The sequence below is a fragment of the Haematobia irritans genome, chromosome 4, assembly GCF_050003625.1.
Source record: "Haematobia irritans isolate KBUSLIRL chromosome 4, ASM5000362v1, whole genome shotgun sequence".
NCBI lineage: Eukaryota > Metazoa > Arthropoda > Insecta > Diptera > Muscidae > Haematobia > Haematobia irritans.
In genome coordinates this window covers 83,070,431-83,142,519 of record NC_134400.1, presented here as the reverse complement: position 1 = coordinate 83,142,519, position 72,089 = coordinate 83,070,431, and positions in this window count along the sequence as shown.

Below are 72,089 nucleotides of genomic sequence, written 5' to 3'. Positions count from 1 at the left end.
ATATGAGTAAAATTTCACGATGATATAAATAGTAGGTTTTACTAGAATAGGGTTGAGACTTTTCTTGATCTTGGTATTCTTTTAGATAATAGATTAAATTTTAAACAACATTTAACTATGATGATTAATAAAGCATACAGCTCGCTTGGTTTCATGAAGAGATGGTGTAAAAAATTTGATGATCACTGTGTCACTAAAAGTCTGTACATTTCTCTTGTTCGTACTACCCTAGAATATGGCTCAGTTATATGGGACCCTGTTTATAAAATATATTCGGATAAAATTGAATCAGTTCAAAAACAATTCCTTATTTTTTGCCTGAGAAAACGAGGATGGACATATCTTACACTACCTTCATACAAATATAGACTTGAACAAATTAAACTTCCGTCATTAATTAGTCGAAGAAAAATGTTAAATATCACGTTTATTATGAATATTATACATGGGAAAATTATTTCGAGTTTTATTTTGAGTCGTATTAGTCTAACTGTACCTCTTAGACCAACAAGGAACTTCCGTTTATTAAGTATAACTTACTTCCAAAGAGAGTTTGCAAATAATGATTCTCCTCGCCACCTATGTGATGATTTTAATAAGTATTATCATATTATTAATCTTTCTGAGGATAGAAATATGCTAAAACGTAAAATGATTCTTTATTTGAATGAATGAATGATAATTTATAATATATTTCCCATTTTTTTATTGTTGTATATATGTTATGTAGTATTATTATTATTAGTCTGTAAGGATATTGTATCTATAGACTTAAATAAAAAAAAAAGAATATGGGCTGAATTGATCAATTCTATTGTCCTTATTTAACACATTATTGTCCTTTTTTTAACACATATTAAACTACAGATTTAAGACCCTATATATACTTTTGATAAAGGTACAATTTTAAGGCAATATAGAAGTAGAACCTAACTTTCTTTTTTTGGCAGGCATGTCGAGATCGAAGATGGGTCATACCGGACAATTTTGTGATACAGCGCTTACATTTGGTTTACGAAATTTTTCCCAGTCTAAAATTTTCATAAGATTTGTCAGAAATTTTGAATTTAGAGTTGATTTGAGATCCATAAACAAATGGGCAAAATTCCCGTCGGCCCATATTTTGTATATGGAGATAATTACTTGAGAAATATCCATATATGTCCTTGGCAGCTATAATTTTAAATTAAACCTCTGCCAAACTGCCATCTGAGCCGGTCATTTGGTAGAAAATTTGTTTCATCAAAGCCACTCGAAATTCTTTACATTAAATTGATAGCCTCTAATGTCCATGATAGACCATTTATAAATCGATGTTTCTCCATTTTACTTTAATAGAAACAATATTCGTAACTGTCATCTGTTGTGTGGTAGTGGTTATTTAAAATTCCGCCTGTCCTAATTTATGGCAGTTATTGTTTGTTTTATATATCTGACACATTGTATTTTTTAACATCTAAACTTTTTGTCTGATTAGCCCGACATTTTGATGTTTGTGTATTTTTATTTTTTATATAGATTTATTTTTTATAAAATGCCTAAATAGGCCAATACCAAGGATTTTACTTCCTAAACTTCTGGAAGCTTAATTATTTTTTTTGAAATTTTGTGTTTTTATAAATTCATATTCTGGAGATTGTTGTTAATTACCCATATTTTGATGTGGTCCTTATATAGCCTTGTGTCGTATTTTAATTTATTGGCCCGAAATTAAAATGTAGAGTTCTTTACACCCCACTGTGGGGCCAATGACAGGTCTTTGAGGCAAAAAGTCAGTTTTTTAAGTCAACTATTTAAAAATAATAATAACGGAATTTTACATAAAACACATTGAAACACCCAAATATCAAATATTAAAATCAGGTAACACCTCATGATGACATGCCGAGCAGTCAAAGTTGCCATATTTTGTTTTGCTACATTTTCTGATATTCAACAATAAACAAACAACAAAGTCAATTTGGCCGTCAAGCAAAAAATTTTAAATTATAAAAATTTTGTAAAATGGAATACACTTGTAAAGGTATGTAAAGCAACATGTGATTAAATTAAGAAAAAAAAATTGATTTGATGAATAATTTTTTGTGTCACATGTGCTGTCTATTTTGTGTAGTTTTTGTTGTCGTCCATATGTTCTGTGAAGTAGAACTTTCTTTATCCGAGCGTATCCGTGAAAAAATTTATGAGTGCAGAAAGATAATAATGTGTACTATTAGTTTTTGGAAAAATTAGCTGCTCCAATCTGCACCATTTTATAAAAATCTATTTTCAGATAACGTAAAACTTAAAAATTTGGATATATTTAACTTTTGGTTGGAAAATGATAGAAAACCCATTAATGTTAGCAACTGGATTTCCGCGAAATTCAACAGACGTGTCTATGAAAACTCTATGACGACAGTGAAAAACAAATTAATAATTTTGAACGTACTTACGGAAACAAAGAGTACTCAGTCGTGTCCGATATGTGGTGGAAATCCAAAACAGTTTTTGTCAATAAAAAATTTAAGCTCATCGGTGTTTCAGCCCAAATCGAATGCATTAAAATGTGATATAAGCCCATTACACGTCTGGATTCGATGTTTTGAATTTGTCCTTAATCTTTCATATAGACTTAATATTAAAAAATGGCAAATTCGGAGTGCTGAGGAGAAAGTCCTTATGCTAAAGAGAAAGCGCGAAATTAAAGAACAATTTTGGCAAAAAATGGGCCTTCATGTCCACAAGCCGAAAAGCAATAGGGGCGGGTCCACGAATGTCGGCAATACGGCACGAAAATCATTTTTTAATCCGGAATTATTTTCTTCTATAACCAACTTCAATATCGAACTTTTAAAACATTTACATACAATTCTTATCACAATTAACTCTGAATTTGAAATAAGTGCCGACCACTTGAAACAATTTTGCTATAAAACTGCAGAGATATATTTTAAACATTACGAGTGGTACCCAATGTCAGCGACTTTGCATAAAATTTTAGCACATTCTTTCCAAATATTGCAGGCGTCAATCGTACCTCTCGGATGTGCTGGTGAAAATGCATCTGAGGCGAGAAATAAATTTTACAAAACGGACCGCATTGAGCATGCACGAAAGGATTCTAGGGAGCATAATATAATGGATATTTTTAACAGGGCCCTGGATTCTTCAGACCCGTTATTATCAAGTATATATCTGAAAAATCGTCTTTCAAAAAAGAGAAGTTTGCAGCTTCCAAGAGATGTTATTTCTCTTTTAAAAATTCCGGATATCCCTGAGTATCAACTGCCAAGTACGTCAAGTGCAGCTATAAATAAAGATGTTTCGGATTCTGAAGATTACGAAGAGGATCCATTTCATTTTAATTTTGAATTAGAAGTTGATGAAACAGAAAATTTTCAAGTAAGAATTTTGTACAAAAGCCAATTATTATGTTTTAAACACTCTCACCAAGAAATTGATTCATTTTAAAAGTAATTTTTTGAAATGTATTAATATAAATTAGTTTGTAATTTAGAGTCAGTTGATAAATAAATGTTATCTCCCACAGAATGATGCAATTACACTGTTCTGCAAAAATCATCTTTTGAGCCCTTCTTTAGACGAAACTAGCAGATCCTTATGTAAAATGATCTCCTGAATCCGAATTTACTTCCCGTTTTGCCCTATCACATCGAGTTTTCGAGATATCTTCTTTATTTATGAAAAATGTCAGAAAAAATTTGTTTCAGGGATATCTCGACAACTAGGCATGATGGGGCAAAATGGGCAGTCATTCTGTTTCAGGAGATCCTTTTACATAAGGATCAGCTGATTTCGTCTAAAACAAGATTTCATTTCAGAGCAGTGCTATCGCTAAATTTCAAGAATTATTTTCCAGGGGTCTCCACCTGGAGAAGCACTTTAATACCTGTACTGGAAATGGGCGTGGCACTGCCCGAATGTCTTAATTTTTTTACTGAAGTCTTAAGAATACATTATAATCATCTGTACGACATTTTAAAGGTCTAAACCCTCAAAAAAAATCGCTTCTTTAACATATGTTCCAAACATATTTTGCAGGAAGCACATATATTATTGCATACTGCCGAAACATTAATATGTTTGTTTTATGTGAACATATTATATGTTTGGAAGCATTTTGAGCCAAAAATATTATATGCTTGGAAGAATTTTTCCCAAACACGATTGTGCTTATTCCCTAACATACTCGTAATTTTCACTTCCACGAAATTTTTTAGTTATTGGCACCTTTTTCTGTAATACAAATAATGTTGAAGAAATTATTCACTTTTATAAATTTTTTAAATTTTACCTTTCGCCTGCACGGAGAATCGAACCGAGGACCATACAGTTTGTAAGCCAACACACTATCCACTGGACTACGTAGCTGTTATAGTCACCAGTAGATAATTATCGTTTTAAGTTACATTTATATAGCATAGTTTGCAGCGCCCACGAGCCCATGCAAACATAACATTATTTAACAGAAACATACATTTGTTTGCCACGTGGAGCACTGGTTAGCATGTCTGCCTTGCATGTATAGGGTCGTGGGTTCAATCCCTGCTCCGACCGAACATTTTTTTGTTTTTTGTTTTTTTTTTTTTTTTTTTAATTTACACATTTATATTTATACTATATTAATTTTTTTTAAATGAAACTTCGAAATGTGTGTTATTAAAGATTTATAGTCAGTAACAGTGCTTGATATAAACGAAATTGACTGATTTTTGGATAAAATATTATTTTTTATTGCAAAAATAACAATTTTTTAATAAAAAACTGTTTTTGTACAAAACTTTAAAATTTGGAAGGAATTCAAAAACTAACAAAAGAACGTGGAGTCGAGTATAAACATACATACATAATTTTATAATATAAACATAAATTTATTTAGGAGTGAACAGTTTTTTACTTGCATTTAACACCATCGCTCTAAAATTCCTTTTATTTTTCTTTAATAATTCATTTTAAAGAAAATAAACTTTTTAAATTGTTTTAGCTGTAAAACTCGAACTTAATGCCCGCTTTTATATTTGATGGTGTCCGTCAACTCCTCGTGGACTACGTATTAATAAAGAGGAACTAAACTTTGTTTTTATACATTTTACTGTGTAATTTTTCACTATTTCCTCCTTATTTCATTTTACTGTCCCAACTCTAAAAATAGTATAGTGCCCTTTCGTTATTTTTATGAAGACCCCTGATTTATTTTAACGAAAAATTGTGCCCATAATGCCAAAATGATAAACAAAACACATGTTCACAAATGCATAAAATGCTGCTCTCAAGGCGAAAACAGTGCAGTTTGTTTTTCAAATGTCTATTCTCTTGGTTCCGAATGTCTATTCTCTTTATTCAAATTAAATAATATTTAGACTTAAGCATATCAAAATTTTTAGCCTTATCATAAAACAGTTTTCCGAAACAACATACAAGCGGTTTCACAGAAATTGTTCTTTTTTCATTCTCTCGCTTTGTTATGTTGATATCTTTCGTCAACCCTCCCGGTTTCCATCTCTATTTCTTTCTCTATACTCTCTTTTTGTCGCTCTCTGAATAAAATATCACAAAATACAGTGTTGCCAATTTGGTGCTTTTAGCACCAAATTTAGTGCTTTTTGATTTCTAAAAAGCACCAAATTGCCTTTTTGGTGCCTTTTCAAAAAAAGCACCAACTTGGTGCTTTCTGGCATTTTCATTTAGTGCTTTTGGTGCTTTTTTATTTTGAACAGTATTAAGTTTAATTGATACAAAAATTTTGATTAGACTTTCAAGAGCCGAAGAAACTAAAATTTATTGTCAAATAATATAATTTATTTGTTTTGAAGTTGGTATTGATTATTTTTTAATTAATATTGTTATTTAGGGTATTCTGTAGGAAAGTTGAGCGATGAGTGTCGAATTTTCGAATTTGGTAAAGATGTCATTAAAAACGTTTGTATTAAATTCACAAAAGCACGCACAACTGAAATAAGACTCCTTCCATATATTAATATAGACTCCTTCCATATATTAATATTTTGAAAGTTGAAAAACATCACTAATCAAAATGAATTGGACGAAAGCATTAAAACTGATCAAAGTGTATACTTGAATAGCGGTTCATAATGGTGAGTACTAAGTTCGAGTTTTGCCGCTAAAGTGAAAACTATATCAGTAAAAAAGGCATAAAAGTATACATATTTGCTGCAAATTTTATTATAACTTGATGGGGAATAGCCAAAAGCAAATTTTCACAAAGTTTGTATTCCTTAAAATGAATTATTAAAGAAATTGTAATTGTCAAAAAAATGATTATTTTAGCAGCTAAACTCGATCTTAATACCCACCTTAACTTCTTAAAATTCAATTCACAAAAGTTCTATAATAGGTACATCTTCGGAAGTTTTTATACCTTCCACCATAGGATATTTTAGCAGCTAAACTCGATCTTAATACCCACCTTAACTTCTTAAAATTCAATTCACAAAGTTCTATAATAGGTACATCTTCGGAAGTTTTTATACCCTCCACCATAGGATGGGGGGTATATTAACTTTGTCATTCCGTTTGTAACACATCGAAATATTGCTCTAAGACCCCATAAAGTATATATATTCTGGGTCGTGGTGAAATCCTGAGTCGATCTGAGCATGTCCGTCCGTCCGTCCGTCTGTTGAAATCACGCTAACTTCCGAACGAAACAAGCTATCGACTTGAAACTTGGCACAAGTAGTTGTTATTGATGTAGGTCGGATGGTATTGCAAATGGGCCATATCGGTCCACTTTTACGTATAGCCCCCATATAAACGGACCCCCAAATTTGGCTTGCGAGGCCACATCGGTCCATCGGTCCGATCCGGCTGAAATTTGGTACATGGTGTTAGTATATGATCTCAAACTACCATACAAAAAGTGGTCCACATCGGTCAATAATTATATATAGTCCCCATATAAACCGATCCCCCGATTTGACTTGCGAGGCCTCTAAGAGAAGCAAATTTCATCCGGCTGAAATTTGGTACATGGTGTTAGTAGATGGTCTTTAACAACCATGCAAGAATTGGTCCACATCAGTCCATAATTATATATAGCCGCCATATAAACCGGTCCCCCGATTTGGCTTGCGAGGCCTCTAAGAGAAGCAAATTTCATCCGATCCGGTTGAAATTTGGTACATGGTGTTAGTATATGGTCTCTAAAAACCATGAAAAAATTGGTCCACATCGGTCCATAATTATATATAGCCCCCATATAAACCGATCACCAGATTTGACCTCCGGAGCCTCTTGGAAGACCAAAATTCATCTGATTCAGTTGAAATTTGGTACGTGGTGTTAATATATGGCCTCAAACTCCCATGCAAAAATTGGTCGAAATCGGTCCATAATTATATATAGCCCCCATATAAACCGATCCCCAGATTTGACCTCCGGAGCCCCTTGGAAGAGCAAACTTCATCCGATTCGGTTGAAATTTGGTACGTGATGTTAGTATATGGTATCCAACAACCATGCAGGAATTGGTTCATATCAGTCCATAATTATATATAGCCCCATATAAACCGATCCCCAGATTTGACCTCCGGTGCCTTTTGGAGAAGCAAAATTCATCCGATCTGGTTGAAATTTTGTACGTGGTGGTAGTATATGATATTTAACAACCATGCCAAAAGTGGTCCATATCAGTCCATAATCATACATAGCCCCCATATAAACCGATCCCGAGATTTGGTTTTGGAGCCTCTTGGAGGAGCAAATTTCATCCGAGTTAGTTGAAATTTGGTACATTGTGCTAGTATATGGCCGTTAACAACCATGCCTAACTAGGTCCATATCAGTCTATAGTTATATATAGCCCTCAATAATTGTATATAGCCCCCATATAAGCGACCCCCATATTGCAATTCTGCCTCACTACGTACCGTGCAAAAGTCCATATCGATTCGTGATTATTTGTAGACTTACCTACACATACTTTTTTTTGTCTAATGTATACCACGTATGGACTAACACACAATTTAGAAAACGATTTAAGATACCACAACCCAAGTAATTCGATTGACGCAATCCATGGTGGAGGGTACATAAGATTCGGCCTGGCCGAACTTACGGCCGTTTATACTTGTTTTTTTTTTGTTTTTGTTTTTTTTTTTTTAGTAGAGCATTTAATTTTCGATTTTGTGGTGGAAGGTGGTATGTTAGAATTTATAATATATTTTTGGTGCTTTTTGGCCTTGGGGGGTTGGCAACACTGACAAAATATATATGTTTACTCGAAATTTGTTAATTTATATATGTTTACATTCACACATATTATTTTTATGAAACATTCATGCCCCAAACATAATATATTCTAACATATTAACATTTAGTGTTAGTTTAGGAAAATTACATGTTCGCACTTAAATATATTGTGGTTTAAAATCGTGCCCGAAACACATTTTGTTTATATCGGAACATATGAAAAACATATTTTTCTAACAGTGTAGCTGTTTCATGTGATTTATTGCCTCAAAAACTGACCATTGGCCCCATAGTGCACCCCTAAAACGCTAAGATTTGTCGTCATTAAATTAGAGTTCTTTTTGACATATAAACACATATGGCAAAATAGAAAACTTAAATCGGTCTATTTTTGGAACACTACACCTTAAAATTACAATTGGAATACTGTTAAAATGAGATTTAGGTACACCAACTTGAGTCGACTCCGGAGTAGGAGTCGAGGTTAATAAGAAATGCTGGAGTCGGAGCCGGAGTCGAGCAAAATGACTCGACTCCACAGCCCTGGCTTGCACTACAAAAAACAGAGAACCCACCCGTTTTTTGGTCAATTTTAGAAATTTTACATTATTTTTAGAAAATGTTAACTAAATAGTATTACAATCGCTGACATCACGCCGATATCACTAAAGAGTAAATATATTTCGAACAATTTAAGAAAATTTATTAGACAACTTTTAATTTTTTTTCACTTGTTTTTTTATTTAAAGGAAAAAAATTTACTTCCAAATTGCAAGAATGTCCTTAGTGCCATACGATGTAGAGGTGTGCACGTGACAAGAAATTGTCGTGACACGCGTGAATCGCTTGAGTCGTGAACAAAATCTGAAGCAAGTCTCGTGAATGTGCGTGAATGGGACTGAAACAAATATGTCGTGCGTGAGCGTGCGTGAGAAATAAAATCGGTTCGTGAACGTGCGTGAATAAAATTTCTGCAAAATCACGCTCACGAAAAAAATCAAGATTTAATTCTTAGTTGTATGTTAACTGAAATTAATTTAGATGTCGAACTATATTCTATTCATGAATTTTATTACCTTTGTTCATTCCCGGTTGGAAAATGTCGTGAATTTGTCGTGAGTCACATGAATTGTGCGTGAGTACTGGTTTTCAGTTCGTGAATGTGCGTGAGTGGGAGTGGATACCACACGTATCGTGCGTGAGCTTGTGTGAATAAAGATTTTGCTTTGTGAATGTGAGTGAAATTTCTCTCACGCGCACACCTCTAATACGAAGTTCCCGATGGGCGCATTTGTAGTAAACTTTAGAAATTTAAAGAAATAATGAACTATTTGGTAAGAAGTACGAATTTAGTACATTTGTATGCTCCATTTGTGTATAATTTTTCACCGGCTTAAAGTTCATTTAACTAACGTACGCAAAAAGTTATTAGAGTAAAGGAAACTTTATCCAAACACAAAAATTCCATGAACTAAAATAAAGTTAAATTGGCTTTAGTGAAATAGAGAGTTCACTTGTTTTTGAGTGCGATTTTAGGAAACATATATATTATTTTATGTTTTTCTTTCATGTAAAGGTACCAATTTTTAAGTCGATTCAATTAACTAAAGGATGATTAAAATTTCAAGGGCCGATGTTGATTTTGAATAAAACACAAATTATTTAGGAAATTATTGTAATTTTATTTATGATATATTGGTATTACTCAATTATGTATGGAACAAAATATCGGCCAAATGGGCGCCGCGACCTCGGTGGCCTTCACCTTCATCCGATGGTTCAAATTTTCGATGACGCTGAGGCATAATGGAGGTTCTATGCCGTTGTGCCGAATTATCTCATCCTTTAGCTCTTGAATTGTTGCTGGTTTATCGACGTACACCTTTTCTTTCAACTAACCCCAAAGAAAAATATCGTCCACATCCATATCTTCCAATTCGGGCCATAAAAAGTTCTTATCATCTCACGATAGCGAACACCATTCACAACACGGCCTGATGATGCCGCCAGCCCATAAACCGCACCAAACAGTCACTCTTTGTGGGTGCATTGGTTTTTCGACAATCACTCTTGGATTCTCATTCGCCCAAATGCGGCAATTCTGTTTATTGACGAATCCACTGAGGTGAAAATGTGCCTCATCACTGAAGATGATTTTCTTCGAAAATTGATCATCCACTGTTGCCATTTCTTGGAACCATTTAACACGTTGTTGGATTGTGTATCTTTCCATGGTTCAAATTGAGTAAGTCTGAAATAGAGAAATGTCAAATAAAATTCGAAAAAAATTTGGCGTTTAGGTGTGGTTCACATTCAACATCGGCCCTTACAATTTAACCACCCTTTATAAGGACAAAAGGACTTCATTGAAAAGTGTATAGACTTTTGAACAAGGAAAAAACTTTATATCGGAGAAATGAGTCTTGCCCGCCTTGCACACACAAGGTCGTGGGTTCGATTCCTGCTTCGACCTAACACCAAAAAGTTTTCAGCGGTGGATTATCCCACCTCAGTAATGCTGGTGGCATTTCTGAGAATTTCAAAGCTTCTCTAAGTGATTCCACTGCAATGTGGAATGCCGTTCGGACTCGGCTATAAAAAGGAGGTCCCTTGTCATTGAGTTTAATGTGGAATCGGGCAGCTTTCACTGATAAGAGAGAAGTTCACCAATGCGGTATTACAATGGACTGACTAGTCTAAGTGAGCCTGGTACATCGGGCTGCCAACTAACCTAACCTAACCTAGCCTAAGCAAAATTCGAATTCTGTTGTTTAGGACAAAAAATCGTTGGTCTTGTGTCAATAGGTTTTTCGGTGTACCAATCACCACCAACCAATCACAACCAACCAATCACCACCAACTAAAAGTTAATTTTTGCAAATAAGAATTTAATTGGTTCAATTCATTTTTCTGATTGATTTTTATACCCTCCACCATAGGATGGGGGTCTATAAACTTTGTCATTCCGTTTGTAACACATCGAAATATTGCTCTAAGACCCCATAAAGTATATATATTCTGGGTCGTGGTGAAATTCTGAGTCTATCTGAGCATGTCCGTCCGTCTGTTCAAATCACGCTAACTTCCGAACGAAACAAGCTATCGAGTTGAAACTTGGCACAAGTAGTTGTTATTGATTTAGGTCAGACGGTATTGCAAATGGGCCATATCGGTCCACTTTTACGTATAGCCCCCATATAAACGGACCCCCAAATTTGGATTTCAGACCCTCTAAGAGAAGCCAATTTCATCCGATCCGGCTGAAATTTGGTACATGGTGTTCGTATATGGGCTCTAACAACCATGCAAAAATTGGTCCACATCGGTCCATAATTATATATAGCCCCCATATAAACCGATCCCCCGATTTGGCTTTCGGAGCCTCTAAGATAAACAAGTTTCAACAGATCCGGCTGAAATTTGGTACATATTGTTGGTATATGGTCTCTAACAACCATGCAAAAATTGGTCCACATCGGTCCATAATTATATATAGCCCCCATATAAACCGATCCCCAGACCTCCGGAACCTCGTGGAAGAGCAAAATTCAACCGATTCGGTTGAAATTTGGTATGTGGTGTTAATATATGGCCTCAAACACCAATGCAAAAATTTGTCGAAATCGGTCCATAATTATATATAGCCTCCATATAAACCGATTCACAGATTTGACCTCCGGAGCCCCTTGGAAGAGCAAAATTCATCCGATTCGGTTGAAATTTGGTACGTGAATTTAGTACATGATATTTACAACCATGCCAAAAGTGGTCCATATCAGTCCATAATCATATATAGCCCCCATATAAACCGATCCCGAGATTTGGTTTTGGAGCCACTTGGAGGAGCAAATTTCATCCGTGTCAGTTGAAATTTGGTACATTGTGCTGGTATATGGCCGTTAACAACCATGCCTAACTAGGTCCATATCGGTCTATAGTTATATATAGCCCTCAGATAAATAGATCCCCAATCACACAAAAATTGGTCTATATCAAGTTCATAATTGTATATAGCCCACATATAAGCGACCCCATATTTCAATTCTGGCTCTATACGTACCGTGCAAATGTCTATATCGATTCGTAATTATTTGTAGACTTACCTATACATACCTTTTTTTGTCTAATATATACCACGTATGGACTAACTCACAATTTAGAAAGCGATGTTAAGAAGTTTAATTAAGAAGTTAAGAAGTGGATGGCAGTCTTTCGTAGAAGTTTCTACGCAATCCATGGTGGAGGGTACATAAGATTCGGCCTGGCCGATATATATACTTGTATATACTTGTTAATGAATGAATTTTTAACTAAATATTTTTCAGTTTAAATATGGTAATAGTTTTTTCTATGATTTTGTTTTTTCTATGATGAATTAAATGGCAGTAAGGCCCACTTAATTTAATTTAGTTTATTTACCTACTGTAAGTTTTCTTCATCAGAATTATTTTCCCTGACCACATAGTAGTGTAGTTTTATCATGAGTATACAGATTGATATTGACCACTTTCTTCCATTTTTGGCCATTATATCTGGTAGATTGTCCAATATCGATTTTCATTATCATTCCTGTTTATAGCATTTCGATTATTGGTGCAAATGAACTTCTCATGAAATAATCATCTAGAGTAAGAACAAATATTTCCAAGTAAAATTTTGCATTACACCTAGCAGTGGCTAAATCTAACAAACAAGAATGCGTAGACAGAGATCCATTTCACTTCATTTAATGGTTCTGAATCGTCCACATCAACAATTATTGCAGCAATACAAAGCAATTACCTGCAATTGTTTACTTGAACCAATTCCCATAGTTCTTTAGTTTAATTAAAGAGCTTTAAACGCAAAACAAACAAAAATTGATGTTGGCATGGCAACGGTTGGTATGTCAAACCGACAAACTTACCTTCGACAAAACAATGATAATTGAATGTGCCTGGCCAATGAGTCAGTCAATTAACGTAATTGCTGTTCAAGCCAGGCTAAATGTAAAAATTGTTTTCATAACCACCACCATGGGATAGGGGTACACTAAGTTTTCCATTCCGTTTGTAACACACTGATGCATCGATATTCCTGATTAGGGTAAAATTGAAAGATGTTCTAATGGTGTCCGTCTGTCATTCTATCATTTTATCTGTTGTAATTACACTTCAATAACAAAGCCAATAGAATTTGACCGAAGCCTCTTGACGTCCTCAAGAGGCCGTTTAACCGAAGCTTTTTCAGTCAAAACATCCAGAACAAATAAAAGGTAAACAATTTATAAAATGTCCTTGTTTGTCATTATAATATCAAACTACTGAATTTTGAATACAAAAAATTCTGTTAGTTCTAAAATAATATTATAAGATATGGACTGAATTACTTATTATTGTTGTTGTTGTTGTTGTTTTTTTACCTTTATTGAATAAAATATGATAATATTTAACTAAAACACACCATTTCTTTACCTGCAAATTTCAGGAAAATAATCGGATTTTTTTGCTGAACATCGGCTTCGGCCAAAAAAGCACGCTTCGATCGAACTCTAAAAGCTAACATCCTGAAATTTAGAACATATTCGTTTACAGAATGGCCCATGAGTTATATTGGTCCATTATGGATTCCATATTAAGTCCTACCATAGACTGTCATCCACAATCGAAGTACTTGGACTGTGCTAACAATTACCGATGGCGAGTCATTCTAAAAATTCTTTAGTTTTCTCTAAAAGCTAACATCCTGAAATTTAGAACATATTCGTTTACAGAATGGCCCATGAGTTATATTGGTCCATTATGGATTCCATATTAAGTCCTACCATAGACTGTCATCCACAATCGAAGTACTTGGACTGTGCTAACAATTACCGATGGCGAGTCATTCTAAAAATTCTTTAGTTTTTTCTCTGGAAAATATTTTAAGATAATCCTTTTGAAAAATTTCAAAGTTATTTTTATACCCTCCACCATAGGATGGGAGATATTAACTTTGTCATTCCGTTTGTAACACATCGAAATATTGCTCTAAGACCCCATAAAGTATATATATTCTGGGTCGTGGTAAAATTCTGAGTCGATCTGAGCATGTCCGTCCGTCCGTCTGTTGAAATCACGCTAACTTCCGAACGAAACAAGCTATCGACTTGAAACTTGGCACACGTAGTTGCTATTGATGTAAGTCGGATGGTATTGCAAATGGGCCATATCGGTCCACTTTTACGTATAGCCCCCATATAAACGGACCCCCCAAATTTGGCTTGCGATTGCTCTAAGAGAAGCAAATTTCATCCGATCCGGCTGAAATTTGGTACATGGTGTTAGTATATGGTCTCTAACAACCATGCAAAAATTGGTCCATATCGGTCCACTTTAACGTATAGCCCCCATATAAACGGACCCCCAAATTTGGCTTGTGATTGCTCTAAGAGAAGCAAATTGCATCCGATCCGGCTGAAATTTGGTACATGGAGTTAGTATGTGGTCTCTAACAACCATGCAAGACCCATAACTATATGTAGCTCCCATAAAAGCCGATCCCCAGATTTGACCTCCGGAGCCTCTTAGAGGAGCAAAACTCATCCGATCCGGTTGAAATTTGGTACGTGGGGTTAGTATATGGTCTCTAACAACCATGCAAGAATTGGTCGGTATCGGTCCATAATTATATATAGCCCCCATATAAATCGATCTCCAGATTTGTCCTCCGGAGCCTCTTGGAGGAGCAAAATTCATCCGATTCGGCTGAAATTTGGAACATGGTGTTAGAATGTGGTCTCTAACAAACACGCAAGAATTGGTCGATATCGGTCCATAATTATATATAGCCCCCATATAAACCGTTCCCCAGATTTGATCTCCGGAGCCTCTTGGAGGAGCAAAATTCATCCGATCCGGTTGAAATTTGCACCGTGGTGTTAGTATAAGGCCGCTAATAACCATGCCAAAATTGGTCCATATCGGTCTATAGTTATATATAGCCGATCCCCAATCACACAAAAATTGGTCCATAGCGGTTCATAATCATGGTTGCCACTCGAGTCAAAAATAATCTACCAAAATTTTATTTTTATAGAAAACATTGTCAAAATGTTATTTCTATAGAAAATTTTATCAAAATTTTATATCTATAGAAAATTTTGTCAAAATTCTTTTTTTCTATAGAAAATTTTGTCAAAATTTTATTTCTATAGAAAATTTTGTCAAAATTTTATTTCTATAGAAAATTTTGTCAAAATTTTATTTCTATAGAAAATTTTGTCAAAATTTTATTTCTATAGAAAATTTTGTCAAAATTCTATTTCTATAGAAAATTTTGTCAAAATTTTATTTCTATAGAAAATTTTGTCAAAATTTTATATCTATAGAAAATTTTGTCAAAATTTTATTTCTATAGAAAATTTTGTCAAAATTTTATTTCTATAGAAAATTTTGTCAAAATTTTATATCTATAGAACATTTTGTCAAAATTTTATTTCTATAGAAAATTTTGTCAAAATTTTATTTCTATAGAAAATTTTGTCAAACTTTTATTTCTATAGAAAATTTTGTCAAAATTTTATATCTATAGAAAATTTTGTCAAAATTTTATTTGTATAGAAAATTTTGTCAAAATTTTATTTGTATAGAAAATTTTGGCAAAATTTTCTATACAAATAAAAATAGAAAATTTTATCAAAATTTTATTTCTATAGAAAATGTATTTCTATAGAATTGTTTTCCAAATTTTACTTCTATAGTAAAATATATATTAAACTAGTATGGCCTTTTCTAGTTTAATATATACCACGTATGGACTATGTGGTATATATTACGGTATTAGGAAGTTTTAAGATACCTTGCCATCGGCTTCAGTAGAAGTTTCTACGCAATCCATGGTGGAGGGTACATAAGCTTCGGCCTGGCCGAACTTACGGCCGTATATACTTGTCGAAATTCATATGAATACGGATTTCAATTTATTGGTGGAATCGATCACGGCTTATGTTTAGTTTGAGGAACAAGATAAAGCCCTCGTAACATACAATGGTTCCGTGCGAACTCAACAATTTTCTTTCAGCTGTGTTTTTTTTTTCTCTTCAGGCATTATTAGTCGTTCAGCAGAATTGCACAGAACTTATTTTTAAGAGAGATTGCACTTATGGAAGAGTTTCGTGTATTGTGCGTTTAAATTTCTCCCACGAATATATGATAAAAGTGTTAATAAAATTCGGAAATTCGAATTATTATTGTTCCGACAATATATGTTCCGACAGCGTTACCATTCAGAATTTCTAGAAAGTGACACAAAAGGTGTCAAAAGCCATAAAAAGTGGCGCAGAAAGTCGCACACTATTTCATAAAGAAAATTCAACAATTAAACGCATATATATCAGAGAATTAGTGAAATATTTTTATACCCTCCACCATAGGATGGGGGGTATATTAACTTTGTCATTCCATTTGTAACACATCTAAATATTGCCCCAAGACCCCATAAAGTATATATATTCTGGGTCGTGGTGAAATTCTGAGTCGATCTAAGCATGTCCGTCCGTCCGTCCCTCCGTCCGTCTGTTGAAATCACGCTAACTTCCGAACGAAACAAGCCATCTACTTGAAACTTGGCACAAGTAGTTGTTATTGATGTAGGTAGGATGGTATTGCAAATGGACCCTATCGGTCCACTTTAACGTATAGCCACCATATAAACCGATCCCCAGATTTGGCTTGCGGAGCCTCTAAGAGAAGCAAATTTCATCCGATCGGGCTGAAATTTGGTACATGGTGTTAGGATATGGTCACTAACAACCATGTGCCGGTGCCTTTTGGAGAAATTCGCCAATGTGGTATCACAATGGATGTTAATAACTCTGCATATCTTTTGCTGTTAGAGTCAAGAAAATTGAAATTTTCGTTGAAGGTGACCTACACTGTTAGAAAAATATGTTATTCATATGTTCCGATATAAACAAAATGTGTTTCAGGCACAATTTTTAAACACAATATATTTAAGTGCCAACATGTAATGTTCCTAAACTAACACTAAATGTTTGGGACACATATGTTAATATGTTAAAATATATTATGTTTGGGGTATGAATGTTTCATAAAAATAATATGTGTGAATGTAAACATATATAAATTTACAAATTTCGAGCAAACATATATATGTTTACAATTTCTGTGAAATGGTTGTATGTTGTTTCGGAAAACTGCTTTATGATAAGGCCAAAAATTTTATATGCTTAAGTCTAAATATTATTTAATTTGAATATTAGAATGAGTATTCGGAGTAAAGAGAATAGACATTCGTAACCAAGAGCATAGAGATTTGAAAAAAAAAAACAGCATGTGTTTTCGCCTTGAGAGGAGAATTTTATGTATGTGGGGACTGTAAATTTTTAATAACCCACATTTCGAAGTTTCATTATAAAAATTTAATATAGTATAAATGTCTAAATTGCAAAAAAAAATTGGTTCGGTCGGAGCAGGAATTGAACCCACGACCCTTTGCATGCAAGGCAGGCATGCTAACCACTGCTCCACGTGGCCAACAAATGTATGTTTCTTTTAAATAATGTTATGTTTGCATGGGCTCGTGGGCGCTGCAAAGTATGCTATATAAATGTAACTTGTAACGATAATTGTCTACTGGTGACTATAACTACTACGTATCCCAGTGGATAGTGTGTTGGCTTACAAACTGTATGGGCCTCGGTTCGATTCTCCGCCCAGGCGAAAGTTAAAATTAAAAAAAAAATATATAAAATTGAATAATTTCTTTAACATTATTTGTATTACAGAAAAAGGTGCCAAGAACTAAAAATTTCGTGGAAGTGAAAATTATGTGAGGGAATGATCACAATCTTCTTTGGGGAAAATTCTTCCAAGCATATAATATTTTTGGGCTCAAAATGCTTCCAAACATATAATATGTCCACATAAAACAAACATATTAATATTTCGGCAGTATCCAATAATATATGTGCTTCCTGCAAAATATGTTTGGAACATATGTTAAAGAAGCGATTTTTTTTGAGGGTGTAGCAATAAAAACATGGTAAGGTAATGTCGGCAGCGTTACCGTTGTACCACTTTAGTGGCAAATTTCCCACTTTTTTCAAGCGGTGATACTTTTGTGCCACCTTTTTTCTGTGCCGCTAAATGTGATACGGTTTGCTATTTTGCGTCACTTTTTGTCACAATCGAACTATTTGGGTTGTGGTAATATTTAAACATGGTTTTTAACGGCCATATACTAGCACAATGTACCAAATTTCAACTGACTCGGATGAAATTTGCTCCTCCAAGAGGCTCCCAAACCAAATGTCGGGGTAAATGGGGGATATATATATAATTATTGACTGATATGGACCAATACCTGCATGGTTGTTAGAGACAATATACTGACACCACGTACTAAATTTCAATCAGATCGGATGAATTTTGCTTCTGCAAAGGTTAGGTTAGGTGGCAGCTCAACGTATCAGGCTCACTTAGACTATTCAGTCCATTGTGATACCACATTGGTGAACTTCTCCAACAGGCTCCGGCACATGGTTGTTAGAGACCATATCCTAACACCATGTACCAAATTTCAACCGATTCGGATGAAATTTGCTTCTCTTACAGGCTCCGCAAGCCAAATCTGGGGATCGGTTTATAAGGGGGCTATATATAATTATGAACCGATGTGGACCAATTTTTGCACGGTTGTTAGAGACCATATACTAACACCATGTACCAAATTTCAGCCGGATCGGATGAAATTTGCTTCTCTTAGAGGCTCCGCAAGCCAAATCTGGGGATCGGTTTATATGGTGGCTATACGTAAAAGTGAACCGATACGCAATACCATCCGACTTACATCAATAACAACTACTTGTGCCAATTTTCAAGTCGATAGCTTATTTCGTTCGGAAGTTAGTGTGATTTCAACAGACGGACGGACGGACATGCTTAGATCGACTCAGAATTTCACCACGACACAGAGTATATATACTTTATTGGGTCTTAGAGCAATATTTCGATGTGTTACAAGCGGAATAACAAAGCTAATATACCTCCCCATCCTATGGTGGAGGGTATAAAAATAGTTAATTTCACTTAGTCAAAAAAAAAAAAAAATGTACACTAAAATTAAATAAAAATTATTGGTTTAAACACTAAATATTAAAATTTTTTAACATTTTGTATGGTAGCCCTTAGTGTTTTCTACTGCTTGGAGTCTATTTGGCATTGATGGTTCGGGTTTTCGTCAAATCTACGGGAATTGAGCTCTATATATTCATAAGGACGTTTTTGAGAGTTTGTTTGCTAAAAATATTAAAGTTCTTCAACTTTGAGCAGAAAATTTAAGTAAGATTTTTATATTTTTGTATTTTGATTTTACCAATTGACAATAAACAACTATCGAATCTATTAGCACAACCAAATTATTTGTTCTAGGGATACTTTGAAAAAACAAATAAGTTGCCATGGCAGATCGAAACAGAACGAATATTTTTTTACTTCCATATATTTATAACAACTAATATTTGGTCGTATCTACTACCATTTGGTAACATTGATACCATGTTGGTTATACTAACAATCAAGTAAATAACTGACAAATAATCCCCACAACTAAATAATATGAGTCTCAACAATCTATCTGTTATCCTGCTCGAATTACAACCAACCATTTCTCTAGGTTTACACTCATAGAATAATCATGAACGGCGTGCACGTTTCAAAACAATCCGTTTTGGAAAGTGAATCAACACACATGTAGAGTCAAACGCAGAACAGACCGTGTCAACGATTTATGATAACGCTAATGTTACATATTTATAAAAAAAATTCCCTACCGTGACGCATACCACCCACGCAGTTGCCATACGAACGTTAATTTTAATGCTTTTCAGGCAAAAGAAAAACGAACGACTTTCATGAAATCGTGGACGAAACCGTGAACATTCTGTTTTCGTGAACGCTTCCGATTCATTTTGTGATAATTTTGGAACGTAATATTTTCTATTAGTGTAGCGGATCTTTGTCTAGACGCTATCATCAACCTTCCTTGAAAACTTCAAGCAAATCGGAGAATTTTGGTCCATTTTCAAAATGTCGGGTAAGGGGGACGTTCGCCTACCCGTTCAAATAATAAAAAATCAGCTATCCCATATTAACTTCATATACAGGTGTGCACGTGACACGAAATTGTCGTGACTCACGGAAATTTTCGGGATTCGTGCGTGAGTCGTGAGTCACGCTCATGACACCAGCGTCAGTGTGCGTGATTAACAAACCAAAATATCGTGCATGAGCGTGAGTCACGAGAATAATATCTTCGTGAGTGTGCGTGAGTAAAGAATTACACTCACGAAAATATTCCTGCTCACCAATATAAAACGCTTAAGAGTTAAATTCAATTACAATTTTAGTGACACCTGGGATGTAAAGTGTTTAATAACACTCTCGATTTTAATAATGCCCATGTTTTCAGACACTTCGGTAAGGTAAATTAATCATAAAACTATTCGTGAGTCACAATATTTTTCGTGAGTCACGATATTTTTCGTGAATCACGACGTTTTCGAGCGTGAGCATAAATTTTCTTTTCGTGAGTGTGCATGAGCGTGAGTGTGCGTGAGCGTGAGTAAACTATTACTCACGTGCACACCTCTACTTCATACTTCCCTCAGTCCTGTGTAAATTTCAAGTAAACCTAAAAATGTTGGACAAAGGGGAGGTCCCCTCCCCGACAAAATATTGAAAACTTAAATAGCGGATCTTTGTCTAGACCCCACTCCCAACCTTTCCTGAATTGGTCCAATTTTCAAAAAGCCGAGTAAGAAGAAGGCACCCTACCCCAAACAGATATAAAAGATGATGTACTCCATATTAATTTCATAACTTCTCCCTACGTCCTCTGAAAATTTCGGAGAAGTTTAGTTTTTTCATTGTTCAGGAAAAGTCAGGAAAAATGGAGGTCCCACTCCCCGATCAAATATCGAATATCCCCCCACGTACTCTGTAAATTTCAAGTAAATCGAAGAAGTTTAGTTTTTTCTATGTACTTTAAAAAAGAGTCAGGCAAAGGGCAGGTTCCACTCCCCGACCAAATATCGAATATCTCCCCACGTACTCCGTAAATTTCAACAAATTTCGGATCCTTGCCTAGACGCCACCTTCAACCTTCCTTGAAAATTTTAAGCAAGTCGTAGAATTTTGGTCCAATTTTCAAAATAGTTAATAAGAATAAAGAAACAACAAATATCAGGATTTAAAACCGAACGCCATGATATGATGTGTTGCGTAGACAGCGACTGGTAACCGATATTTATTTTGAATTGTATATCGTATTTTTTATAGGGTTTCAGATCAATATTTCATTGCATTACAAATAGAACGTCAAGGAACTGGTTCCATCGGGAACTACCCAACTCCAATGCCCATACGATTGTAAATTTTAAACTTGTATAAAAGTTTTGTCGTGCAGTGATGCATTGTAAACAAAATGACAAAAATAGTACGCCGCCCTTTTATAGCAAAACAAATAATTTAAAATCTCAATAAAAAATAAATCATATTGTAATTACCCTCTCTTGTGTTTTATTTAATTTAATAAACGATGTTACTGCATTTAAGATTTCCACAAACTGAATTGAATTATTGCACACAGATTGAATGTGAAAAAGAGCAATATTATCGTCCCTGAAAAATAGCAAGATTAATTTTTGCTCATTTTTTACTTCATTCCTTGTACGCTGTCATTCGAATCGGTTGCCTCATATATGTGTGTCAACTTAAATTTTTAATCCAAACCTCTCAAGCGATATTGCCATACAATAAGCACATTGTTGGCGAATTCTTTTGAAATTCAATATCAAGGATATTTATCGTAATCAAAGGATTGATTTTGATGTAACCGAATACCTTCATGTTGTTTTTCACAATCTTACCTTGTAGTCATTTTTATTAGGTTGGGGAGATCTACGTATAACATTGGAGCTGGGTAATTGTCATTTTTCCCATCTCAAATATATGACAATAGAGATCATATTCCTGATACGATGGCAAAGTTGTAAATATGGTTGGCTGTTTGTTTTTATGATAAAAACCAACGTTGTTCAAGTTCATATAAAATTAGTCACAAGAAATGTGGATGAAAGTAATGGTTCTAGTCTAGGGCAAAATCGTATACAGTAGTGATTCGGATTTGTCGTTCCGTCTTCGAAACTAAAGGAAAAAATGTCCATCAATTTAGTTTAGACATTTTATTTCCATTCAGTTAAATTATTGTGTGAAATAATAAAATTTACTTGTTTCAGTAAAAAAAATCCTAAACTGAAAGCAGTTAGGAATAGTTCATTAACTAGAATAAGGCATGGCATTTTACTAATACTGTTTTCTTCGCTGGGTATAAGAATTTACTACTGAAAAAGAAAATTTTATTCACCGATAACAAAGCATTCGTAAAAATAAACAAAAACCGAACTAAAACCAAGTTTCCTCAAATTTAGTAAGATTTCTTATAAAATGATAATTCTGACTTCCTTTATTATAGGAAGCTTATCATACATACGAATAACACTTGGCATAGAAACATATTTTAGTTCATTCGTACTAAGAAGTATTCAATCCTTTCAAAACTTAAGGAAACACACTTGTTAGAATATATGAAAATTTCCTACACTTATTTTATCTACCTGTAATCGATACCTGTCATCGATGTAATCGATGTGTTTGCGCGTGGGTTTTTTTAGTTGGAATCGCGCTGTTATGGTATGCTGAGAGATTGTTAAAAATAATATAGTAAATTAATGTAATAAAAAACAAATAAAATATATAAAATATTTGTTATTTTAAATTAGTGACAAAATTGTTCGTTTTTTGAAAATTGGTTTAGAAAACACTAGCAGTATAACAAACCCTTCATTCGACTTCATTTTGGAATCTTCAATTATCAGGTAATATTCAGTGACGCTAACCTTTTGTGAAAAAATTGGTTTAGGATTTTTTTGTTTATATTTGTAGGTATTGAAATTGTAAAAGGTGGACAAAATTGCTAGGCAGCAACTTTTTCAACGTGAAAGGTACTAGAAGAAAAAAAATGTATTTTAATATTTCAAGGCCAGTCGATTCTGTTGATTCTAAATAAATATATTTAATATATTAATAAAACATGTCTTTTATTGAAGAAAAAATTGCCTATATAAATAAATAAAATTCTATTCAAAAACGAAGATAAGCAGTTCTAATTTTGAAGTAAAAGGTTTACCACAAATATGTAAGATTTATCCAAATGAATGAAAAAAGTTTAATAAAATCATTCCATATATGAATTCAATTCAGTTAAATTTTTTCATTCTGTAGTATAGTGGTACATAAATATAGGAAAATGTTAACTAATATATGGAATGCATTCTATCTAATTTCTACGAAAATTACATCGTACAAACAAATAAAAATGTCTTTGGCGCTATACGAAGTTCAACTTTCTTCACAATGAGTTCGTTTTAACTTAAAGAAGGGGTCACTTTTTTCTGGGTGTTCGTACATATCCTGACAAAAATATTTACGTGGTTATTAAAGATTACACAACCTAAATTTTAAACAATACTAAGTACAAATTACTTTACAATAATGGCATTTAATTAAAAAGAAAGTTTATAATCTATGTTTAAATTTTTATTTATTAAATTTTTTAAATTTTGGAAATTTGCGGTCCTTCATTAAGTAGTACGTCCTTGAACTAAGGCAAATTTTTGCTTAAAGTAAAGAAAAACATTTTCGATCTAAAGAACTCGTCCTTAAAATTAAAAACTATAGATTTCAAATAAAAACCCTTCTAATATAGGCTGAGACTTATTAAGATTTTGTGTTATTGGTTCAAAGTTTTTTGGAATTAAGAAAACAATTTTTACTTTGAAGTATCTGTTATAAATTGGATTTGTGAACTGGCATTTGTTTGTACGTGAATAGTTTCATTGATATTTCGCAAACAGAGAACGAAAATTCCATGAATGAGATCTGTATGCTAATTTTAATGTTATTGATTCAAGATTTTAATTTTTAAAGAAACCGCATCTTTGGCACGGAATCAATACCAAAATCTTTGAGGGAAGGCCAAAATCGGTGGAAGCAAGTAAATGTTTTTTTTTTGTGTAGGAACAAGTTCGTTACTTCGCTCCATCTCGTTCTAAAATTTCGTAACGATTTTAGTATTTGGCATCACTGCCATCTTCGGCACTTTTCGTTCACTTAATCCTACACTGAAAAAAATATTGTCGTGAGGTCAAAGATTTTATGTCTTTAAAATACGAATGCAAATTTTGCTTAGCATAGAAGACGCATTTCTCTAATATAAAGTTTTTTCCTTGTCCAAAAGTCGATAAACTTTTCAATGAAGTCGTATTGTTCTTATAATTAAGTGATTTCATATAAATATGGGTATCATAACATGAAAGAAAAAATGTTTGGGCTAAGGTCAACTTGACTTTAATAATTCAGAAAAATTCTTTAAATTTAATAAAATTGTCCTTAAATTTGTTGCCTTTTTGCATCTTGACTACAAAGAAAACAAGTATATACGGCCGTAAGTTCGGCCAGGCCGAAGCTTATGTACCCTCCATCATGGATTGCGTAGAAACTTCATCTAAACACTGCCATCCACAATCGAATTACTTAAGTTGCGGTAACGCTTGCCGATGGCAAGGTATCTTAAAACCTCCTAACACCATCTTCTAAATTGTATGTAAGTCCATACGTGGTATATATTAAATCAAAAAAGATCGATCCAATACGTATATAATTCAGTTTGAGAAAGTAGACATCAAATTTTGACAAAATTTTCTACAGAAATAAAATTTTAACAAAATTTTCTATAGAAATAAAATTTTCACAAAATTTTCTACAGAAATAAAAATTTTGACAAAATTTTCTATAGAAAGAAAATTTTGACAAAATTTTCTATAGAAATAAAATTTTGACAATGATGAAAATTTTATTATGAACCCAATAAAATTTTAACAAAATTTTCTATAGAAATAAAATTTTGACAAAATTTTCTATAGAAATACAATTTTGACAAAATTTTCTATAGAAATAAAATTTTGGTAGATTATTTTTGGATCTAGTGGCAACCATGATTATGAACCGATATGGACCAATTTTTGTGTGATTGGACCAATTTTGGTATGGTTGTTAGCGACCGGATCGGATGAGTTTTGCTCCTCCAAGAGGCTCCGGAGGTCAAATCTGGAGAATGTTTTATATGGGGGCTATCTATAATTATGGACCGATATGGACCAATTCTGGCACGGTTGTTAAAGATCATATACTAACACCATGTTCCAAATTTCAACCGGATTGGATGAAATTTGCTTCTCTTGGAGACTTCGCAAGCCAAATCTGGGGATCGGTTTATATGGGGGCTATATATAATTATGAACCGATGTGGACCAATTTTTGCATGGTTGTTAGAGAATATATACCAACATCATGTACCAAATTTCAGCCGGATCGGATGAAATATTCTTCTCTATATATAATTATGAACCGATGTGGACCAATTTTTGCATAATGTTAGAGACCATATACCAACACCATGTACCAAATTTCAGTCGGATCGGATGAAATAGGCTTCTCTTAGAGGCTCCACAAACCAAATCTGGGGATCGGTTTATATGGGGGCTATATATAATTAAGGACCGATATGGACCAATTTTTGCATGGTTGTTAGAGACCATATACCAACATCATGTACCAAATTTCAGCCGGATCGGATGAAATTTTCTTCTCTTTGAGGCTCCGCAAGCCAAATCTGGGGATCGGTTTATATGGGGGCTATATATAATTATGGACCGATGTGGACCAATTTTTGCATGGTTGTTAGAGACCATATACCAACACCATATACCAAATTTCAGCCAGATCGGATGAAAAATGCTTCTGTTGCAGGCTCCACAAGCCAAATCTGAGGGTCCGTTTATATGGGGGCTATACGTAAAAGTGGACCGATATGTCCCATTTTCAATACCATCCGACCTACATCGATAACAACTACTTGTGCCGAGTTTCAAGTCGATAGCTTGTTTCGTTCGGAAGTTAGCGTGATTTCAACAGACGGACGGACGGACGGACATGCTTAGATCGACTCAGAATTTCACCACGACCCAGAATATATATACATTATGGGGTCTTAGAGCAATATTTCGATGTGTTACAAACGGAATGACAAAGTTAATATACCCCCATCCTATGATGGAGGGTATAAAAATCGTTCAAATATAGGACATGTTTTTCAACACTTTATTTTAAAGACGTTTTGTACTTGAAACATAACATAAATTCTATTGGAAGTCGAGTCTTAATTTGGAAAATAAAGTTTTTGTTAACTCGTTTTTAAAGGACTTTGATAGCATATGAAGAAAAAAAGCTGAAAAAGCAAAAAATTAAAATTTGCTTCCTAGAAGCAAGTACACAAACCCTAAATTTAAAAGAGAATTGTGTCTTAAAAGTATCCTTACTTGAATTCTCCGTTTTCTTAAGCTGAAATAGTTTTTTTATTTTTATTTTTGAATAAATGTGGGTTAAATAGTCGTCTTATTAGCATCAAAAATGTTCACATCTTTGTGTCTAACCTTTTCTGAGAGAGTGGCTTTGCGACTGATAGAGTCAAACAGCTGATGAAAGTGGAATGTGATAATAATAAACAAGTATATACGGCCGTAAGTTCGGCCAGGCCTAATCTTATGTACCCTCCACAATGGATTGCGTAGAAATTTCTGCGAAAGACTGTCATCCACAATCGAATTACTAGGTAGGGTGCCAGTCGTTCCATTTGGTGAATCGTTCATTGGAACTAGATCGTTGTGTAATGACCCAAGAATAAATTCGAGTAATGGTAATGTCTACGGAAGTTAGATTGAAAATCATAGGAATGTTGTTATTTCATCTGATTTTTTGCACGCTTAAACGAGATATTGAAGATTCCTGTCAATTTATATTAAATTGGTTCTGATAAATTTTGAATCTGATGTAGGCTCTATATATAGAAACTTTAACTTCGGGAAACGCAAAGTTTAAATTTTAGAAAAATATGTTTTTCATATATTCCGATATAAACAAAAGGTGTTTCGGTGGTTGTAAGAGACCATATACTTACATCATGTACCCAATTTCAGCCGGATCGGATGAAATTTGGTTCTCTTACAGGCTTCGCAAGCCAAATTTGGGGGTCCGTCTATATAGGGGATATACGTAAAAGTGGACCTATATGGCCCATTTGCAATACCATCCGACCTACATCAATAACAACTACTTGTGCCAAGTTTCAAGTCGATAGCTATTTCGTTCGGAAGTTAGCGTGATTTCAACAGACGGACGGACATGTTCAGATCGACTCAGAATTTCACCACGACCCAGAATATATATATATATATATATATATATATATATATATATATATATATATATATATATATATATATATATATATATATATATATATATATATATATATATATATATATATATATATATATATATATATATATATATATATATATATATATATATATATATATATATATATATATATATATATATATATATATATATATATATATATATATATATATATATATATATATATATATATATATATATATATATATATATATATATATACTTTATGGGGTCTTGGAGCAATATTTCGATGTGTTACAAACGGAATGACAATGTTAGTATACCCCCATCCTATGGTGGAGGGTATAAAAACCGTGGAAAATATAAAAAAATTACAAAGGGATATTCATAAAAATAACGAAAGGGCTCTTTATAGAGTTGGGAAAGTAAAATGAAACAAGGAGGAAATAGTGAAAAATTAAACAGTAAAATGTATAAAAACAAAGTTTAGTTCCTCTTTATTAATAAGTAGTCCAAGAGGAGTTGACTTCAAGTATAAAAGCGGGCATTAATTTCGAGTATTGCACTTAAAAAAATTGAAAAACTTTATTTTCTTTAAAATGAATTATTAAAGAAAAGTAAAAGGCAAAACAGGGTTATTTTATAGCGATAATGCGAACTTAATACCGTCATTAAAGGTAAAAATAAATTTAAGTACAAAACACGATAAGTTTTAAATGCATTTAAAATGGTGTTAAATGCCAGCAAAAAAAAACTGTTCACGACTAAATAAATTTATGTGTATATTATAAAATTATTTTTGTATGTTTCTACTCTACTCCACGTTCTTCTTTTGTTAGAGTTTTTACATTCGTTCTAAAATTTCAAACTTTTATACCAAAAACAGTTTTTTGTTACAAAATTGTTATTTTTGCAACAAAAAAAATAATATTTTATCGAAAAGCTCAGTCCATTTCGTTTATATCAAGCACTGTTCTTTTCTGACTCTAAATCTTTAATAACCCACATTTCGAAATTTCATTATAAAAATTGTATATAGTATAAATAGAAATGTGTAAATTAAAACAAGTAAGTAAAGTAGAAAGTCGGGCGGGGCCGACTATATCATACCCTAAACCACCATTACAGAATTAGTAATCATAAGCATTTGTGGGGTAACATATAGGTCTGGGAGATAAACCGCAGTTGCATATTTAAGAAAATTAAGGGGTACATGTCTATGGGTGCTTTCTTAGTCAATGTTGCCAGGGAAAATGTTCGGTTTACCCTACAAGGACAAAAAAAGTTCCCTACTTTCCCATACATTCACAAACAATTTTCCCTACTATATTTTTCGTTAAATTTAAAAAATTTTACAAAACAAAAATGGTTCTAAGTACTTTATTATCTTAAAACATGAATATGCAACGTATGTAACTTAGAATATAAATTTGTATTACCACCCCGGTTGCCACAGTTGGTAGAATTCTACCCAAATTAGTAATCTTTTTTGTTAAATCTCTATAAAAATAAAATTTTGGAAAAAGTTTCTATAAATAAATTTTTGTGAGAAATTTTTCTATAGAAATAAAATTTTGACAATAAATTCTATAGAAATAAAATTTTGAGAAAAAATTCCACAGAAATAAAATTTTGAGAAAATTTTTTTTTAGAAATAATATTTTGAAAAAGTTTCTATAGAAATACAATTTTGAAAAATGTTCTATAGAAATAAAATGTTGACAAAATTTTCTATAGGAATAAAGTTTACCACACATTGTTAAAGATGAAGCCTTGCCGGCTTCTAATTTCCTCCTCTAGAGCCACCAAAATGTAAAAATTATTACAAATTGTGTTGAGTGAAAATGTCCTACATTGTGGCACTACGTCCCTACAAGATGCTAAATATTAGAAAAACCCTACATATAGGGAATTTCCCCTACTTCTAGCAACACTGGCTGTGTTGATTTTGCGCCTACGGAGTTAGTATGCCACTAATATTGAACCCATTATTAATAAATACAAATTTGTAAAAATCGAGCAATATTCTTGTGTAAGAGCTACAAGTACGTATAAGTACGATCGGCTAGTACATCAAAATTTGAAATTTGAGTAACATTGGTTAATAAATAAGAGCCAAATTTGGGAAGATCGAGCGATACATATATATGGAAGCTATATCTAAATCTGAACCAATTTGCATAATATTTTGCGGGTTTGATTAATACCACAAAAGGTTACCTTGTGCAAGATTTGAGTAAAATCAGTTAAGAAATGAGGCCTGTATGGTCAAACATAAAGTTATTAGGGGCGAATTTTTCAAAATCGGGTGATACATATATGGGAGCTATATCTACATCTGAACCGATTTCGATGAAATTGTGCACATATAGTTAGTACTATAGAGGACTGGATCTAGCTAACATTTAGTAAGATCGGTTAATAAATAGGGGTTCTATGGCCAAATTTGGGAAAATCGGGCTATACATATATATGGGAGCTATATCTAAATCTGAATCTGATTTTTTGCACATATAGTTAGTGCTATAGAAGACTACATTTAGCCAAACTTGGTAAAGATCGGTTGATAAATAAGGGTTTTATGGTCAAATTTAGAAAAATCGGGCGGTACATATATATGGGAGCTATAGCTAAATCTGAACCGATTTCGATGTTTTTTTGCACATATAGTTAGTGCTATAGAAGATTATATTTAGCCAACTTTGAGTAAGATCGGTTGATAAATAAAGGTTTTGTGGCCAAATTTGGGAAAATCGGGCGATACATATATATGAGAGCTATATCTAAATCTGAACCGATTTGGATGAAATATTGCAGACTTGAAGGGCGATGGAAAATATTACCGTTTGCCAAATTTGGTGACGATCCGTTTGAAAAAACGCGCATTGTGACTTCATTTGTCGAAATCGGGCGATACATATATATGGGAGCTATATCTAAATTTGATCCGATTTCTTCCAAATTCAATAGCGTTCGACCTTGTGCCCAAAAACTCCCTGTACCAAATTTCATCAAAATCGATTAATAATTGCGACCGGAATCCTGTGAACAACAAATACATGGACAGACGGACGGACGGACACCAAGCGCTAGATCGACTCAGGAGGCGATTCTGAGTCGATCGGTATATATTTTATGGGGTCTAAAATCAATATTTCTGGTAGGCACATTTTTTGGCCGATCAAACTTATTATACCCTGACCACTATGTGGTTTAGGGTATAAAAAATGGTGTATGTTTCTGTTAAATAATCATATGTTTGCACGGGCTCGTGGGCGCTGCGAACTATGCTATATAAATGTAACTTATAACGATAATTGTCTACTTGTGACTATAACAACTGCGTAGCCCAGTGAATAGTGTGTTGGCTTACAAACTGTATGGTCCTTGGTTCGATTCTCCGGCCAGGCGAAAGGTAATATTTAAAAAAATGTATAAAATTGAATAATTTCTTCAACATTATTTGTATTACAGAAAAAGGTACCAAAAGTTCCGTGGAAGTGAAAATTATGTGAGGGAACGAGCACAATCTTCTTTGGAGAAAATTCTTTCAAGCATATAATATTTATACCCTAAACCACATAGTGGTCAGGGTATAATAAGTTTGATCGGCCAAAAAATGTGCCTACCAGAAATATTGATTTTAGACCCCATAAAATATATACCGATCGACTCAGAATCACCTCCTTAGTCTTGGTGTCCGTCAGTCTGTCCATGTATTTGTTGTTCACAGGATTCCGGTCGCAATTATTAACCGATTTTGATGAAATTTGGTGCAGGGAGTGTTTTGGGCACAAGGACGAACGCTATTGAATTTGGAAGAAATCGGATCAAATTTAGATATAGCTCCCATATATATTTATCGCCCGATTTCGACGTTGCGCGTTTTTTCAAACGGATCGTCACCAAATTTGGCAAAAGGTAATCTTTTCCATCACCCTTCAAGTCTGCAAAATTTCATCCAAATCGGTTCAGATTTAGACATAGCCACAAAACCTTTATTTATCAACCGATCTTACTCAAAGTTGGCTAAATATAATCTTCATCGAAATCGGTTCAGATTTAGCTATAGCTCCCATATACATGTACCGCCCGATATTTCTAAATTTGGCCATAAAACCCTTATTTATCAACCGATCTTACCCAAATTTGGCTAAATGTAGTCTTCTATAGCACTAACTATATGTGCAAAAAATCAGATTCAGATTTAGATATAGCTACCATATATATGTATAGCCCGATTTTCCCAAATTTGGCCATAGAACCCCTATTTATTAACCGATCTTACTAAAAGTTGGCTAGATCCAGTCCTCTATAGTACTAACTATATGTGCACAATTTCATCGAAATCGGTTCAGATGTAGATATAGCTCCCATATATGTATCACCCGATTTTGAAAAATTCGCCCCTAATAACCTTATGTTTGACCATACAGGCCTCATTTCTTAACTGATTTTACTCAAATCTTGCACAAGGTAACCTTTTGTGGTATTAATCAAACCCGCAAAATATTATGCAAATTGGTTCAGATTTAGATATAGCTTCCATATATATGTATCGCTCGATCTTCCCAAATTTGGCTCTTATTTATTAACCAATGTTACTCAAATTTCAAATTTTGATGTACTAGCCGATCGTACTTATATGTACTTGTAGCTCTTACACAAGAATATTGCTCGATTTTTACAAATTTGTATTTATTACACACACTAATTTAACGATTTTCTCTTTTTTAATAATGGGCTCAATATTAGTGGCATACTAACTCCGTAGGCGCAATATAAACACAGCCAGTGTTGCTAGAAGTAGGGGAAATTCCCTATATGTAGGGTTTTTCTAATATTTAGCATCTTGTAGGGACGTAGGGCCACAATGTAGGACATTTTCACTCAACACAATTTGTAATAATTTTTACATTTTGGTGGCTCTAGAGGAGGAAATTAGAAGCCGGCAAGGCTTGATCTTTAACAATGTGTGGTAAACTTTATTCCTATAGAGAATTTTGTCAACATTTTATTTCTATAGAACATTTTGTCAAAATTGTATTTCTATAGATTTTTTTTTTCAAAATATTATTTCTATAAAAAATTTTCTCAAAATTTTATTTCTGTGGAAGTTTTTTCCCAAAATGTTATTTCTATAGAATTTATTGTCAAAATTTTATTTCTATGGAAAAATTTCTCACAAAAATTTGTTTATAGAAACTTTTTCCAAATTTTTATTTTTATAGAGATTTAACAAAAAAGATTACTAATTTGGGTAGAATTCTACCAACTGTGGCAACCGGGGTGGTAATACAAATTTATATTCTAAGTTATATACGTTGCATATTCATGTTTTAAGATAATAAAGTACTTAGAACCATTTTTGTTTTGTAAAATTTTTTAAATTTAACGAAAAATATAGTAGGGAAATTTGTTTGTGAATGTATGGGAAAGTAGGGAACTTTTTTTGTCCTTGTAGGGTAAACCGAACATTTTCCCTGGCAACATTGACTATGAGCAATAGTCAGATTGACACAAAGCACCCATAGACATGTACCCCTTAATTTTCTTAAATATGCAACTGCGGTTTATCTCCCAGACCTATATGTTACCCAACCAATGCTTATGATTAATAATTCTGTAATGGTGGTTTAGGGTATGATATAGTCGGCCCCGCCCAACTTTCTACTTTACTTACTTGTTTTTTTACTAACATTGTGTTCCACCCTAGTGCATTAGCCGACTTAAATTTTGAGTCTATAGATTTTGTAGAAGTCTATCAAATTCTGTCCAGATCGAGTTATATTTAAATGTATGTATTTGGGACAAACCTTTATATATAGCACCCAACACATTTGACGGATGTGATATGGTATCGAAAATTTAGATCTACAAAGTGGTGCAGGGTATAATATAGTCGGCCCCACCCGACTTTATACTTTCCTTACTTGTTTTATATAAAAATATCAACGATTTATATATCAAGTATCTTTCCGGAGGCAACTTCAAGGCATTCGGTGCAAGTTGGGGACTCTGCCAAATTTCCTTAATTCACACACATATCGTATAGTATTGTCAAATGATGCTGTAAAATGATTCCTGGTTGTACATCGAAGACACAGGACAAGAATGAAAAGGAAACGATTTGCTCGTCTCAATGGTTTAGTGGAAATTCAATTTATTTAATATTTACAATGCCTTATATATTAGATAGTAACATATGCAATTCTTATTCTAATTATAACTAAGTGTTTGCTGTTATCTTTATGTCTATAAAATGCCTCACAAGAGTTTTATGACTCTACGAATGTCCAGCGCATCCCTCTGAGTGTCATCAACTCTAATAGTTTTATTATAGTTAGTGAGACGGCTGATAACACTTCAACCTACAGATTAGACCCTATGCACATGAGTCTATATACAAAATAACAGCAAGCAACGTTTGGATAAAGGAAACTATGTTGGTGGCAATTTGGAAACTATATTGAAAATCTATGGCAGGAATCTATGAAATTAAAAGATAAAATCGAATATTGAAAATGACATTCAACTCTTTGTGGGCATGTGTTAATGCCCAATGGCCAACCGCAATCTGTACGCGTTAACCAAAAATTTCTCAAAAGGGAGGTTCTTAGCTCAATTGATACCGCACAGTGACCAACATAATCTCCGTATATCAATCCGTTGGACTTATTCGCCTGGTGCCTTTCGGACAGTAAGGTTGGTTCTAAAAAATATTAACATGCAATTTGTCAGATGTCGTCAACAATCCAGAAAACTAAAGAAAAACCGAACTATCATGAAATATAACGCCTGCAAATTTTAAATTTTTAGGAAATAACACTCTTTACCAAGTGTTATTTCCTATGAATACTTGGAAAATATACTCACTTACAACTTCCACTCCTGCGTATACGCGTTTTTAACGAATTACGTATACGGGCCCGTGTTCATCTTATATAAATATTGAAGTGTCGTCTTCTATGTTGTGGTTTATTATAGACATGGAAATATTGACATCCTTCTAAATTATATATATTCTTAGGTTATGTTAGGTATAGCGGCAGCCGGCTGTTTCAGGCTCACTTAATATATACAGTGCATTGTGATACCACAGTGGCTAACTTCTCTCTTATCACTGAGTGCTGCCAGATTCTATGTTAAACTCAATGACAAAAGGCCTCATTTTTATAGGCGAGTCAGAACGGCGTTCCACATTGCAATGGAACTTAGTGATGAAACACTCAGCTAGTATTACTGAGAGGAGATAATACAAAGCTGATAAACTTTTTAATGTCATTTTCCTCACCCTCAAAAAAAATCGCCTCTTTAACATATGTTCCAAACATATTTTGCAGGAAGCACATATATTATTGGATACTGCCGAAACATTAACATATTTGTTTTATGTGAACATATTATATGTTTGGAAGCATTTTGAGCCCAAAAATATTATATGCTTGGAAGAATTTTCCCAAAGACGATTGTGCTCATTCCCTAACATACTCGTAATTCTCACTTCCACGAAATATTTTAGTTCTTGGCACCTTTTTCTGTAATACAAATAATGTTGAAGAAATTATTCACTTTTATAAATTATTTAAATTTTACCTTTCGCCTGCACGGAGAATCGAACCGAGGACCATACAGTTTGTAAGCCAACACACTATCCACTGGGCTACGTAGCTGTTATAGTCACCAGCATGCAAAGGGTCGTGGGTTCAATCCCTGCTCCGACCGAACACCATTGGTTTTTTTTTTAATTTACGCATTTATATTTATACTATATTAAATTTTTATAATGAAACTTCGAAATGTGGGTTATTAAAGATTTATAGTCAGTAACAGTGCTTGATATAAACGAAATTGACTGATTTTTGGATAACATATTATTTTTTTATTGCAAAATAACAATTTTGTAACAAAAACCTGTTTTTGGTACAAAACTTTAAAATTTGGAAGGAATTCAAAAACTCTAACAAAAGAAGAATGTGGAGTCGAGTATAAACATACATATATAATTTTATAATATAAACATAAATTTATTTAGGCGTGAACAGTTTTTTTACTAGCATTTAACACCATCGCTCTAAAATGCCTTTTATTTTTATACCCTGCGCCACACTGTGGAACAGGGTATTATAAGTTAGTGCATATGTTTGTAACACCCAGAAGGAGACGAGATGGACACATGGTATCTTTGGCAATAATGCTCGGGGTGGTTCCCTGAGTCGATATAACCATGTCCGTCTGTCCGTCCGTCCGTCCGTCCGTCCGTCCGTCCGTCCGTCCGTCCGTCCGTCCGTCCGTCTGTCTGTGAACACATTTTTTTGATCAAAGTCTAGGTCGCAGTTTACGTCTAATCCACTTCAAATTTGGCACATGTTCCTGTTTTGGGTCAGAATAGAACCCTATTGATTTTGGAAGAAATCGGTTCAGATTTAGATATAGCTCCCATATATATCTTTCGCCCGTTATGCACTTATATGGATCCAGAAGCCATAGTTTTGGCCCAATTTGGTTGAAATTTTGCACATGGAGTGCGATTATTAGTGTAGTCAAGTGTGATAAATTTTATTGAAATCGGTTCAGATTTAGATAGAGCTCCCATATATATCTTTCGCCCGATATTGACTGATATGGTCCTAGAAGCCAGAGTTTTGGCCCAATTTGGTTGAAATTTTGCACTAAAAGTACAATTAGTAGTGTAGTCAAGTGTGCCAAATTTGGTTGAAATCGGTTCAGATTTAGATATAGCTCCCATATATAGCTTTCGCCCGATTTACACTCATATAACCACAGAGGCCAATTTTTTACTGCGATTTAGTTGAAATTTTGCACAGGGAGTATAATAAGCATTGATGCTATGCGTGCCAAATTTGGTTGAAATCGGTTCAGATTTAGGTATAGCTCCCATATATATGTTTTTCTGATTTCGACAAAAATGGTCCAAATACGAACATTTCCCTTTTAAAATCGCCTCTGCTTACTCGAAAAGTTCTAAAAATTACTTTAATTTTCCTCTACTTCTAATACGTATATATCGAGCGATAAATCATAAATAAAAGTTTGTGAAGTTTCCTTAAAATTGCTTCATATTTAAATCTTTCCTATATTTTTTACTATCATTGTGTTTCACCCTAGTGCATTAGCCGACTAAAATTTTGAGTCTATAGAATTTGCAGAAATCTATCAAATTCTGTCTAGATCGAGTGATATTAAATGTATGTATTTGGGACAAACCTTTATATATAGCCCCCAACACATTTGACGGATGTGATATGGTATCGAAAATTTAGATCTACAAAGTGATGCAGGGTATAATATAGTCGGCCCCGCTCGACTTTAGACTTTCCTTACTTGTTCTTTAATAATTCATTTTAAAGAAAATAAACTTTTTAAATTGTTTTAGCTGCAAAAATCGAATTTAATGCTCGCTTTTATATTTGAAGGTGTCCGTCAACTCCTCGTGGACTACTTATTAATAAAGAGGAACTAAACTTTGTTTTTATGCATTTTACTGTGTAATTTTTCACTATTTCCTCCTTATTTCATTTTACTGTTCCAACTGTAAAAAGAGTATAGTGCTGTTTCGTTATTTTTATGAAGACTCCTGATTCCTTTTAACGAACCAAGAAAAAAATTGTGCCCATAATGCCAAAATGATAAACAAAACACATACATAAAATGCTGCTCTCACGGCGAAAACACATGCTGTTTTTTTTATGTCTATTCTCTTGGTTCCGAATGTCTATTCTCTTTATTCAAATTAAATAATATTTAGACTTACCCCCATTTTCATGAAGCTCCGTTAGTGCTACGTTAGCTAACGAACTTTTAAACCATGATATCTACACTGTTAGAAAAATATGTTTTTAATATGTTCCGATATAAACAAAATGTGTTTCGGGCACAATTTTTAAACACAATATATTTAAGTGCAAACATGTAATGTTCCTAAACTAACACAAAATGTTTGGGACACATATGTTAATATGTTAGAATATATTATGTTTGGGGCATGAATGTTTCATAAAAATAATATGTGTGAATGTAAAGATATATAAATTTACAAATTTCGAGTAAACATATAAAGGGTGATTCTTTTGAGGTTAGGATTTTCATGCATTAGTATTTGACAGATCACGTGGGATTTCAGACATGGTGTCAAAGAGAAAGATGCTCAGTATGCTTTGACATTTCATCATGAATAGACTAACGATCTGCCACAACGTCGAATTTTCAGTGAATGGGCCCTAGAAAAGTTGGCAGAAAATCCGCTTTTTTATCGACAAATTTTGTTCAGCGATGAGGCTCATTTCTGGTTGAATGGCTACGTAAATAAGCAAAATTGCCGCATTTGGAGTGAAGAGCAACCAGAAGCCGTTCAAGAACTGCCCATGCATCCCGAAAAATGCACTGTTTGGTGTGGTTTGTACGCTGGTGGAATCATTGGACCGTATTTTTTCAAAGATGCTGTTGGACGCAACGTTACGGTGAATGGCGATCGCTATCGTTCGATGCTAACAAACTTTTTGTTGCCAAAAATGGAAGAACTGAACTTGGTTGACATGTGGTTTCAACAAGATGGCGCTACATGCCACACAGCTCGCGATTCTATGGCCATTTTGAGGGAAAACTTCGGAGAACAATTCATCTCAAGAAATGGACCGGTAAGTTGGCCACCAAGATCATGCGATTTGACGCCTTTAGACTATTTTTTGTGGGGCTACGTCAAGTCTAAAGTCTACAGAAATAAGCCAGCAACTATTCCAGCTTTGGAAGACAACATTTTCGAAGAAATTCGGGCTATTCCGGCCGAAATGCTCGAAAAAGTTGCCCAAAATTGGACTTTCCGAATGGACCACCTAAGACGCAGCCGCGTTCAACATTTAAATGAAATTATCTTCAAAAAGTAAATGTCATGGACCAATCTAACGTTTCAAATAAAGAACCGATGAGATTTTGCAAATTTTATGCGTTTTTTTTTTTAAAGTTATCAAGCTCTTAACAAATCACCCTTTATATGTTGTGATACTTTATTCAAAGAGCGCCAGAGAGAGAGAGAGAGAGAGAGAGTTAGTATAGAGAAATAAATAGAGATGGAAACCGGGACGGTTGAATAAAAAGATATCAACATAACACAGCGATAGAATGAAATGAGAGCAATTTCTGTGAAACCGCTTGTATGTTGGTTCGGAAAACTGTTTCATGATAAGACCAAAAATTTTATATGCTTAAGTCTATTCAGAATAAAGGGAATATACATTCGGAACCAAGAGAATAGACATTTGAAAGAAAAAACAGCATATTTGTATTACAGAAAAAGATGCGAAGAACTCAAAAATTCCGTGGAAGTGAAAATTATGTGAGGGAATGAGCACAATCTTCTTTGGGGAATTCTTCCAAACATATACTATTTTTGGACTCAAAATGCTTCCAAACATATAATACGCTCAGATAAAACAAACATATTAATGTTTCTGCAGTATCCAATAATATATGTATTTCCTGCAAAATATGTTTGGAACATATGTTAGAGAAGCGATTTTTTTTTTGAGGGTGTACATATCTGTCATCTTTCGTATATGTTCCATATGCCAGTTAGAATCTTAACTGCTGAACATTTTTCAGTTAAAGTTAACTGGAGAAAAGATATTTAAATTTTTCTTTCTGTTAACTGGCAGTTAAAGCCTAACGGAGCTACATGAAAATGGCCGTTAAGCATATAAAATTTTTGGCGTTATCATAAACCAGTTTTCCGAAACAACATACAAGCGGTTTCATAGAAATTGCTCTCTTTTGATCCTTTCGCTGTGTTATGTTGATATCTTTTGTCAACTCTCCCGGTTTCCATCTCTATTTCTTTCTCTATACTCTCTCTGTCGCTTTGAATAAAATATCACAACATATGTATGTTTAGTCGAAATTTGTAAATTTATACATGTTTGCATTCACACATATGATTTTCATGAAACATTCATGTCCCAAACATAATATATTCTAACATATTAACATAGATGTCCCAAACTTTTAGTGTTAGTTTAGGAACATTGCATGTTTGCACTTAAATATATTGTGTTTTAAAATTGTGCCCGAAACACATTTTGTTTATATCGGAACATATGAAAAACATATTTTTCTAAGAGTGCTATAATCGAACTCTTGTAAATGGTGGCTGTGAACCATTTTATATTCGAATTCCATAGGTATTAGTACAAGGTGTTAGTTTTAAATCTCTCATGGCCTGGAAAAAATAACTAATTTGCGTTTGCGATTATCGGAGCATTAAATTAAAAAAACGGTGAATAGTTCCTGGGTTAATAATTAACGGCTTCAGGAATCCACAAGGTCGTGGGTTCGATTCCTGCTTCGACCGAACACCTAAACGATTTTCAGCGGTGGATTATCCAACAACAACATCAACCTCGGGAATGCTGGTGACATTTTTGAGGGTTTCCAAGCTTCTCGAAGTGGTTTCACTGCAATGTGGAACGCCTTTCGGACTCGGCTATAAAAGTGAGGTTATTAAACTTGACATGGAATCGGGCAGCACTCAGTGATAAGAGAGAGGTTCACCAATGTGGTATCACAATGGACTGAATAGTCCAAGTGAACCTGATACATCGGGCTGCCACGTAACCTAACCTAACCGTTTCAGCATTAATGATTACATCGGCTCTAATATTGAATGCGTCTTCTTCCGTGTCTGTAGCGCTTAATTCGACTCCACAATTCTTCTTACGATTGAGTAATTATTGAACCACTCTCTTAACACTCCAAATGATTGTGTCTGTTTTGTCAAAACACTTTCTTTGTCAATAGTCTAGCCTTCTCGCATAGTCAACTTGTCATGATCTCATTTATGCTTTCTCCAATGTCACAAAATGGATACAAAATAGAATAAAACCTTTACATTGTTGGGGAAAATATTTGTTCGTGTACGTAAGCCCTTCAGTACCCATTTGCTCGAGACACATTCCTATTGTCACCAGGCAAAGCATAGGTAAATAGGAAGACTTCCTTTCCGAGCTCATGTGGAAAAACATATCGTACACGTATCAGTGAGCATATTGACAAGATGGTTGACATGAATAGATGATTGAAGAATGGCTTTTTTCACAATACTCGTAATTGACAGATAATTCCCTCACCATCTAGGTCTATTCAAGGAATCCTTATGCAGATAGTGATGTAATTTGCAACGGAATACTATGGGGAAATGACTGCTATTGTGCACCTTAAACTTAAGGGTCTTAAACGTAAGGAGTGATTAGTTCTGATTACCCAGCAAACCATTTAGGGTTAGCTTTGCCTGTTGCTCGTATCAATCTCCATTATGAAGACATTGGACAGTAATTGATATTATGTCCACAAAGAAACAAGGTTAGGTTAGGTTAAGTTAAAGTGGCAGTCCGATTTAGTTTCAAGTTCACTTAGACTATTCAGTCCATTGTGATACCACATTAGCTAAAAGTACCTATTACATATGGGTACTTCTAGTTTTAACCGCTGAACTTTCTCGATTATTTGCTTCTGTTGAACCAACAAGATTGTTCCAAAACATTAGCAGACTGCCTACACTGAAGAAAATATTGACCTAATATGGAATATTATGCAACTTAAATTTAAAGACTCGAAATCTACGAAATGTTAAGGACAAAATTATTTAAAATAATGACATTTTAATTAAAGAAAGTTTATTATCCTTGCTTCAATTTTTTTTTCTATTAAATTTAGGACACAAATCTTGAAATTTTGCGACTCTCTGCTGAAGTTGTAGATCTTTGAAGTAAGGCAAATTTTCTTTAAAGTAAAGAAAAACATTTTGAATTTACAGAAATTGTCTTTAACTCAACTGACATATTGAACTTTTAAATTTAAGGTAAAATCGCTTCAAATTCAGGCTAAGTAAGTTTTTAAATTAAATAATTGAGTTTTGCAATCAACATCAATTAAATTTTTAATTGTATCAATTAAAAAATATATTGAAATTTGCTTATGAAATCAATAATATTTTTAATCAAGTATTTTTTATGCCCAATTAAAACTGTGATTGGAAGTTACCAATTGCATTTGGTCAAGAGTCGAGTACTCATCTAAAACTTCGTGATATGTTCTCCCAAAATTGGGATACCTTTCCAAAGGACGTTCCATCCCAATATACTGTGTGAGAGCATTACACCTTGAGTGTCCTAATGGGGATTGCCAAGGCCGTATTCTGGGGGGGGGGGGGTGAGGGGGATCAAACCCCCCCCCCCCCAAATGAATGAATATTTTTATATAAATAAATATATATTTTTAGCTGCATAGAAAAATCTTATCGAAGATGTTGAAAAAAAGCTGGAGGTTTTATTTTGAAAAACGCTTACCTATAATCATAGAATATTAGTTGAAAAGCCCGTCAAACGACGGTCGAAAAAAAAAAACAAATTGTTTTTGTTCTCGCACCACAAATTTCATTTTTGGAAAATGTCTTTCTGCTTTTTATTTGTGTTTGTTGTTCTTTTTGTGGGCATGACTCGCTTTGTTTGGCCATAGCAACAACAACGAAACAGCCAAACCCACATGTGTAAATGAAATGGCGCAAAACCTGCGAAAAGAACCTGCCTAATTCAGCGAGGGAAGCACTTGGAGAGTGCAATAAAGAGATATTTCCAAACGTGCATGTTCTTTTAAAAATTTTGGTCACTTTGCCAGTTACTCAGGGATGGAAAATACAATTTTTAAGAAAGTATAAAAAGGTATTGTTTGAGCGGAAAGGTACTTTTTACTAAATTTCAACAAAAATTTCACTGGAAAATTATTGTCAAGAGTTAAATTTTAAAGAAAATAAAATTTTGACAAAATTTTCTATTTAAATAAAATTTTGCAAAAATTTTCTATAGAAAAAAAATTTTGCAAAAAAAAATCTGTAGAAAAAAAATGTTGCAAAATTTTTTTCTATAGAAATAAAATTTTGCAAAAATTTCCTATAGAAATAAAATTTGTACAAAATTTTCAATTGAAATAAATGTTTGACAAAATTTTCTATAAAAATAAAATTTTGCAAAAATTCTATATAGAAATAAAATTTTGACAACATTTTCTACCGAAATAAAAAATCGATAATATAGAATCACATTCTTTTTTCGACTAAAACATTCTTGAAGTTCAATAAAATCCGGTTTTTGACTATGTCTTTTACAAAATCGAGATTTTCTTCCCACATGAACATGTTTGTTTTGCCATATTTGTAAAAGACTATTAGCAAATAAGGTTGATAAAGACTTTCTCAAAATATTAAAATATTTTGTCAAAGCTATTGTACCATAAATCTGATATCGACTCAAAAATGTCTACACAAAAGGTACTAAATCATTCGCGGGGGTACTACGGTACTGACCGGGGTGAAAAAGTATTGAAACAAGTACTATAGTACTGCATTTTCCATCCCTGCAGTTACTACGTACTCATCCGAACTTTCATTTTCAACAATGAAGAGATTAAAGACGTATCTTAGAAATTCGACTAGCGAGAGTAGACTTAATGGATTGGCATTAATGTCGGTTCATCGCCGAATAACTGTGCCGACTGAAGAAGTAATTGATTTATTTGCTGCCCAAAAAGCCCGTCGGCTCAATTTAATATTATAAAAATATTGTATACATACCTATGCATAAATAAAATTTTCTACACATGAGATTATATGAATATTTTTTTTTAGTTGCTTAAGTTAACGTTTACCAGGTCCGCCAGTAATCTAAAGCTATATGCTCCTAAAATTCGCTTACGCCTTACACAAAAAGCAGGACACTCACACAAGAGGTGTTTAATTGATTCCTTTTCCTCCACGTCATGACAGCTTATACAATAGTCATTATACTTCGCACCTAAAGTTTTTGCAAATTCATCTATCAGGCAGCGACCCGTCCAATTGCCCTCCGATGTGGCCGATTTCTATCATACCCTAACTACACCTACTAAAGTAATATATAAACATTTGTACGATGTTATTAGTATACGTTTGTCATTAAATCGGATTGGAGTTTGGGGCCTACGTGGAATGTATCGTTCAGAGATCTCCTTGAACTATTTCTATTTGAAGCATTGAAAACCACGCAAAATTTGGTGTTCTGCCTTTCCACTGAAAAAATATCACCAAAATATTTCCAATTAAAAAGTTGATTGAAGTTGAATTTTTGTTTTTTCAATTAATAAATTATATGATACAATTAACTTTTTAATCAAACTCGGAAGACTAACTTAGTTAAAACAAGTGACGAATATTTTTTAATTTTAATTTAAAAAATTATTTCAAACAATTAATTGTTAATCAAACTAAAAACACTAAGCCAATTCAGAAAGTAATTGAAAATTGTTACCTTTTTCAATTAAAAAACAAGTAAGGAAAGTCTAAAGTCGGGCGGGGCCGACTATATTATACCCTGCACCACTTTGTAGATCTAAATTTTCGATACCATATCACATCCGTCAAATGTGTTGGGTGCTATATATAAAGGTTTGTCCCATACATATAAATATCACTCGATTTGGACAGAATTTGATAGACTCTTACAAAATCTATAGACTCAAAATTTATGTTGGCTAATGCACTAGGGTGAAACACAATTTTAATAAAAAAAAATATGGGAAACATTTAAATTTGAAGCGATTTTAAGGAAACTTCGCAAAAGTTTATTTTTGATTTATCGCTCAATATATATGTATTAGAAGTTTATTAAAATTAGAGTCATTTTTACAACTTTTCGACTAAGCAGTGGCGATTTAACAAGGAAAATGTTGGTATTTTGACCATATTTGGCATGCATAGCTACAATGCTAATTCTACTCCCGGTGCAAAATTTCAACTAAATCGGAGTTAAAAATTGGCCTCTGTGGTCATATGAGTGTAAATCGGGCGAAAGCTATATATGGGAGGTATATCTAAATCTGAACCGATTTCAACCAAATTTGGCACGCATAGCTACAATGCTAATTCTACTCCCTGTGCAAAATTTCAATTAAATCGGAGTTAAAAATTGGCCTCTGTGGTCATATGAGTGTAAATCGGCCGAAAGCTATATACTGGAGCTATATCTAAATATGAACCGATTTCAACCAAATTTGGCACGCATAGCTACAATGCTAATTCTACTCCCTGTGCAAAATTTCAATTAAATCGGAGCAAAAAATTGGCCTATGTGGTCATATGAGTGTAAATCGGCCGAAAGCTATATACTGGAGCTATATCTAAATCTGAACCGATTTCAACCAAATTTGGCACGCATAGCTACAATATTAATTCTACTCCCTGTGCAAAATTTCAATTAAATCGGAGCAAAAAATTGGCCTCTGTGGTCATATGAGTGTAAATCGGCCGAAAGCTATATACTGGAGCTATATCTAAATCTGAACCGATTTCAACCAAATTTGGCACGCACAGCTACAATGCTAATTCTACTCCCTGTGCAAAATTTCAATTAAATCGGAGCAAAAAATTGGCCTCTGTGGTCATATGAGTGTAAATCGGCCGAAAGCTATATACTGGAGCTATATCTAAATCTGAACCGATTTCAACCAAATTTGGCACGCATAGCTACAATGCCAATTCTACTCTCTGTGCAAAATTTCAACCAAATTGGGGTGAAACTCTGGCTTCTGGGACCGTATTAGTCCATATCGGGCGAAAGATATATATGGGAGCTATATCTAAATCTGAACCGATTTCAATAAAATTTGGCACACTTGAATATAGTACTAATTGTTCTTCTTGTGCAAAATTTTAAGCAAATTAGGGTAAAACTCTGGCTTCTGGGGCCATATAAGTCCATATCGGGCGAAATATATATATGGGAGCTATATCTAATCGGCCCTTATCACAATGAACTGAATAGTCTAAGTGAGCCTGATACATCGGGCTGCCACCTAACCTAACCTAACCTATATCTAAATCCGAACCGATTTCTTCCAAAATCAATAGGGATCTATTCTGAGCCAAAACACATACTTGTGCCAAATTTGAAGTCGATTGGACTAAAACTGCGACATAGACTTTGATTACAAAAATGTGTTCACGGACAGACGGACATCGCTATATCGACTCAAGAGCCCACCCTGAGCATTTTTGCCAAAGACACCATGTGTCTATCTCGTCTCCTTCTGTGTGTTGCAAACATATGCACTAACTTATAATACCCTGTTCCACAGTGTGGAGCAGGGTATAATTAATTGAGTTTTGCAAACAACAATTAAATTTTTAATTGTGTCAATTAAAAATTTATTGAAATTTTCTAATGAAATCAATAAATATTTTAATCATAATTATTAATATTTTTTATGTCCAATTAAAACTGTGATGATACTATCGTTTCATCAGAAAACAAGTATATACGGCCGTAAGTTCGGCCAGGCCGAATCTTATGTACCCTCCACCATGGATTGCGTAGGAACTTCTACTAAAGGCTGTCATCCACAATCGAATTACTTGGGTTGCGATAACACTTGCCGATGGCAAGGTATCGTAAAACTTTTTAACACTGTCTTCTAAATTGTAAGTTAGCCCATACGGGGTATATATTAAACAAAAAAGGCCGATTAAATACGTATATAATCTAGTTTGACAAAATTTTCTATAGAAATAAAAATTTGACAAAATTTTCTATAGAAATAAAAACTTGACAAAATTTTCTATAGAAATAAAATGTTGACAAAATTTTCTATGGAAGTAAAATGTTGACAAAATTTTCTATAGCAATACAATTTTGACAAAAATGTCTATAGAAATAAAATGTTGACAAAATTTTGTATAGAAATGAAATTTTGACAAAATTTTGTATAGAAATAAAATGTTGACAAAATTTTCTACAGAAATAAATTTTTTACAAAATTTTCTATAGAAATAAAATTTTGACAAACATTTCTATAGAAATAAACTTTTGACAAAACTTTCTATAGAAATGAAATTTTAACAAAACTTTCTATAGTAATAAAATTTGACAAAATTTTCTATGGAAATAAAGTTTTGGTAGATTACAAAATTTTCTATAGAAATAAAATTTTGACAAAATTTTCTATGGAAATAAAATTTTGACAAACATTTGTATAGAAATAAACTTTTGACAAAACTTTCTATAGAAATGAAATTTTGACAAAACTTTCTATAGTAATAAAATTTGACAAAATTTTCTATGGAAATAAAGTTTTGGTAGATTATTTTTGGCGATATGGACCAATTTTTGTGTAATAAGTCATCGGCTATATATAACTAAAGACCGATATGGACCAATTTTTACATGGCTGTTAGAGGACATATGTTGACAAAATGTACCAAATTTCAACCGTATCGGATGACTTTTGCTCCTCCAAGAGGTTCCGGACGTCAAATCTGGGGACGGTTTATATGGGAACTATATATAATTATGGACCGATATGGACCAATTTTTGCATGGTTGTTAGAGACCATATACTAACACCATGTACCAAATTTCAACTGGATCGGATGAATTTTGCTCTTCCAAGAGGCTCCGGAGGTCAAATCTGGGGATCGGTTTATATGGGGGCTATATATAATTATGGACCGATATGGACCAATTTTTGCATGGTTATTAGAGGCCGTAAACTAACATCAGGTACCAAATTTCAACCGGATCGGATGAATTTTGCCCCTCCAAGAGGCTCCGGAGGTCAAATCTGGGGATCGGTTTATATGGGGACTATATATAATTATGGACCGATATGGACCAATTTTTGCATGGTTGTTAAAAACCGTATACTAAGACCACGTACTAAATTTCAACCGGATCGGATGAATTTTGCTCCTCCAAGAGGCTCCGGTGGTCAAATCTGGGGATCGGTTATTATGGGGGCTATATATAATTATGGACCGATATGGACCAATTTTTGCATGGTTATTAGAGGCCGTATACTAACATCAGGTACCAAATTTCAACCGGATCAGATGAATTTTGCCCCTCCAAAAGTCTCCGGAGGTCAAATCTGGGGATCGGTTTATATGGGGGCTATATATAATTATGGACCGATATGGACCAATTTTTGCATGGTTGTTAGAGACCATATACTAACATCAGGTACCAAATTTCAATCGGATCGGATGAATTTTGCCCCTCCAAGAGGCTCCGGAGGTCAAATCTGGGGATCGGTTTATATGGGGGCTATATATAATTATGGACCGATATGGACCAATTTTTGCATGGTTGTTAGACCGTATACTAAGACCACGTACCAAATTTCAACCGGATCGGATGACTTGTGCTGCTCCGGGAGGCTCCCCAAGCCAAATTTGGGGATCGGTTTATATGGGGGCTATACGTAAACGTGGTCCGATATGGCCCATTTTCAATACCATCCGACCTACATCAATAACAACTACTTGTGCCAAGTTTCAAGTCGATAGCTTGTTTCGTTCGGAAGTTAGCGTGATTTCCACAGACGGACGGACAGCCGGACAGACGGACGGACGGACAGACGGACGGACGGACGGACATGCTTAGATCGACTCAGAATTTCACCACGACCCAGAATATATATACTTTATGGGGTCTTAGAGCAATATTTCGATGTGTTACAAACGGAATGACAAAGTTAATATACCCCCATCCTATGGTGGAGGGTATAAAAATGTGTGTGTTCCTGGCTTCACCACTGCATGATGCGGCCAATGAAAAGATTTAAACCAACCATTTTCATTCAGTTCTTTGGAAGTTACCAATTGCATGTGGTCAAGAGTCGAGAACTCATCTAAAACTTTGTGATATGTTCTCCCGAGATCAGCACAGCTGTCCAAAGAACGTTTCATCCCAATATACTGTGTGAGAGCATTACTCCTTGAGTGTCCTAATGGGGATTGCAATTCGAAATTTTCGTTAAACGGAAGCCGTACCACATAACGCCCATCTGCGTTTCGTACTGTGGTTTTCTGTCGCTAAAAGGGGACCCTTTGTCCACACATCTTCCTGTTCTCAAAACCTTTTCAGCTGTGGACTGATCTGATCACTCGCTATTTCAGCCGTCTGTATAGTGATTGATCGAACCGCCACTAATAACGCAACAAACTATAGTTGCCTGAGATATTAAATACTTACAGGTTGTAATCCCACTCAGCAATATTCTGAAAATAACGTCGCTATCGACGAGTAAACCAACCGTTCCTAGAGTATTAAAATCGAGGTCTGGCAAATTCAGGTCATCCAAATCGGATGAAGATAATTCGGTACGCGGTTTGGTTGGGTTAAATTGGCAGCCCGATTCACTTACACTATTCAGTCCATTGTGATACCACATTAACTAAAAGTACCTATTACATATATACACTTTGTTTTTTTTACCGTTGAACTCACCCGATTATTTTTTTTTTGTTGAACCATCTGATTGATCCAAAAACATTAGCAGATTTCTTAATTAACGTTTTTCACGTCCGCTAGTAATCTAAAGCTATATGCCCTTAAAATTCGCTTAGGCCTTACTCAAAATGTAGGACACTCACACAAGAGGTGTTTAATTGATTCCTTTTCCTCTGCATTATGGCAGTTCATACAGTAGTCAATATACTTTGCGCCAATATATTTTTTTGAAAACTCGTCTATCAGACAGCGACCCTTTATAGCAGATATGAGTCTTGAAAACACTAACATATCTGGTGTGCGGTTTAAGTTTAGATGGGGCCATAGCAGCCTTCTCACGCAGTATTAGCTTGTATGTAGCCAGAGGCATTCCAACAGATTCTAGTTCCCCTGCAGTGGAACTTCGCGGTTTCCCGGTTCAATGAATTTGGGTATGAGACGAGTGATCTTCGGGACTACAATCGCGATAATTCTCACATTACGATTGTAGGAGGCGGTAAAAGCGACATAGTACACAAAAAATCGAATTAGCAACAAGCCATTTGGAGATAAAAGTCTTTTCCGACCCCTGATCCAAAAATACACTAGCCTTACAAATGTCACCTATCATGAAAAATGTCCACTGTCATGACAGATACATACAAGTGCTATTGGGAACTACCAAAATTTTCGAAATATTCAGCATAGAGATTCAATGCACATGCAGATATATGAGAGTTACTGTGTTGTAGGTCTACTGAGAAATGGGCGAAAGATAATGGTCTTGGTGTAAATCCTGCAAAGACAGAACTAGTCATGTACTGCAAAGATCGCAAAACTCCCACGGTTAGGTCCATTTCCTCAGGGGGTATTGAAAAATCCTTTGGTGAGTGTGCAAAATATGTTACCTTGGCGTTATTTTGGGCAGGAAGATGAACTTTAAGCTTAATATTCAAGAAAGGGCGAGGAAAGCAACGGTAGCTTTGTACTCGTGCAAAACGGCAATAGGGAAAAAGTGGGGACTAAATCCAAAAATTGTGCATTGGCTATACACGGCAGTGGTTAGACCTATAATGCCATATGGTGTTGTAGTCTGGTGGCCGACACTTCACCAGCCGACAAGTTTAGACAAAGTTCAGCGAATGGCGTGCATGTGTATCTCAGGCGCATTCAGCAAGACAGGAACAAATTCCCTTAATGTCATGCTGCATCTATTGCCTTTAGACATTTTGGCCAAACAATCAGCTGCAACAACGGCTGTGCGGTTGCGCGAGCTATCGCTGTGGTCGGATAAAGGTTACGGTCACAGTTCGGTCCTCAAAATAATGCCAGATGTGCCTAACGTAGTGAATTACACCCTGGCAAAACCACTTTTCGACAAAAAGTTTGAAACTCTAATTCCCAACAGTGAGGCGTGGTGTACACAGACCCCGGGGAATAAAAGATATATAGATTTCTATACTGATGGCTCCAAATTGAATGGACAAGTGGGGTTCGGAGTATATTCTAAAGATCTGGAAATTCGAATAGCGAAAAGATTACCTAATCACTGTAGTGTTTTTCAGGCTGAAATATTAGCAATAAGAGAGGTGGCGAATTGGCTGAGAAGTAATGTTCCAAAAAATGTGGGCATTAATATATACTCAGGCAGTCAACCTGCAATAAAATCCTTGGACTCTGTGGTCCTTAACTCGAAAACGGCCATAGACTGCCGCAAATCTCTCAACGAGATGGCTGAGCAGTACAATATTCACCTAATATAGGAACATACCGGGGAACTGCGAAGCAGATGTGTTAGCAAGGCTAGGAACTACCTTACATATTCCAGGGGAACTAGAATCTGTTGGTATGCCTCTGGCCACCTGCAAGCTCTTACTGCGTGAGAAGGCTGTTATGATGGCCAATATTCGATGGGAAAATTGCAAGGGTTGTAACGACACCAAGCAAATATGGCCCCATTTAAACTTAAACCGCACACTAGATATGCTAGTGCTCTCAAGGCGTCAGATAGCACTCCTGATATCTGCTATAACGGGTCGCTGCCTGATAGGCGAATTTGCAAAAACTATAGGTGCGAAGTATAATGACTATTGTATGAGCTGTCATGATGCGGAGGAAAGAGAATCAATTAAACATCTCTTGTGTGAGTGTCCTGCATTTTGTGTAAGGCGTAAGCAAATTTTAGGGGCATATAGCTTTAGATTACTGGCGGACCTGGAAAACGTTAACTTAAGCATTCTGCTAATGTTTTTGGAACAATCTAGTTGCCATTACAAGGCTGTCTTTTGCAACTGAGGCAAACGATCTTTGATCCCGTTTAGAGGATGGCAGCTCATCCGGTGATCGTTCCCTTTTTCCAGCTTCAAGAATTCCTTGAACTCATTTTAAGGAATCGCTTTGCTTAGCCGACAACGTGCTTGGGTCGACTGATCCTAATTTCTTTAGGATAAACAAAGCATTTCTTCGTTCCTTGAATCTCTTTCGAGAGGGATTGCCTCCTTTTGATGTCGTCACCTTAGAAGAGGTTCGACTTGCCAAAGTGTCACCGCCAGTCGACCCGTCTACAGGTCGATTAATTGGGCCTGACTCTTGGTCGCTGCCCAAATTTATAACTTCAGTCGTTACCCGTCCACTGGACCCTGAAGTTAGCAACCCAGTGGATGACTTTGAATTTCGCTGCATGGTGGTTTATTATTTCCACCACACGTGAAATTCGTAATAAGTACTTATTACGATGAAATACTCCGCTATTAGAAAACACGTCCGTTCAGTTCGACGGTTGAATAATAATTCTGAATAGTCTAAGTGTCTAAAAAACTGAATAGTCTAAGTGAGCCTGCATCTTAATCGGGCCGCCATTGTATTTTGTTTTGTGTATTTTAATAGATTGGTTAATACTAAATTCTAATGCGATAGATGGTATATACATAAAATTCATTACGGTTAATTTTCCGTTCCGCTAAAATTTTTTCTCCAACACTTAAGCCAACAATTTATTGCAACTTCACTGCCAATTTTTTTTAATTTTTAATTCTTTTTTTAATTAATTAATTCTTGAATTATTTTTAATTTTTACGACAAAATAAGGAAGAAATAAAAAAAAGAAACTACCTACACTGATTTTTTCAGCAATTTGGTTTGAATAAAAAAATTATTTTATTAATTTAAACAAGAATTTTTTTGGAAAAGCATATTTATCATGATGGTGCTCTATACTTAAAATACAAAAGTTTTATTCAAAGTAAATGACTAATAAACGTATATTACTAAAACAACGTTGTAATTTTTATACCCTCCACCATAGGATGGGGGGTATATTAACTTTGTCATTCCGTTTGTAACACATCGAAATATTGTTCTAAGACCCCATAAAGTATATAAAGGGTGATTCTTTTGGGGTTAGGATTTTCATGCATTAGTATTTGACAGATCACGTGGGATTTCAGACATGGTGTCAAAGAGAAAGATGCTCAGTATGCTTTGACATTTCATCATGAATAGACTTACTAACGAGCCACAACGTCGAATTTTCAGTGAATGGGCCCTAGAAAAGTTGGCAGAAAATCCGCTTTTTTATCGACAAATTTTGTTCAGCGATGAGGCTCATTTCTGGTTGAATGGCTACGTAAATAAGCAAAATTGCCGCATTTGGAGTGAAGAGCAACCAGAAGCCGTTCAAGAACTGCCCATGCATCCCGAAAAATGCACTGTTTGGTGTGGTTTGTACGCTGGTGGAATCATTGGACCGTATTTTTTCAAAGATGCTGTTGGACGCAACGTTACGGTGAATGGCGATCGCTATCGTTCGATGCTAACAAACTTTTTGTTGCCAAAAATGGAAGAACTGAACTTGGTTGACATGTGGTTTCAACAAGATGGCGCTACATGCCACACAGCTCGCGATTCTATGGCCATTTTGAGGGAAAACTTCGGAGAACAATTCATCTCATGAAATGGACCGGTAAGTTGGCCACCAAGATCATGCGATTTGACGCCTTTAGACTATTTTTTGTGGGGCTACGTCAAGTCTAAAGTCTACAGAAATAAGCCAGCAACTATTCCAGCTTTGGAAGACAACATTTCCGGCTATTCCGGCCGAAATGCTCGAAAAAGTTGCCCAAAATTGGACTTTCCGAATGGACCACCTAAGACGCAGCCGCGGTCAACATTTAAATGAAATTATCTTCAAAAAGTAAATGTCATGGACCAATCTAACGTTTCAAATAAAGAACCGATGAGATTTTGCAAATTTTATGCGTTTTTTTTTAAAAAAAAAGTTATCAATCTCTTAACAAATCACCCTTTATATTCTGGGGCGTGGTGAAATTCTGAGTCGATCTGAGCATGTCCGTCCGTCCGTCTGTTGAAATCACGCTAACTTCCGAACGAAACAAGCTATCAACTTGAAACTTGGCACAAGTAGTTGTTATTGATGTAGGTCGGATGGTACTGCAAATGGGCCATATCGGTCCACTTTTACGTATAGCCCCCATATAAACTGACCCCCAAATTTGGCTTGCGAGGCCTCTAAGAGAAGCAAATTTCATCCGATCCGGCTGAAATTTGGTATATGGTCTCTAACAACCATGCAAAAATTGGTCCACATCGGTCCATAATTATATCCCTTTCCGACCTATAGCCGATCCACGTGATAGATTTTCCTAAATTTTTGAATTCTGTTATTTATGTGTACACGCAAAGAAAAAAAACGTTTGGAAAACGTGTACCGAAAACATTTTTCTTTTGTTAGAGTTTTTTGAATTGCTTCGAAAATTTTAAACTTTTATCACCAAAAAAATTCGTTTGTTACAAAGTTTTTATTTTTTCAATAAAAAAAGGTAAAACATTTTTCTTTTGTTAGAGTTTTTTGAATTGCTTCGAAAATGTTAAACTTTTATCACCAAAAAAATTCGTTTGTTACAAAGTTTTTATTTTTTCAATAAAAAAAGGTATTTTTGAAACAACAACAGAGTCCATTTCGTTTATATCAAACACTGTTCTTTTCTGACTTTTGGTCTTTAATAAAACACATTTTACAGTTCAAAATTTAATATAGTACAATGTAATGTTGAACATTTTTTTCGGAATCTTCCGAACAAATGTGAATGTATGTAAAAAAAAAAAAAAAAAAAAAAAACGTTGGTCGAAGCAGGGATCGAACCCACGACCCTTGGCATGAGAGTCAGACGTAGCAACCACTGCTCCACGGTGCCAAACTAAATGTTTGTTTCTGTTAAATAAACTTTGTTTATTCGGTTCGTGGGCGCCGCAAGCTATGCTATATAAATATAACTTATATGGATATTTATCTATTGATGACCATAACAGGTACATAGCTCAGTGGTTAGTGTGTTGGCTTACAAAGTGGATGGTCCGCGGTTCGATTCTCCGTCCAGGCGAAAGGTAAAAAAATTTTAAAAATTTATAAAATCGTATAATTTCTTCTACATTGTTTGTATTACAGAAAAAGGTGCTAAGAACTAAAAATCTTCGTGGAAGTGAGAAAGATGTGAGGGAAAATGCAATTAGCCAGAAAAAATTTTTTTGAGTTAGTCTTTATGAAATGGTTTTTACATCCTGGAAAAGAATAAACGTTTATCACAAAAATTATATACTTTTCTTCCAAATACACTACCTTACAGCGAAAAGCAAATGAGAAACGAACTTTGTTTGTCTAAAATTTCGTTTGGGAGGAAAGAATTATTTTTTTGCGTGTACATAGAACAATTTAAATTATTAAGTTTGTTCAGTTTGATCCTGTATCCTGTTTTTTCAGGATACGTACAATTGTTGCAGTCCGGTAAATTCCGGACATGGTGTTAGCCTCTTGGAAGACCAAAATTCATCTGATTCAGTTAAACTTTGGTACGTGGTGTTAATATATGGCCTCAAACTGCCATGCAAAAATTGGTCGGTATGGGTCCATAATTATATATAGGCCCCATATAAACCGATCCACAGATTTGACCTCCAGAGCCCCTTGGAAGAGCAAAATTCTTCCCATTCCGTTGAAATTTGGTTCGTGATGTTAGTATATGGTATCCAACAACCATGCAGGAATTGGTTCCTATCAGCCCATAATTATATATAGCTCCCATATAAACCGATCCCCAGATTTGACCTCCGGTGCCTTTTGGAGAAGCAAAATTCATTCGATGTGCTTGAAATTTGGTACGTATATGATATTTAACAACCATGCCAAAAGTGGTCCATATCTGTCCATAATCATATATAGCCCCATATAAACCGATCCCGAGATTTGGTTTTGGAGCTTCTTGTAGGAGCAAATTTCATCCGAGTGAGTTGAAATTTGGTACATTGTGCTAGTATATGGTCGTTAACAACCATGCCTAACTAGGTCCATATCGGTCTATAGTTATATATATCCGTCAGATAAATCGATTTCCAATCACACAATAATTGGTCCATATCAAGTTCATAATTGTATATAGCCCCATATTTCAATTCTGGCTCTCTACGTACCGTGCAAAAAGTCCATATAGATTCGTAATTATTTGTAGACTTAACTATACATAACTTTTTCGTCTAATATATACCACGTATGGACTAACTCACAATTTAGAAAACGATGTTAAGAAGTTTTAACATACCACAACCCAAGTAATTCGATTGTGTATGACAGTCTTTCGTAGAAGTTTATACGCAATCCATGGTGTAGGGTACATAAGATTCGGCCTGGCCGAACTTACGGCCGTATATACTCGTTTATTGCTCCATTTTTATTTAAAAGTAAAAAAAATCAAATAGATGCAGCAAAATATTTTAGAGATGAGGTGGGTATTAAGTTCGAGTTTAGCCGCTAAAATCGTCATTTGTTCATGATTACTTTTCTTTAATAATCCATTTTATGGAATACGAACTTTGTGAAAAGTTGGTTTGGCCTTTTCTTCATCAAGTTATAAAAAAATTTGCAACACCTATGTATAATTTTATGCCTTTTTCTTATTCTTACTGATTTAGTTTTCACTTTAGCGATTTTAGCGGCTAAACTCGAACTTAGTACCCACCTATACTGCAAAATTTCAATAACATCGGCAACGGCAGAAATTTTACTTTCCCTATATAGACGAAATAGGATATCCCCTGATACATTACTCCTGATCTAATTTATCTCTAAGAATAAATACATATTTGTATATGCATATGATATCACGTCCTTAAAGTTACAAATTTATCCACAAAAATGAACTTTATTGAAAATTTCGTTTACGAGAAAAGAAAATATATTACATGTTAGCCTGATACCGAAACAGGCAATTGACGTCCAAATGCATTATATCTAATAATACAATTATTTTTCGAGCTTTATGGACAGATATAGATTAAGAAACATGGTTAATAGAGCCATTGAAAAGAAAACGCCAGATACCAATCTATACACGCCTGGACTGTACATGTTTCGGTTCGGGCGAATGAACCTTTCCACAGCCTTTAGTATAGATCTGGCTGGGAGAGATAACTCAATTTTGGGCCCATTATGCTAACTCCTTATGGAGAAAACATTTGGGAAATTTCCTCTTACAAATTGAATCATCTTTTCTCCCACTGTACATCATCTTTTCATATAACTTACGAGTCCCTTAATCTTATTATACCCACCACCATAGAATGGTGACGGGGGTATAATAAGTTTGTCATTCCGTTTGTAACGCATCGAAATATCGATTTCCGACTATATAAAGTATATATATTCTTGATCAGGGAGAAATTCTAAGACGATATAACGATGTCCGTCTGTCCGTCTGTCTGTCTGTCTGTCTGTCTGTCTGTCTGTTGTAATCACGCTACAGTCTTCAATAATGAAGCAATCGCGCTGAAATTTTGCACAAACTCTTCTTTTGTCTGCAGGCAGGTCAAGTTCGAAGATGGGCTATATCGGTCCAGGTTTTGATATAGTCCCCATATAAACCGACCTCCCGATTTGGGGTCTTGGGCTTATAGAAATCGTAGTTTTTATCCAATTTACCTGAAATTAGAAATGTAGAGGTATTTTATGACCATAAAGGGGTGTGCCAAAAATGGTGAGTATCGGCCCATGTTTTGGTATAGCCCCCATATAGACCGATCTCTCGATTTTACTTCTTGGGCTTATAGAAACCGCAGTTTTTATTCAATTTACCTGAAATTGGAAATCTAGAGGTATTGTAAGACCACAAATACGTGTGCCAAAAATTGTGAGTATCGGACAATATTTTGGTATAGCCCCCATATAGACCGATCTCCCGATTTTACTTCTTGGGCTTATAGAAACCGCAGTTTTTATTCAATTTACCTGAAATTGGAAATCTAGAAGTATTGTAGGACCACAAATACGTGTGCCAAAAATTGTGAGTATCGGTCCATGTTTTGGTATGGTCCCCATATAAAAGGACCTCCCGATTTGGGGTCTTGGGCTTATAGAAACCGTAGTTTTTATCCAATTTGTCTGAAATTGGAAATCTAGTGGTATTTTAGGATCATAAAAAGGTGTGCCGAAAATGGTAAGTATCGGTCCATATTTGGTATAGCCCCCATATAGACCGATTTCCCGATTTTAATTCTTGGGCTTCTAGAATCCGAAGTTTTTATCCTATTTGCCTGAAATTGGAAATCTAGTGGTATTTTAGGACCATAAAGAGGTGTGCCGAAAATGGTGAGTATCGGTCCATATTTTGGTATAGCCCCCATTTAGACCGATCTCCCGATTTTACTTCTTGGGCTTATAGAAACCGCAGTTTTTATTCAATTTACCTGAAATTGGAAATCTAGAGGTATTGTAGGACCACCAATACATGTGCCAAAAATTGTGAGTATCGGTCCATGTTTTGGTATGGTCCCCATATAAAACGACCTCCCGATTTGGGGTCTTCGGCTTATAGAATCCGTAGTTTAAATACAATTTGTCTGAAATTGGAAATTTATAGGTATTGGAGGACTATAAAGAGGTGTGCCACAAATGGTGAGTATCGGTCCATGTTTTGGTATAGCCCCCATATAGACCGATATCCCGATTTTACTTCTTGGGTTTCTAGAATCCCTAGTTTTTATGCGATTTGCCTGAAATTGTAAATATTATTTTAGGCTCCCAAAAACGTGTATCGGATTAAGTTTTTATCGGTCCTTTTGGTAATGCCTCCATATAGACCGACTTCATTTCTTGAGGGTATAGAAGGCGCACTGATCATGAAAATTGCTTGAAACTCAATGTAAAATTTTCAGATTTCAGATACTTCTCGGGTGAAAATCTACAGATTTAAGATTTCAAAGCAAGACGTTATTTTACAATTTTCTTGCACACTTACAAGAGATGTTAATGATTCCTCTAAAACTCGAACAAAAATGGTTCTTATTAATCCAGAATCTGATATAGTCCTCATAGGTGAAATCTTTAAATTTATCTTCGGGAAGTGTCCTCAAGTCCTCAATCCCTCCTGAAATTTCAAAGGAAACCCTAATATTTGGTTCATGGTGGTGGGTATTTAAGATTCGGCCCGGCCGAACTTTGTGCTGTATATACTTGTTTTTATTTCGTTTTGTTACATAGTAATGCAACAACACGAAATTTATTTTTAGAAAGCTAATTTGTTGGAATTCACCTAAGTGGTGAACAGTCGAACAATGCTTATTGTTTCTACAGTCAACTACAACATATGACAATTAACAGAAACTGCTTTCCAGGATTCTAACGCGTACATTAGTCGTGTTTTTCCTAGTTTTACGACGGGCTCATCGTTGCTTATTATATTACATGTTAGCCTGATACCGAAACAGGCAATTGACGTCCAAATGCATTATATCTAATTATACAATTATTTTTCGAGCTTTATGGACAGATATATTTTTTTACTTACGTATTTCGTAATAGCACAGCTTTAGGAAAATAAGTTAAATGTTAAAATGGTTACCAAAATTGCAGTTTTTCACAATTTTCAATAACAATTTCGTAAATGTGTTGTTGCACAAAGTGCCATAAATTTCTGCAAGATTCCGGATTCTTCAAGTCTATAACATTAAATATTTTAAAACAAGTGTCTAAAGCCAATACATGATTAGCCACTTTATAGAATATATTTCCATAATACACAAAAAGCTCATTAAAATGTGGTTCGCTTCGACCTATACCACAAATTATTAGTTGTAAAGTTAGCTTCTTTTTTAAATTATTAAAAAATTGTGTTTTTTTATTTTGGATAGTAACTCGCTCGCATTTAATACCCAAAGAGTAAATGATTCTCTGGAATCTTGAACTGTAGTTTTAAGATATTTACATTTTCGAAAATTTCGGTTTAAAACTGATTTATTGCTCAACGGCTAGAGAAGGTTTGTGGATAAATACAGAATTATGGAGTTTCATTTTTCTATAATATAAAAAGAAAATATCGTTGTTTTTGTTGATTTTATTCAGTCTTTATTTTCAAAATGCATTTATCTGAGTGATCCGAATTCGAGACTTGTTTCGTTGTACGAAGTATACATAATGTACTATACACGGACGAAAAATACTGTTTTCAAAATACTGTTTGGGTGTAAAAATTATATGTTTGGAACTCAAATTTTTAAACACAATATTTTTAAGTGCAAGCATATAATTTTCATAAACTAGCATAATATGTTTGGGACATATATGTTAATATGTTAGAACATATTATGTTTGGGACATAAAATGTTTGCAAATATAATATGCTTGGATGCAAACATATATTAAATTAGAAATAGACTATAAACATATATGTGTTTATAAAGAGAGACATAAAGTGTATGCTGGAAGTAAAATAATGAAAGTAACCAATTGGCGCCTTAAAAATATATATACACAAAGAAAATTCCATTAAAGATTGGAAAAATAAACAAGTATAAATTTACAAATTTGGAGTAAACATATATGTTATGATATAAGACCGCCAAAAATTGTATATGCTTAAGTAAAAATATTAAAATGAGTATTCGGAGAGAAAATTCATTCGGAACCAAGAGAAAAGACATTATAAAAATGTCTTTTCTCTTGGTTACGGGCACTTTTTTTGTTTCGTCAAAACAAATCGGAATGTACACTGAAAAAACAGTGAACCCACCAGGAAGAAAACTTTCGGTTAATTTTAGAAAATTTTGAATATTTGTAGAAAATTTCAACTAAACAGTATTACAAACGTTGGCATCACGCCGATGTCATAAAAATAAGTAAATATTTTTCGATAAATACAAGAAAATTTATTAGACATAACTAAGTTTTTTCACTTGTTAAAGAAAATTTTGTAGTTTGAAGAAAAAACTTGGAGTTCAAAATTGCAAGAATGTCTTTAGTGACATACGAAGTTCACGATGGACGCATTTTTGGTAACATTTACAAATTTAAAGAAATTCTGAACTATTTTGTGGAAGACACGAATTTAGTTAATCTTTATGCTTCATTTGAGTATATTTTTTTTCCTCGGGTTTAGTTAATTTAACTAATGTACACAAAAAAGTATTAGAGTAAAGAAAACTTTCTCCAAACATAATATTTCTATGAACTAAAGTAAAGTTAAATTGGCCTTAGTGAAATAGAGAGTTCACTTTTTTTTTGAGTGTAGGACGAGTAAGTCAAAATATTCAAACAAAGGTACTTAAAGGGATCTTCATAAAAACTAACGAAAGGGCACTATACACTGAAAAATAGCATGCCCGGTTCCAAAGATTGTGTCTATATTTTAAAAATTTGTGTATTTGACTCTATGAAGCAAATTTTATTTTTTCGCTTTTTCATCTTTTTTCATATGCTATAAAAAGTCCGTTAAAAAAAGACAGTAGAAATTGTGCTATGTTTCAAGTAAAAACGTCTTTAAAATAAAGTGTTGAAAAACATGTCCTATTTTTTTAACGATTTTTGCTTCGCAGTCAAGATGCAAAAATGCAACAAATTTAAAGACAATTTCATTAGTTTTAAAGATTTTTTCTGAATTATTAAATTCAAGTTGACCTTAGTTCAAAATTTTTTCTTTCATGATATGATACCCATTTTCAAGTCAAATCACTTAATTATAAGGACAACACGACTTCATTGAAAAGTTTATCGACTTTTGAACATAGAAAAAACTTTATATTAGAGAAATGCGTCGTCTAAGCTAAGCAAAATTTGTATTCTTATTTTAAGGACATGAAATCTTTGGCCACACGACAATATTTTTTTCAGTGTACTCTTTTTAGAGTTGTTACAGTAAAATGAAAACATTGGGAAACAGTGAAAAATTAAACAGTAAGATCTATAAAAACAAAGTTTAGTTCCTCTTTATTAATAAGTAGTCCAAGAGGAGTTGACGAGTACTTTCGAAAATAAAAGCGGACATTGAGTTTGAGTTTTGCCACTAAAATTATTTCTCATTTTAACGGCAAAACTCGCGTCGGTAAAACCAGAATAACATTATAACTTTTTTAGGCAAATTGTATTATAACTTGGTGGGGAATGATCCAAAGCAACAATTGAATAAGTTTATTTTCTTTAGAATAAATTATTAAAGAAAGCAAACAATTGTTCACACCTAAATAAATTTATGTGATGGTTGTAAAATTATTGTTTCGAATTTAAATATAATGTGCTTTTGAATGGTTATCGTTAACTTTAGGATTCGATGGAAAAATATTTATATATTACTCGACTTCACATTCTTGCTTTGTAAGAGTTTTTTGAATATCTTCGAAAATTTCAAACTTGTGTACAAAACCCTTTTTTTGTTACAATTTTTTTATTTTAGCAATAAAAAATAATATATGATTTGAAATCAGTCCATTTCGTTTATATCAAGCACTGTTCTGTTCTGAATTTAAGTCTTCTATAAGACACACTTTACAGTTTCGTAGTAAAAAGTTAATATAGTAGGATATATATGACGGATGTAATATGGTATCGAAAATTTAGATCTACAAAGTGGGGCAGGGTATACTATAGTCGGCCCCGCCCGACCTTATACTTTCCATACATGTTTTTTATACCCTCCATCATAGGATGGGGGTATATTAACTTTGTCATTCCGTTTGTAACACATCGAAATATTGCTCTAAGACCCCATAAAGTATATATATTCTGGGTCGTGGTGAAATTCTGAGTCGATCTAAGCATGTCCGTCCGTCCGTCCGTCCGTCCGTCCGTCCGTCCGTCCGTCTGTTGAAATCACGCTAACTTACGAACGAAACAAGCTATCGACTTGAAACTTGGCAAAAGTAGTTGCTATCGATGTAGGTCAGATGGTATTGAAAATGGGCCATATCGGTCCACTTTTACGTATAGCCCCCATATAAAGGGACCCTCAGATTTGGCTTGTGGAGCCTCTAACAGAAGCATATTTAATCCGATCCGGCTGAAATTTGGTATATGGTGTTGGTATATGGTCTCTAACAACCATGCGAAAATTGGTCCACATCGGTCCATAATTATATATAGCCCCCATATAAACCGATCCCAAGATTTGGCTTGCGGAGCCTAAAAGAGAAGCAAATTTCATCCGATCCGGCTGAAATTTGGTACATGGTGTTGGTATATGGTCTCTAACAACCGTGCAAAAATTGGTTCACATTGGTCCATAATTATATATAGCCCCCATATAAACCGATCCCCAGATTTGGCTTGCGGACCCTCACAGAGAAGAAAATTTCATCCGATCCTGCTGAAATTTGGTACATGATGTTGGTATATGGTCTGTAATAACCATGCAAAAATTGGTCCATATCGGTCCTTAATAATATATAGCCCCCATATACACCGATCCCCAGATTTGGCTTGCCGAGCCTCTAAGAGAAGCATATTTCATCCGATCCGGCTGAAATTTGGTACATGGTATTCGTATATGGTCTCTAACAACCATGCAAAAATTGGTCCACATCGGTCCATAATTATATATAGCGCCCATATAAACCGATCCCCAGATTTGGGTTGCGGAGCCTCAAAGAGAAGCAAATTTCATCCGATCCGCCTGAAATTTGGTACATGATATTGGTATATGGTCTCTAACAACCATGCAAAAATTGGTCCACATCGGTTTATAATTATATATAGCCCCCATATAAACCGATCCCCAGATTTGGCTTGCGAAGTCTCCAAGAGAAGCAAACATGGTGTTAGTATATGATCTTTAGCAACCGTGCCGGAATTGGTCCATATCGGTCCATAATTATATATAGCCCCCATATAAAACGTTCTCCAGATTTGACCTCCGGAGCCTCTTGGAGGAGCAAAATTCATCCGATCCGGTTGAAATTAGGAACGTGGTGTTAGTATATGGTCGCTAACAACCATAACAAAATTGGTCCAATCACACAAAACTTGGTCCATATCGGTTCATAATCATGGTTGCCACTAGAGCCAAAAATAATCTACCAAAATTTTATTTCTATAGAAAATTTTGTCAAAATTTTATTTCTAGAGAAAATTTTGTTAAAATTTTATTCGGTTCATAATAAAATTTTCACCATTGTCAAAATTTTATTTCTATAGAAAATTTTGTCAAAATTTTATTTCTATAGAAGATTTTGTTCAAATTTTATTCGGTTCATAATCATGGTTGCCACTCGAGCCAAAAATAATCTACCAAGATTTTATTTCTATAGAAAATTTTGTCAAAAGTTTATTTCTATAGAAAATTTTGTTAAAATTTTATTTCTGTAGAAATTTTTGTCAAAATTTTCTTTCTATAGAAAATTTTGTCAAAATTTTTATTTCTATAGAAAATTTTGTGAAAATTTTATTTCTATACAAAATTTTGTTAAAATTTTATTTCTGTAGAAAATGTTATGTCTACTTTGTCAAACTGAATTATATACGTACTGGATCGATCTTTTTTGATTTAATATATACCACGTATGGACTTACATACAATTTAGAAGATGGTGTTAGGAGGTTTTAAGATACCTTGCCATCGGCAAGCGTTACCGCAACTTAAGTAATTCGATTCTGGATGGCAGTGTTTAGAAGAAGTTTCTACGCAATCCATGATGGAGGGTACATAAGCTTCGGCCTGGCCGAACATACGGCCGTATATACTTGTTTACATATATTTTTTTACGTATATTCCAAATACGTTCAGAATATCCCGAAAAGGTGTTCAACATTACATCCTACTACTGGTTGTCTATCCAGCTCTTAAGTTGTTGTGGAGTGCGATTATTCAGAACGGGTGAGGTATTTATTAATTCCCTGCACTGGCCCAATGATGGTAGCTCTTCAAGTTATTTTACATTTCCGAACATACTACGGACCTCGTCCTGTTCTTCTTGGCTCCACCGCGAACGTTGGTTTTTCCAAATGGAGATGCTGAAATTATAAAAATCATTGTTGGAATAGCTAAACTTCCATATTTCATCCATCAAATCTGTGTAGTCTATGCTAATTATACATACAAATATATGGGGAATATTTTATACAACTTCAAATTCTACATTTCTTAACTTACTAGAACGCGTTTTGCGCACAGGTGTACCACTATTATCTTCCTGTTCCTTGTCCAATTGCGGTTTTCGCTGTTTTCGTGATTTTTGTCTCGTACTATTTTTCACTAGGAAATTCTCGTAATCATCTCCTTCATCTTCGTTTTCATTGCAAGCGTTGTCTTCTTCCTCAACTTCGTCTTCCTCTTCGGATTCGTCCTCGTCATCGCCAGTGTTGCCGCCAATTGCAGCTGTTAAAATTTTGGACACGTTTGTTATTTCATTTATGGGAACAGAAACTCGGTATACATTTTTATACCCTTCACCACTACTGTGGTACAGAGTATAATAAGTTTGTGCATTTGTATGTAACGCCAAGAAGGAAAAGTCTGAGACCCATCGTTTAGTATACCGATCGTCTTAGAATTAAATTCTGAGTCGATTTAGCGATGTCCGCCTGTCTGTCTGTCTGTCTGTCTGTCCGTCTGTCTGTCTGTTGATGTATTTTTGTGTGCAAAGTACAGCTCGCAGTTTTAGTCCGATTGTCCTAAAATTTGGTATAGGGTCCTGTTTCGGCTCAAAGACGATCCCTTTTGATTTTGGAAAAAATCGGTTCAGATTTAGATATAGCTGCCATATATATTTATTTATATTTTCACCGATCTGGTCATAATTGGCGTGTATATCAACCGATCTTCCTCAAATTCCGTACATCCGAATATTTTACTTGTAAAATATCATCCAAATCGGTTCAGATTTAGATATAGCTCCCATATATAGCTTTCGCCCGATTTACACTCAAATGACCACAGAGGCCAATTTTTTTGCTACGTTTTAGTTGAAATTTTGCACAGGGAGTAGAATTAGCATTGTAGCTATGTGTGCCAAATTTGGTTCAAATCGGTTCAGATTTAGATATAGCTCCCATATATAGCTTTCGCCCGATTTACACTCATATGACCACAGAGGCCAATCTTTTACCCCGATTTAATTGAAATTTTGCACAGGAAGTAGAATTAGCATTGTAGCTATGCGTGCAAAATTTGGTTGCAATCGGTTCAGATTTAGATATAGCTGCCATATATATCTATCCCCGATTTGGTCATGGTTAGCGTGTTTATCAACCGATTTTCTTGAAATACCGTACATCCAAATATTTTATGAATCTCGAAAATCTTGCAAAATATCAGCCAAATCGGTTCAGATTTAGATATAGCTCCCATATATATCTTTCGTCCGACTTAGACTCATATGACCACAGAGGCCAAAGTTTATTACCGATCTTCGTGAAATTTTGCACAGAGGGTAGAATTAACATTCTACCAATGCTTGGTAAATTTGATTGAAATCGGTTCAAATTTAGATATAGCTCCCATATATATCTTTCGTCCGATTTGAACTTATATGACCACAAAAGCCAGAGTTTTGCCATGATTTGCTTCAAAATTTGCACAAGGGGTACGTCTAATAGTATCGTTAAGTGTGTCAAATTTTGTTAAAATCGGTTCAGATTTAGATATAGCTCCTATATATATCTTTCGTCCGATTTGGACTTATATGGCCTCAAAAACCAGAGTTTTGCCCTGACTTGCTTCAAATTTTGCACAAAGAGTACGTTTAATAGTATCGTTAAGTGTTTGTTAAAATCGGTTTAGATTTAGATATAGCTTCTATATATATCTTTCGTCCGATTTGGACTTATATGGCCACAAAAGCCAGAGTTATGCCGTGATTTGCTTCAAATTTCGCGCAAGGAGTGCGTTTAGTAGGATCGGTAATTGTGCCAAATTTGGTTGAAATCGGTTCAGATTTAGATATGGCTCCCATATATATCTTCCATCCGATTTGCACTCATATGACCAGGAGGGCAAAAGTTATACTGCCATTTACGTGAAATTTCGCATAGATAGCAGAATTATTATTCTAACTATACATGTCAAATTTAGTCAAAATCGGTTCAGATTATATATAGCTCCCATATATACGTACACCAGAGTTGGGGAAATATGGTAGACTGTTACACATTTTAGACCCATTTTCAATGGAAGTTTCCTACAATTAACTGGATAGCGTAAGCCGATTTAAATTTTAATTCTAAAAATTTTGTAGAAGTAAAAAAAATGTCTCCTTTATATAGCTTCCAGGAAATGTGAAGTAGTTGAGATGTAACATAAATTTTTGCCTACATAGGGGTGAAGGGTATAATATAGTCGGCCCCGCCCGACTTTAGACTTTACTTACTTGTTTTTCAATAAAAGCAGCCGCATACGACGATCCTTTTACTCTCACTATGCAATCTTTTCTTTTACCCAATTTTATATTTTTGGTGAGAACGACCGAGTAAGCAGCACCGTTGTACTTAATTAGTGAATACATGATTTCCTATTATAAAAAATTAATATTACATTAAAACGGCAACCTTTTTATATTGTACAATAGAGAACACTATTATTTGTTATAAATTATTTTTACTATTTTTTATTAAGATTATTCTTTTATGGTAAATAAATATCGGAAAAAACAAAATAACATAATAATGTTAAAATATTTTGAAAAAAATTCCTATAGAAACAATAGATTCCTATAGAAATAATAGATTATTTATCAATAATCATTTCTAAAATTTACAATGTACCCGACGAAGTATTTGAAGTACTCATTACTGACTATAGTCAGTAATGAGTACTTTGAGTACTCGTTACTTTCCCAACACTAAAACAGACGCCAAAACAGACGCCGAAACGAATAAACTCTTTCTAAAGTTAAGTCGTCGGGACCATCGTAAACTTTAAAAATGATTATCAACCCAAATAAAAAACTTTACAGTTTTGTGAAAATAAACATTTCACATTTAGTGGCAGAGCAAGACATAATGGATTTCAACATGAGTGACTGGCAGAAGTTGGGACGATATACATTAGTATATCTATATATAATGAATAAATTCCGCAGTGTGGAAATTGAAAGTCTTCTTATCGAAGACTTCAATCAACGCCAAATTGCCTCACATATGTACGTCAACATAGACAATTTGCCAAATAAACTCCACGAGTTTTACAATCAAATGGAGATTGTACATATACAACTTCAATTCAACCGGATCGTACGGATAATTCTGCCGCAACTAGCCGTTCGCGCAATAAAATTATTATTGCGTCAAAGACACCGTGCTGGCCTAAACTGTTCGAATACTTATGTATTTGGAAATCCATTTGGACCTGAATATTTCGAAATTCGACAAGCATTACAACAATGCAGTTTAGAATGTGGGGCTGCCATTCCAAATATCTAGAGAAAATAAACAAAAATGTCGTTTTATTATATATTTGTTTTAATAAACGTTTCCTTTAAAATATATATTCTTTTTGTTTTTATTGAAATACATACTACTACTGTCGGGGGGACGTGTTGGCATAAAATCAAAACCACTTTATATTACATGTTAGCCTGATACCGAAACAGGCAATTGACGTCCAAATGCATTATATCTAATTATACAATTATTTTTCGAGCTTTATGGACAGATATAGATTAAGGAACATGGTTTAATAGAGCCATTGAAAAGAAAACGCCAGATACAAATCTACACACGCCTGGACTGTACATGTTTCGGTTCGGGCGAATGAACCTTTTTTTCTGGTTAAGTGGTACAACTCATTGAGTGTAAGGGGATGTTCGACAAACATTACCAAAGGCAAATTTATTTTTACATTAAAAGGCCGGTATGCACCTCTAGCGAAATTTTCGGTAGCAAAAACGTATTTAAGTCTACAACAAAAAAACAGGGCTGTGTACACAAATTTTAAACCAGCTAATCGCTTTTAAAAATTGTTAATATATGTTCCAAATATTCCTCAAATAAATTGTTTATTATTTACAGACCTTTTAAAACTTTTACGCACACAATGATAGTAATAAATTAAATGTTTGCTGCAAAAATATGTTTTTGACAACCCTGTTATTTTCATTAGAGGTGCGTACCAGCTTACGAAATTGAACGCTACCGAAAATTTCGTTAGCATAAATAGCAATGCATTTCTTATTGGAATTAAATTTTTCGCTAGAGGTGCATACCCGGCCTTAATGGTCAAAAAACGTCATACGTTGCCGTTACGTTACGGCAGCGACATACTGGATAACCAGGCCTTAACAAAGAAAAAATAAATGAAAGTGCTAAGCGTCACAAAGGAAAAAAAACAAATTTGGCAATAAGAATGGTGAACTTCGTGTTTTGCATTTGGAAACTTTTGGAGAGCTTGTGTAGGAACTCGCATGTTCCTACACAAGCATGTAGTCGCATGTAGTCGCATGTAGTCAATTATGTGGTGATCGATAACACAGAAAGACAGTGCCGACAAAGTTTAAAGAAAATTATTAATTGGCAGGCAGAAATGGCCGGCACAACCATTAATCCTGCAAATATCAATAGGCCAAAAACGCAAACTCATACTGGATCCAGACTATTCGCCAACATTAGAGTGCAGCCGAATGAGGGATATGGACCGAACAACAAATATCTATGACAATTGGCTCGATGGTTATGCCGCCAGGAATTTCAAAATCCAACAAATATCCATTGTAACATTGTCGTCACTGCCCCCAGGGCCGGCAAATTTATTGTCACCAAGAATAAATTAACGATTTGAAGCGCATTGTTGCTATTATATGAACTAATAATATCAAAAGAGTTAACTTTAAAGGGTGATACGGTCAAAATTTGGTCAAGGGAAAACGCGTGTAAATCGGTGAAATCGTTTATTAAAAAAATCAAATTAAATTTCTTTTTCAAGCTCAATTAGTATAAAATTCAGGAAAAATATTCAGTTAGGCTTTCGCTTTTCCAAATCCGAATTGCCGGGCCTCACGCTTGACACCTGCCATCAGATTTTGTACAGCCACCTTGTCCACCTTCTTCGCCGCAGAAAGCCAATTTGCCTTGAACTGCTGCTCGTCCTTAGCAGTTTTTTTTGGTCTTCTTGAGGTTCCGCTTGACAATAGCCCAGTATTTCTCAATTGGGCGGAGCTCTTGCGTGTTGGGAGGGTTCTAGTCCTTGGGAACCACCTGCACGTTGTTGGCGGCGTACCACTCCATGGCCTTTTTACCGTAATGGCAAGATGCCAAATCCGGCCAAAACAGTACGGAACAACCGTGTTTCTTCAGGAAAGGCAGCAGACGTTTATTCAAACACTCTTTCACGTAAATTTCTTGGTTGACAGTCCCGGAAGCTATGAAAATGCTGCTTTTCAAGCAACAGGTACAGATGGCTTGCCAAACCAGATATTTCTTTGCGAACTTTGACAGTTTTATGTGCTTGAAAATATCTGCTACCTTTAGCCTTCCTTTTGCCGTATAAAACTCCTGTCCCGGAAGCTGCTTGTAGTCGGCTTTGACGTAGGTTTCGTCGTCCATTACCACGCAGTCAAACTTCGTCAGCATCGACGTGTACAGCCTCCGGGATCACGCTTTGGCCGTCGTATTTTGTTTATCATCGCGATTTGGAGTCACTACCTTCTTGTAAGTCGATAGTCCGGCTCGTTTTTTGGCTCGATGCACGGTTGTAGACGATACACCCAGCTTATTTGCGTCATCTCGGAGAGAGTGGTTAGGATTTCGCTTGAAAATACCGGCAACTCTCTTTGTCGTCTCAGCGGCTTCCGGTTTTCGATTTCCCCCCGATCCAGACTTCCTGGCTGTCGACAAATGTTCCCCAAACACTTTAATTACATTTGTAATGGTTGATTTGACAACTTTTAGCGATTTTGCCAGCTTTGCGTGCGAGTAGCCTGGATTTTCGCGATGCGCGAGCAAAATTTTGATACGCTGCTCTTCTTGCTTGGACGGCATTTTGACAACTGAAGAGTGAATTCCAAAATCAAAATAGGAGCAACATTGTACACACACACACACCTTCAAAATGAGGGGTGTTCAGGTTTTTTAAATGCAAAATTGAAAGAAATACGTCAAGTTTATATTGACCAAATTTTGACCGTATCACCCTTTAGTGCACAATTTTTGCAAATTCGCACAAAATATTTGATATTTTGTAAAACGACCAAATTGTAAATAAATTGTATTCATCATTTTCTGTGTTAAACTTCGTTAAGTGCTAAAGACAATTTTATACCCCGCACCTCACTGGGGACATACTTATGGTACTTATGGCAATAATACTCAGGTCTCCCTCTTGCACTAAAATGCTTGTCCGATTCCAAAGATTTTGTTTTGCATTAATGAAAAACGTCTTTAATATATTGTTGTAAGACATCTATTTTTGAATGCTGTTTTGCTTTGTAGTCACGATGCAAAATGTTACCACATTTAAACACGATTTCATTAGTTTTAAGGAAATTTTCAAAATTATTGAAGCCGTCAACTTGGCTTTAATAATTTTGAAATTTTAGTCAAATTTTGTTCACAGAAAGATACACATTTTAAGACGATTGAAAGTTGGTTGAAATTAGTTCAGATTCAGATATAGCTTCCATAAATATCTTTCGACCGATTTACACTCATTTGAAAACAGCGGCCAAAGTTCACAACTTGAACTTGCTTGAAATTTTACAAAGGGAGTAGAAGTAATATTCTAGCTATACACGCGAAAGTTGGTTAAAATTGGTTCATATTTACATATAGCTCAAATATATATTATATTTACTATATAATATATTTATATATAGCTCAAATATATATTATTATTACACTGAGGTCAAAGATTTCATCCGATTTTCTTGAAATTTGGCACAGTGAGTAGAAGTGACATTATAGCTATACAAGTCAAAGTTGATTGAAATTAGTTCAGATTCAGATATAGCTATACACGCGAAAGTTGGTTAAAATTGGTTCATATTTACATATAGCTCAAATATATATTATATTTACTATATAATATATTTATATATAGCTCAAATATATATTATTATTACACTGAGGTCAAAGATTTCATCCGATTTTCTTGAAATTTGGCACAGTGAGTAGAAGTGACATTATAGCTATACAAGTCAAAGTTGATTGAAATTAGTTCAGATTCAGATATAACTCCTATATATACCTTTTGACGGATTTACTCTCATTTGACGACTGAAGTCAATGTTTTAACCCGATTTTCATGAAATTTGGCACAGTGAGTAGAAGTGACATTGTAGCTATACAAGTCAAAGTTGGTTAAAATTCGTTCAAATTCAGATTTACACTCATTTGACCACAGAGGACAAAGTTTTACTCCGATTTACATGAAATTTTGCATAAGGAGTAGAACTTTCCTACTAACTATACTTGTCAAGGTTGGTTGAAATCAGTTCAGATTCGGATATAGCTCCCATGTATACACAAATGACAATCCGATTTTCTTGAAATTTGGCACAGTGAGTAGAAGAGACATTGTAGCCATTCAAGTCAAAGTTGGTTGAAATTAGTTCAGATTCAGATATAGCTCCCATATATATCTTTCGACCGATTTACACCCACTTACTGAGATCAAAGTTTTAATCAGATTTTCTTGAAATTTGGAACAGTGGAAGTGACATTGTAGCTTTACATGTCAAAGTTGGTTAAAATTAGTTAATATTCAAATATAGCTCCCATATATACCATTCGAACGATTTATTAGTGAAGTGACCCCAGAGAACAAAGTTTTACTAAAATTTACTTGGAAGTTTGCAAATAGTGTAGAATTGGTTTTTTTACCCATACAAGCGAAAGTTTGTTGTAATCAGTTCCAATTCAGATATAGCTCCCATATATACCTTTCGACCGATTTACACACATATGACAACGCAGGCCAAAGTGAGTAGGTATGAT